The 57,855-nt window shown below is 43.6% G+C and overlaps 1 protein-coding gene across 4 annotated transcripts; it reads left to right on the top strand.

The window, feature by feature from the left end:
- Positions 1-11,699: 11,699 nt before the first annotated feature.
- On the top strand, positions 11,700-47,520 carry LOC143829739 (membrane-spanning 4-domains subfamily A member 15-like). Of its 4 annotated transcripts, XM_077321091.1 has the most exons (8): positions 11,849-11,985; positions 17,193-17,365; positions 35,018-35,259; positions 37,195-37,314; positions 40,131-40,187; positions 42,692-42,814; positions 45,544-45,657; positions 45,996-47,520. In XM_077321091.1, exons 3-8 carry the CDS (start codon positions 35,035-35,037, stop codon positions 46,032-46,034), a joined length of 678 nt encoding a protein of 225 aa, XP_077177206.1. In that variant the 5' UTR covers positions 11,849-11,985; positions 17,193-17,365; positions 35,018-35,034; the 3' UTR covers positions 46,035-47,520. The 4 variants fall into 4 exon arrangements, with proteins under 4 accessions (XP_077177205.1, XP_077177203.1, XP_077177206.1 ...); XM_077321090.1 differs by lacking the exon at positions 17,193-17,365 and having other exon boundaries at positions 11,700-11,859; XM_077321088.1 differs by lacking the exon at positions 17,193-17,365 and having other exon boundaries at positions 11,847-11,985.
- Positions 47,521-57,855: the final 10,335 nt, after the last annotated feature.

The raw sequence follows: 57,855 nt of genomic DNA on the forward strand, positions 1-57,855 counted from the left end.
CAGGCCCTGCGGAACTGTTTAAGCTCCGTCAGGGCCCTGATCTCCTCTGGGAGCTCATTCCACCAGGTGGGGGCCAGAACAGAGAATGCTCTGGCCCTGGTCGAGACCAGGCGGACTTCTTTAGGGCCAGGGATCCTTAGCTGATTGGAGGCAGTAGAGCGCAGAGCTCTTTTGGGGACATAGGCGGGGAGGCGGTCCCTCAGGTACACTGGGCCCTGACCGCGTATGGCCTTGAAGGTAATTACCAGAACCTTTAGTCTGATCCGGAATTCAACTGGTAACCATTGCAGCTGATGGAGGATAGGCCGGATATGAGACCTCCACGGTGTTGCTGTGAGGATCCTGGCTGCTGCATTTTGAACTAGTTGTAGTTTCCGGGTCAGGGCTAAGGGCAGGCCTGCGTAGAGCGAGTTACAAAAGTCCAGTCTAGAGGTGACCGTCGCATGGATCACTGTGGCTAGGTGTTCCGGGGCCAGGTAGGGCGCTAGGAGTTTGGCTTGGCGGAGATGGTAGAATGCCAGCCGTGCTACCTTTGTGATCTGGGTCTCCATTGTGAGGGAGGTGTCCAGAATCACGCCTAGGTTCCTGGCGGAGTGAGCCGTAGAGAGCTGCACGCCATCCAGGGTGGGCAGGTGCGCTTCCTCGCATGGGCCCTTCCTACCTAGCCACAGGACCTCCGTCTTTGAAGGATTGAGCTTCAGGCGACTCTGCTTGAGCCATCTCGTCACTGCTTCCAGGCAGCTGGCTAATGCTTCTGGGGGAGAGTCAGGGCGGCCATCCATCAGGAGGAAGAGCTGGGTGTCATCTGCATATTGATGGCAACCCAGCCCAAACCTCCGTACCAGTTGTGCGAGAGGGCGCATGAAGATGTTGAATAGGATAGGGGAGAGGACCGCTCCTTGTGGGACTCCACAAGTAAGTTGCTGGCGGTCTGATGTTTTCTCTCCTATTGCAACCCTCTGTCCACGATCCTGGAGGAAGGAGATCAGCCATTGAAGGGCTGTCCCTCGTATTCCAGCATCGATGAGGCGGCGAGCTAAAAGCTCATGATCAACTGTGTCGAACGCTGCTGAGAGGTCTAATAATATCAGCAGTGCCGACCCGCCTCGATCCAACTGGCGACGGAGGTCGTCCGTCAGGGCGACTAGTGCTGTCTCTACCCCATGGCCAGGCCGGAAGCCTGACTGGGATGGGTCTAGGACCGAAGCTTCTTCCAGGTATTCCGTCAGTTGGTTTGCGACTGCCCTTTCTATCATCTTGCCCAGAAACGCTAAGTGCGAAACGGGCCTGTAGTTGTTAGGCTCTTGTGGGTTTAGAGATGTTTTTTTCAACAGTGGACGTACCACAGCCTCTTTCAAACCCTCCGGGAATTCTCCTGTTGTGAGAGATTTTAAAAATTAAGAACAGCCTGGAGCAATGAATAGGCAGACAAGCGTGCAGGCAATGCCAGAAATAACTTTATCCCAAAGTTGTAACACAAAGCATGCCTCTCTAAAGTCCCCCCCGCCCCAAAAAATTAGGAATGAGATTAATTTTTTAAAGTATCAAAACTCATGATTCCATAAAGAATGGCATTCAAAAAACAATATGCATCTATGATTAGATGCACAGGTGCTTAAACAGAGAAATGTGAATTTTTGAAAAATTAGCAGGCATTGTGGGACCTTTAAAACATGGAGAAAGGGGATTGGCTGCCTGGCTTGATTGCCAGGTGGAAGAGAGTCACGTATAAAGCATGTTGCTCTCTTCCACCACTTGTGGAGGGTGAGAAGCGCGGAAAGGTGGCATACTGGAGTGAGACTGCAAAAAGCTGCGGAGTGGCCAGGAGGCACAATAATATTTAGCGCTATGCCATTCAACTGGAGTAATGCTATTTTAACTACATGCAGAATGCCCTCTATCTTTTTCTCCTTTCATCCATCCAAAAGACATCTACTTTACAGATGGGAAGAGAGAGAGAGAGAGACCATAGACCAAAAACACGTGACGTGTTTGGGCCAAATGACAAATGGATGAGGATGAAAAGGCTGCTTGCGATCCTGGTGCCAGATGCCGAAAGCCAGACACCCACAATAAACCCAGGATGGAAAAGAGATCCTCATTCCTGACTTGTGCTGGGAATTTGACACATGGTCCTGGGCTTTCTGCAGTGACACAAAAAGAACTAAGCAAACAGTGTATTCAGAAATCAGGGCTGATACTTGGGCCACCTGGAGCACTGATTCATCCATCCTATTTTTAAACACAGGAGAGCTTCCATTTAAAGAATCAGAGGTTAATTTCAGAACAGGAAACAAGTTGGATTAAAAACAAGCAGAAGGAACTTCAGCTCTGCCCATGAAAAATTCCCCCAGGTTTTGTGTGGATTTTAATCATTGATTAAGTAATCCTGGGGAAAAAAATCCCACTTCACGTACAATGACTGTGAGCACAGCATTATGATAGAAGAAGCAAGTTCCTGTTTATTCAAGGAGGGTGTTGCTTATGTAAAAATGTCTATGCCTAAAAATAGCTGTTTTATCCAATATATCCCATGCTTGCAAAGTTTAGGATTTAAAAAAATACACATGCATCTGGGTTTACAGTAGTGTCTATTGACTGTAAGAAAACCCATAATTTATTTGAAACCCTGACATGCTCACAGCAGCCTCATTTAATACCTCCTATCCACCTATTAGCTTTGCTCTTCCTTTCTCTCCAGGGCCCAGCTTCTGCCAGTTAAAACCTGGCCCTAGCCACTGGCTTCCATTGGCTTTGACCTAGATTAGGATCCCACCTTCCTGCCTTCTCCATAGTATGAATTGGTCCCACTCCTCTGGCTTTTGCCTTGCCCTTGGAATTTGTGCTGCAGGATGGGCCTCTGGAGGAACATTGACCTCTGGCAGTATCTTCTGAAGACAGGGCCAGGCCAGACTCTTGCCAGCTCCTGGAGGCATGCCTGCTGCTCCCATCATGGCACTGTGGGTTGAAGCTGCCTGAGGCTTCTTGCTGGTGCAGACGGGTGCCATTGCTCCTGGGTCACTTTTGGCTGCTTCTCTTGGCTGTGCTGCCATGTCAGGCCTTGGTCCTGGGGACATGGTTGGCATGGGCTGCCCCTGGTGCAACACCTCACAGGGCCCTGGACACCCTTATCACTCTTCTGCTGGTGGCCCTAGCAAGTCTGGAGGCCTGTAGCTTGGGGCGACCTCGTAGCCTTCTCTGAGTCTGGGAGCATTGGGACCTGCGGCCATGGGAAAGGCCTAGGGTGCTGATCCTGGATACCTCCCCAGTAATTTGCTCAAGCATGCATCCTTGAAGACTCAAGACATATAGCTGGCATTGATGTGCCTCTTCCATGGTCAATGGTGGATGGTAAAACTAAAAGGAAGAAGTGAAAGATACCATCTGAGAACTTGTTGGCTGTGGTACTTCATTGTGGCCATCCACATCAAGGGTGTGTGGTCAGTTACTAAGGTAAAGGGGTTATTTGTTGTTACACTGGGGGTGGTGGCTGGTGGGACTGTCATTTGGATAACCCCCCATATAGGCAGCCAAAGTCACTGCTCAGTTTTTATTTTAGTGTTTATTATTACAATTACAAAGTAGTAGAAGAAGAGTTGGCTTTGACAATCTGCAACACTGATATGTGGATGACCCCCAGCTCTATCTCCTGATGGACAGACAGCCAGGTGCCCCCCCCCCCACAAACACACACATTTGATTCCTTGGCCAGATATCTGGAGGCTGTGGTGGAATGGTTCCAGAGGAGTCACCTGAAGCTCAACCTGTCAAAGACGGAGAAAGGGCCAGAACAGGAAGTGCACCTTCCCACCCTGGACAGTGTCCACCAACTTGGGAGAGACCTTGTTGCCCCTTATCAGTGGAGGTTCAGGTCACAAAAGTAGCTCAGCTGACATTCTACCATCTTCACCAAGCTAAGCTCATGGGAGCCTACCTGTCCCCTGTCCATGCAATGGTCACCTCTGGGCTGGATTACTATAACTCACTCTACGTGGGCCTTCCTTTATCCCTGCTCCAGAAACTGCAACTGGTCCAAAATATGGCTGCCTGGTTCCCCATACAATCACCATTGAAGACCCACATAACACTGATTCTTTGGTAGCTGCATTGGCTGCCAGTTGAATTCCAGATTGGGTTTAAGGTTTTAGTATTAACCTTAAAGACTATTTGTGGTTTGGGCCCAGCGTATTTGACCGCCTGATAATGCCCTTAAAGGGCTTTACACTCAGCCAATGCCAACAGGATGGTGATCCTCAGCCTCAAAGAAGTGGTATCTGGGTTTGAATAGGGTCAGGGCCTTCTCAGCCTTGGCCCTGGCTTGGTAGAATGAGCTCCCAAATGAGATCAGGGTCCTGTCAGAATTCCAGCAGTTCTGCAGGGCCTGTAAAACTGAGCTCTTTTGCCAACCCTTTGGTTGAGATCAGGGCAAATCATTGCAGGCCATTACAATGCAAGTAATGGTGGGCCTCCCCCTATACATACCCCCCTCAAACTACTATTTTATTATTCTATCATAGCACCATTAATTGCTCCTGGGTCAGCTGGAGGAACTCACACTTGGAAACAATAGGTTGGAAACTTGTTTAGCCAGTTACTGGATGTGGACTTTTTAATGACAATTGTTTTGTTGTTTTGTTAGTTGTATTGCATTTTTAATAACTGTTGTTAGCTGTTCCAAAATGCAAGTGAGAGGCAGGATATAAATAAATAAATAAATAAATAAATAAATAAATAAATAAATAAATAAATAAATAAATAAATAAATAAATAAATAAATATCACTCAGTGTCTCAGGATCGACATGTGACCTTTCTGAGCACTGTTGCTCAGTGTGGCACCTGTCCCATGTTTCAGGAAAGCAAGCATGGCCATTTGCCAATGAGACTTGTTTCTACCTTGAACCCACCAGCCACAGTTGGAGAAATGCAGGCCTCATGCCAGGGATGGAAGTAAATGGCCCTTCTTTGGCTGGTGATAATTGTGAATGTGGTTCCGTGAGCTACATAGGAATTACTGCTGATCTACAAAGTGAAAAGCAAATAGTTAAGCCTCCCCCAAAAGAACAAGTACTGTTAATTAACAAGTGCCAGGAGGAAAGACAGTTAAAGGGAAGTAGTTGAGGGAAGCCTTGATTGTCTACTCTGCAAAGGGCAGTCTGGCATTGCAATTCTGTTTTTATCTTTTAAAAAAATCACCACATGTGAGATCTAAAAAAAACCCAAACAGAAAAATGTCCCAGAAAATACTGGAATGCAGCCAGTTGACCACATTATCTGGATGGTCCATTAAAAAAAACCCAACAGAGTGAACAATTATAACTACTGCAAACTAAATAGGGATACTGCTAGTTTCATGTCAAAATGTGTTCAGCAGCCAACTTACCTTGTTCAAGTGAGATATTTAGATGATGCTAATCACCCAGCCTCATCGATTGGCAGTGAATAACTCAAACGCCTGCTGAACAGGTTTACATCTTTCCTCACCCCCCAGACTATACATGTGCAAAGTGCTAAAAATTCATTCACTAAAAATGACTTTGGAAAACGTGGAAATGTAGGAATTTTTTAAAACAAGCATTTATTTATAACTGATTTAACTATGAGTGGCTGCATATAGACGGCAAGCCATCATTTCACCTTCATTTTTTTGTCTGCTGTGCTTTTGTTAAAAAATCAATAATTGCCATTACTCTATTATAATTGGACATTATAATATTGTCATGACTACTAAAATCCCAGCTTTCATGTTTGTTAAAATAAGCCTGTACCCCTTTCCCTTGGAGAGCTATAAGAAGAAGCATGTGACCTTCACCTTTCCCCTTGCACAATGGAAAAGGAGCTAGCAAATCATTAAAAAAAATAATACTTCAGTATTCATGGCAATACACTGTTAGAATGTTAGAACACAAAAGCACAATAGTTATGCTTCCTTTTCTTTTCTTTTTGAAGGCAACCCCTCCAAAAGCCTTCTAATGACATGATAGGGAAGATGCAGCTACAGCTGCAAGGAAAGCCACCTGTGCTGTCCTGCCCTGGCACAGAAGAATGCATTGAAGCAGCCTGTCAAGCACCCATGAAAGAGTCAACAAAAATCCACTTATCCAAGAATCAACTCATTGTTCTTAACAGGTAAACAGGACGAGAGCAATATCAGTGGGTTTCAAACATCCTCACGATTAAATATCTAGTAGGAAACTGATCTATGATGAGATTCCAACTCTTGGCTAATGTGGTAGAGTGATGGAGGTTAAATTTGTTCTGTGGTTTTGTTGTTGTTTTTGTTGAGATTTTGACAGAAAATGCAAATTGGAAATTTTGAGTAAAATTAGCTTTTTGTTTATTTTTAGGTATTTATTATGTGTGTTATATTTCACCCTGACTTCAGATACGCAGCCGGATCACACATTTCTAGGATGTAATATAAACCTTAATAGAGAGAAATATTCTACACATATACATCAGATATACTATACTGGAATTTTTTTAAGTAACTTTGACAATAATTTCCAAATAATTCTCTCTCTTAAAGAATGGATAGATCCAATGAGCCCCCCCCCCCCTTCTTTTGCTAGATAGTCTGGATGAATACAAACGCACAAACGTGTTTCTGCCACAGGGTAGATGTGCATGTTTTAAAATAAAGGTTACGGTAGGTTTACTTTCATTTACATTTGGACTCAAAATGAAAATAAACTGCTGTTATTTCTGGAAAACAATTAAGCATATTCAGAATCCTGCCACTGATGCTAACTGCAGATTCTTCATTAAGGGAATCTCCATCTCCTCCAAAGTCAAACAGGCTTTCTATGCCATCCTGTCCCTGCTGCAAAGATCCCAGGATATGTTCTGGGGCAGCAGGGTCTCTCCCCACCTGGTTTCTTCAGTACACAACAGGTATGGCCTCTGTACAATGGCCAATAGAGGTGGAAGCGGGAAAGCAGATGGAAACTTAGCTGTGCAGCAGGCACTGCCCCAGAATCTAATCTTTCACAGAGGAGAATAGCTGAAATGTGACCTGCAGGGATAACAAGGTGTGGACGGAAGAGAAGACAAACCCTGGGGCATGTAATCAACTGGGAACTACACAGAAAGAGGCTCTGCAGACAATGCTAAACCAAGCACGGCCAGTAATTTCAAGCAGGGAGGGCAGAATCTACCATTGTCATTACCCTCCATCACTGAATGTCTATGTGCTCTCCTGAATAGCAGTGGTGGTATATGACACATCCATGCTTTTGGGTCTGAGTCATTAATGTAGTGGCCTATAACAAGAAATAAGGAATCAGAGTGCTACACAAAGAAACAAGGATGCATATAATGCTTCAGAGCATTTAGCCCAGAAGTCTTGGTTTTCATTCCCAGGTCAGTCCTGTAAATACCTTGATGCATAATGCAGAACCTTCTGCTTGTCCCATTCAGGCTGGAAACTTTATCTGTTTTCCAGGGAGCGAAACATTGTAAGGGGATATCATACCGTTCATTATGCCAGGTTTTCAAATATGCAGTGTTCTTTACTGGGCTTCTGGGCATGGATGTTTTTACTCCTGTGTTACAATGTATTATTTAATCAATTATACTCCACTGACTTGCTGGCAGTGGTCTCCGAGTGGCTCGCAAAACATAACATAAAGCACATATGCAATTTCAAAATAAACCCAAATGCAGAATAACAAGCACAGCAACAAAATCAGGGAAGTCTGTCACACAAGCCATGGCTTTTCAAGGAACAGCTTCTACTTTGATTGATTTCCCATGCAAAAAACCAGCTCCTGAACAGGATGTCATTTATGCATTACCAAAAGCAGCGTGGAGGCCAAGGAAGCTCCCTAGGCAGGCTGTTCCAAAGATCTGGGGCCTCTAGCAAGAAGCCTCCAGTCCGTGTTCACAGTCCAGTGCACTTCTAAGAATAGTCAGGCCTGTGGGCCCATGCTTGATGTGCTGGGAGTGGGGGGAGCTCCATGGCTGCTCTCTTCATGTCAAAGACGGGAACAGGGTGATGTTGGAAACCTTGTGTGTTTTGTACGCATCATGCTGTGAGCAAATGGAGTGTAATAGTACAATCTTGTACAGAGCTTCTTTGAAGGAAATAACTCTGAGTAGGATTGAAATGTAAGTATGTCCCATTTACTGCCTATTGCCTTAAGCAGTCCTTTGCAGTCCTTCAGATAGAAGGATCCCAAGTCATGAAGGAGCTTACAGTAGATGAGACACCCGATAGGGGCAGCCTACAGTGAGGTCAGCTGTGGGCTCCCTGTATAGTCTTGAGGGGAAAACAATCTCTCAGCCTCAGTTCATCATCAGTGAGGTGGACAACGCTATTGAGGGAACAGGGGATAACGATTTGGAAAAATATCTTGCCCAAATCATACTTTGAAGGAGAGCATTTTTTTAAATAGTGTTTTACTTGCACATGATGCTGTCTTATACTGAATCAAACTATTCCTTGACCTAACTCTGACTGGCAGTGTCTCTCCAGAGTCTCAGATAGAGGCAGAATTACCAACTTTCAAGTGGCGTCTGACTTCTCTCCGAATTATTCTTCATCTCCAGACTTCAGGCATCAGTTCCCCTGCAGGAAACGGTGCATTCTATGGCATCACACACCCCAGCTGAGCTCCTTCCCTTCCTCAGACTCTGTGCTCCCCAGACATTGCCCCCAAATCTCTAGAGTTGGCAACCCTAGGCAGAGAGAGGCCTTTCACATCAATTGCCATTATGCCCAGGACTGAAACTGGAACCTTTTATCATCGAATGCCCACCCTTTCATCATTTGAAGCATGTGAAAGAAAATAGGTTTAAATAAACCTGAGGGTTCCTTACTGACTCACTACATTTGGAGACCCAATTTTAGCAGATCATTAGCTATTCTGCAGTGCTTTTGCATTTCAAGAAACAGAGCTGCTCATATAATGACACAGACTCCAACCCGCACACTAGATTTCTTGTTGATTTCACTGAATTTTCTCTCTGTTTTTCCTCTTGAGACACCTTGTCTTACCGGAAATTGATGTGACCTCTTATTTAATTTTATGTGATCTGCTGTTTTCCTAGCTATTTTGTTGCATTAGCATTAGTACTGTTTTTAAACTGACTTGTTTTAGCATTTTGGGTTTTGATGAATTGGTTTTTCACAGTAACTTTTAGGGCCATTCCACACAGCATTAATGTTGCTGAAGTGTTACCATTGCGTAACGCTATTTTACGTATTTTACGTAACATTATGTATGACGTCAGACACAATCTGCAACACTCCTGCAACACTCCTGCAAAAATCGCTTTGTTGTAGCACTTTGCGGGGAATCCACAAAAGTGGATACCATTGTGTAACGCTAACACAAAAGTGGATTCCCCCTTAAAAAACTGCTAGACTCTTGAGAACAATGTGCAACACATCTGAAAAAGACATGTGCATTCTCAGGACAGCGGTAGCAAGCATGTCCCTCCCTAAGCTTTCGCACCCGAGCTTCGGGCATCGCGATCGCCATTCCCCCCCCCCTTAAACCAGCAAAAGCAACAAGCGATGATTCTTTGGCTGAAATCCCTCTACAAGCAATTTTCTGTAAAGTTTCCAAGCACAGTACAGTCCCCTATTCGACACTGCCTGTAATTTCAGCCAGAAATTGCACGGGGGGGGGGGTTAAACTTAAAGAGCGTGTAAACGATTAAGTGCCAGCTCCTATGCCAGTGAGCAAGGTCTTTCTGATACATCGAATGAACAAATATGCGTTGCTACAGGTGTTTTGGGTTTTTTTAAAAACAGTTTTTAAGGGGAAGCACGAACAAAACAGTTAAGTGGCTGTTCTGTTTGATTGATGGTCAGGGGCGGGAGGAAGCGCTGAAAAATATCGCCTCCTTTTTTGTGATTTCAGCGAGACCAGAAACATGTGTGTTACGAGAACAGCGCTAGTGGGAGAGCCTTTTTTTCGAGACTTGCCGCTTTTGATTGCAGCACTTTTCAATAGCGCACAGATTTAGCAACATTGCCCGTTGTGCGGAATGGCCCTTATTTGTATTCTGTTTTAGTGTTTTGCAATTAGAGCTTTTGGAAGCCATCCTGAGAATATATGTGGGGATATGAGCATGTGACTGGAAGAGCACAGACCTTGCCCACTGGTTCTGCTCCCTTCATAAGATCCATAAAGCAGCCTTCATTTCCTACAAACAGCATTCTCAGAAACAGTGTCTTTTGCAGTCAGCTGTCAAGGAGTCGCTAGCTATGGCCTAATGAAGGAATAAGGTTTCTGTTTGATTCAACCTACATTCTATAAAATGCATCTGAGACAGTGGGCTTAGACCACACAAGTTTATGAATCAATATATTGTTCTAGATATAAATATAAAAATATAAATATAAAAATAAAAATAAATATAAAATAAAAAAATATATTGCTGTGTTAGCCTGTTCAGAACAAATGCACAACAAGAAGAAGAGTTGGTTTTTATACTCTACTTTTCAGTGCCCAAAGGAGTCTCAAAGTGGCTTACAATCACCTTTCCTTCCTCTTCCCACAGAGGAAACCCTGTGAGGTAGGTGAGGCTGAGAGAGCTTCTGACAGTACTGCTGCATGTAGAGGAGTGGGGAATCAAACCCAGCTCACCAGACTAGAAGCCGCTGCTCCTAACCACTACAGACAGCAGTTCTAGCCAACCAGGTGAGGGCACAATTTCACCAGGACAGGCCAGAAAGGCTTCTAGCCCTCACCAGGACAGGCCAGAAAGCAACAGTGAAGTGGCAGGACACCATGAGTAAAGAAGGAGAGGCCCTGGGTGTGCTTCTAGGCCCTCTTCTAGGAGCTCATTCCACCAGGTAGGGGCCAGGACTCAATAGGCCCTGGTCCTGGTCAAGGCCAGGCACATTTCCCTGGGGCTGGGAACTACCAACAAGTTGGTACCCACAGAGTGCAAAGCCCTGCGGGGGGCATAGGGTGACAGGTGGTCCCTGAGATATGTGGGCCCCAGACTGCAAAGGGCCTTAAAGGTTAAAACCAAAACCTTGAACTGGAACTGGCAACCAGTGCAACTGCCTCAGCAAAGGCTAGATATGGGCCCTCCAAGATGTTCCTGTGAGGACCCTGGCAGCTGCATTTTGCACCAGCTGCAATCCAGTCAGGGACAAGGGTAGGCCTGCATGGAGTGAGTCACAGAAATCAATCTTGGAGGTGACTGTCACATGGATCCCCATGGTCAGGTGCTCAGAGGACAGTTGGGGCACTAGTAGCCTCACCCGACAAGATGGAAAAACGCCTGGCGGGCTACTTTCCTGACCTGTGCCTGACTTCTGGTTTCATATATTTTGACATGTATGCTGACACAAATAAGCATCCTGAGAATTCAATTGTTGCTCCTGTGTTTAAAAGGCTACAAAACTTCATTCAGCACACAGAGCAGGCCAATTAGTATGTAAATCGAGATGCTGAGAAAAGTATAAATCAGTCTTTGCAGTGTCAAGACAGAGTGCCTAATAAGGGTTTAAGAAAATTTGCAGAGGGACAGTATGTTTTTCTTACCAGAGTCAGATGAATGCATGACATAAATAAACAGTTGCCCAGAGTCTGAAGATTAGGGGTTAGAGCAGGATATGTCTTAACTGTTGCCAATCCTGGCACTAGTGGAGAGGAGGAAAGACAGAAAAGATATGGCAGCACAAAGTTCTCTTCAGAGTTACTCTCACCTAAAAGTCCCTGCAACAGCGGCTACTAGAGTCCAACAGGGCACCAACATTAATGACAGTGGTTACTAAACAGCACCTCAACCTATGGTGTCACCTGCACCTTCTGACAAACATCAAGAATCTGCTGATGCTGGTCCAGACCCCAGAGTTGGCATAAAGCGAGGCTGGGATAGCTGAACAAGTGAGAAGGTAAGATTCATCCAGCCTCTTCACAGGAAGAGCTCCTGCTGTTGCAAGAAGGTCTGCTTGACTCTGCTCCAGGCTTAGCCTCACGAGGAACACGCAGTGCCATCTGTGCCTTCTACAAAGTGGATTGTAAGTAAGACTCTGCTCTGGGGCAATGGTTAGTGGACTAGTATTGATATCTTTTGGGATAGTTTTCACAACTGAAATAAATTGGATTTACATTTGGAGTTTATGAACATTATGCTCTAGACTTTGAACCTGGCCCTTGGGACTCAGGTATATAGCAGATTAAAGCAGAGGCATGGATAAAAAGTGCAGCAAACTCTTTCAAGAAACCATTTTCCAGGCTTTCTCCCTCTCAGGTCATTCCTCCTCCTCTTTTAAGCTGAACTTTCATGAAACTTTCTATGAAGTTCTTCAGATCAACATGCCGGACTCTTAAGACTCCAGTGCAGCCTGGCATAAACACCTTCAGCAGGCAAGATTTGTTATGCCTTCAGACCCCACAATCTGCTTTCAGGAATGCTGAACAAGGCTCTCATGCTCTCACGGGAAACTTTTTACAGCCCAGAAACCAAATTGGCCAAGGCATCAAGGTTGTCCTAAGGCATCATGTCTTGGTTATGCTTGACAAGAGTAGGTGTGCCAGGTACCCCCAGCCACTGGCAGGGGATGGGGAGAAGTTTGCCATCCCCAGGTTGGGAAACTGCTGGAGAGCTAGGGATGGAGAGTGAGGAGGGCAGGGAGCTCAGCAGGGCACAATGACAGAGTCCACCCTCTAAAGCCTCCATTTTCTCGACGAAAACCTATGTCACCTGAGGGTGAGACTCTGTAGTCTAGGCATGAAAAAGTTCCTGACAGAGCGGTTTCTCAGTGGAATAGGCTTCCTTGGGAGGAGGTGGGTTCTCCATCTTTGGAATTTTTAAACAGAGGATAGATAGTGATCTGACAGAGATGCAGATTCTGTGAACTTAGATTGTGAGTGGGTGGGCAGAAGGAATTGTGACTCTTTCTTGCATGCCCAGGGAAATGCCAGTCTCCACTCTGGGATCAGGAGGTGAATTTCTTCTGGTCCAGACTGGCCAGGAATTCTGTTTTGGGAGAGGCATCCTCTGGGCATGCAACTGGGGCCACTGGCATTCTGCAGGGAGTTGGACTAGATCAGGGGTAGTCAAACTGTGGCCCTCCACATGTCCATGGACTAAAATTCCCATGAGCCCCTGCCAGCATTCACTGGCAGGGGCTCCTGGGAATTGTAGTCCATGGACATCTGCAGGGCCGCAGTGTGACTACCCCTGGACTAGATGATCCTGGAGGTCCTTATGATGCTATGACTGAACTTCAATGTACATAAAATGTCTTGTACTCCATATTCTCATTTTCTAAAAACTGAGAAACATCAGATGCTGAAATCCAAAAATATCTGTCAGTTTTCTTTTTCGTGGGTGTGAGAGATTGCAGCATGCCATTTTGTGAGAGATCCTGTTCTTGTAGTAAATATCCTGCAGGATAAAGTGACTGGTTATACCATCGAAAGACACTCTGCACATTCTCTAAATATATTTTGTTAATTTTATCAGATAACATTATTAAAATGTGCAGCACTCTGTACATTTTAAAATCATTGCCTTAATTAGGACTCACCACATACCTAACTGTTCTCGTTGGATGTTCTTGTGCAGGCCCCCAAAGAAAGTGATCAGAACATGGTCAAAAAGGACTGTGGAGTGTACAAACTGATGACAGCAACTGCTAGCCATCCCCTTGAGGCAGAAAACAATGGGTGAAGGAAGTCCTCCAAGGCGCTCTTGCAATTAGATCCAAAAAGCCTCAAGGATGGGGCAGTCTGGGGCAAATTAATTTACCAACATGACACTCCAGACTAGAGTATCCAGAGGAAAGCGATGAGACTGATCGGGGGCCTGGGGACCAAGTCCTACGAGGAAAGGCTGAGGGACTTGGGAATATTCAGCCTGGAGAAAAGGAGGGGAAATGATCACTGTCAGTATTTGAAAGACTGTCACTTGGAGGAAAGCAGGGAGTGGTTCCTGTTGGCAGTGGAGGAAAGGACCTGCAGTAATGGGTTTAATCTACGTGTAGAATGATATTGGATAGATATGAGGGGAAAAAATTTCACAGTCAGAGTAGTTCAGCAGGGGAATAGGCTGCCTAAGGCGGTGGGGAGCTCCCCCTCACTGGCAGTCTTCAAGCAGCAGCAGGACAGATATTATCCTGGATGCCTAGGGCTGATCCTGCATTGAGCTGGGGGTTGGACTAGATGGCCTCTATGACTCCTTCCAGCAATATAATTCTTTAATTCTATGATTCTAAGAATGAAGAATTTGGGAACTATTGACCTCTGAAAAGGCTTTGAGAGTGCATTAATTGACCCCAGAACTGAAAGCCATACAATGAATCGTTTGTTGTAAAGCTTTATTTAGCACATTTATTTCATTTTTGTTCACTTCTTTAATCCCCCCACTTGTTGAAAGCAATTGAACGGTAACAATGAAAATAAATGTAAAGTATCAAAGCATCAAAGTATTCTAGAGGTATTTCATTTGACTAAATCTGCTACTGCCCCCTTGTGGGCAGAATTTCAAAACCAAAAGGACCATCAAGTGGCTGAAGAGATCATAGCAGGCAAATTCTAATCAGTCAGGCCGAACATGTGGATGTGGTGTGAGATGTTGAAATGATCGAGAGGACTGCAGAGATACACAAAACACCACTGGCAAGATGTACAAGGGGGCCATGGCTGCCTGTTAAAGGGAAGTCGGGCAAGACTTGAATGTCACTTGGTGCTCTGAGGTGACATCTCCTTGGTGAAAGTCTTGCCTCAGGAGACGAGGGTTGGCCTTTGGATGTAGCAGAGTAAACAGGACCACCGTTGTCATGCCTGGGAAAGTCCTGCAAAATAGCATAACTGTACCTACTGTAAAATCTGGCTTTTGGTTGTGGCAGTGAAGTGGTATGCTCTTGGCCCGGTTATTTGTAAGGGTTGCCTTCTAAGTTTTCCTTCTAACCCAAACCTTTGGTTGCATCATGAGAAGACAAGGCCCACGGGAAGAGACAATAGTGCTAGGAAAAGTTGAGGCAGGAGGAAAAGATTGTTCTCAACTTGCAAGACCTGAGCAAGGCTCCTTGGAGGTCATTAATTTGTAGGATCACCATCAGTCAGAAGCAACCAAGCAGCATATAACAAACACACACAAAATCATTACTGGAGGTATACGATATGAAACAAAAAAATCTTGTCCAAAACAAAAAGGAGAAAATATCCTGACTCAAACAAAAGTCAAGAACCTAAAAAGGGCAAAACAAGGGAAATGAACAAGCCTCTGTAGGGTAGAACACAATTGTAAAAATATAGTACTAATATTTATTTAAATTAAAAACCCAAGGCCTCAATAAGATCAATGCATACATGCATATTAATTTGTCCACTGACCAGACATGTTTCGACATTACCACCTTTATCAATGGTCAGGCATCAAATAAAACCAGCATTCATGAAATACAATAAATATAAGAATTTTTGTATCTGGTTAGATCTTTTACATAAACTAGTATGATATAAAATTATATACTCAGGACACTATCTGAAAAGAAAAAAATGGAACATGATGTGTTATGATAACATGATATAAATCAATTAGGGAAACTTTTTCAGAAAAAAACCCTATAATGTTCTTACTTACTAGTCAATTCTGTGGACCAAAAGGCCAGATACAGCTATGTGAGGCTCTAATATTTCAAAAGCAGGCCCTGGTCAAGGTAAGAACCTATAAAGTTTATATATAATTATTAGAAATTCCCATAGGCTAATTATGATGTTACACAACAATGTAATGGCCAGAAATATAATCTTACTTTCAGTGTCCAGTGTCTTTTAGGAGCCAAGATGTACTTATAAACTTTATAGGTGCTTACCTATAACTTAAAAAAAAGACATCTGTAAGGGTTGTACCCAAGGACTGCGTACAGCCTCCAAAAGTATTCTATATATCGGTTTATTTATTTTGTTTTTGAAAATGGTGTGGGCCTGGTGGAGATGGGAGAGAGGATGGCAAAGTAACATCCAGCCCACTGGTCTGGACAGGGATCCCCCTCTTCCGATACACACCTTGGCCCCCCAACTCCTCCCCAAGATTACCCCAAGAATGCTGCATTTTAACATGATGTTCTGATGTCAGCTGGAAGTGACAAGGACATGACAGGGTTATAGAAACCTGTTGGGGGGACACTCTGGTTTTTGGGCAAAATTGTATGGTTTCAAGCAAATTCTACCACAGAGCTTTACCCCAAAGCTCTCAGAAAGTGTGAAGCTCTCAGAAAGTTTTCCCCATCCTCCACCAGCAGCATCAATGAACCTGGCAACCCTAGATGCATCACCAATAACTAGTCTTGTATTTCTGCAGGCCACACAGAGAAATCACTGTGCAATGAATAGGCTTTTGCTGAGTGGGAGCAGGAAATACTTGACAGAAGTGCTTCCATTAATTTGCAGCAAATGAGAAACAGATGCACATTTACTGCACAATATATGAGAAGCAATGTCTGAAAAGGAATGACTTAGTGGAGGTTGGAGGCAGGGAAGGGACCATAGTGGAAAATATTATAGAGTTAGCCCTTCAAAGCAGCGAGTTTCTCCATAGTCTGGAGATCAGTTGTAATTCTAGGGTCCATTCCGCACAAGTTTAATGTAGCAGGAATGTGGCAAATTGTAATCGCTACTAATATGCAGTTATGCACAACGTCGTACACAATCTGCCACACTCCTGAAACTGTCCCGCTAGAAGCGCTTCATTGTAGCGCTTCCAGGGAAATCCCAAAAAATGGATTCACCTTCTGGAAAGCGCTACACTCTTGCAACCAATCTGCAACACTAGCGAAAAAGTTCTGCGTGTTACTATTGTTGCGGTTTCAGCAAAGTCCCTCCCCCTGGCTCTCTCCTCTGAACTTCTGGCGAAGCGATCGGCATTTTTTTTCTTGGAGCATGCAGAGAGCAACGAACCGGCGAGCCTTCATTCACCCAGCGAGCCTTCTCTGGCTGCAGTCCCTTCACAGAGCTGCTTTAAAGCTCGCCTCAAGTCACAAAGCACAACACAGCCTCGTTTGCAAGTTCCCTTTATTTTCAGCCGAAAATCACGCCCGTGCACGGGGGGGGGGGATTTTTTTTTCACTCGGGGGAGCGTGGCAACAATGAATCAGCAGCTCACAGGCCAGCTACCAGCTAGATGGGTCCCTACGTTAGGAGGAAGTAAGGAATCAAGGAATCAAGGCATATTCGTTGCAACGTGTGTTTTTATTTTTTTTAAAACATGTTCTTAAAGGCAAAGGGGCTTTTCCGGAGCATGGTCACAACTGCCCATTGGCTGCTCGTTTGATTGACGGCCAGGGGCGGGACAAAGCACAGAAAAAATCGCTTCCTTTCTAGCGATTTTTGCCGAGACCGGAAACCTGTGGGAAACGATTGAAACGCAACTGGATTCCACTACAAAGGCAGGTATGCATTACGCCGAATTCCATTATTTTAAATTCCGTTTTTTCTTCCCGTAATCAATTTGCCACATTGATCCTGGTGCGGAATGGGCCTAGGTTCCACCTGGAGGGTGTGTTCAGCACTGTTCTCTGTGTTCAGCAGCACTCTTCCCATTGCAGCCGCATGGCAGCTGTGTGGAATGTTTGTATTAAAGCCTGTGGGAGCCCAGCTGAGCTTGGGACTGTGGCACTGGCTGAGGAGGGGTCCTGACTCCCCCCTGTTCTATTTTCCTGAGCTCCTCCCCCATGTGTTGGTCCCATGGGCTCCTGCAGGCTTTTGAAATGGCATTCTCCTCGGGGACTGTTTGGCCGCAGGCTCCCCAGGCCTGACTCCTTAAAAATGGGTCACGTAGTTTCATCTTATGTCTATTTGGTAACATTTTAAGTCAAGGTTACATTTACAAGCCACAATCCTTGTTAAGTATATAAAAGACTGAAAATCTCATTTGCACCTCTTTCTTCCTCTTCATGAAGCATGAGAAATAGAATAGAACAGAAAGGAAGAGTCAGATGCATTCTGGTTTCACATTTATTTTGTAAGCCACCTAAAGCAGTAATTCTCAACCTTTTTTGACCAAGGCCCTTTTAGGAGCCCTTCTCTGGTTCCAGAGCCCCCTGTCAAACAAGCATACAACACAATAATAAGGTGGTGTATGAAGAATTCTTTCCAGTAAGCTGGTGAAAGAAGGGCTCCCGAATGTGTACAGAGGGAAATCCAGATAGACAGGCAACAAGCTAGGCAAAAATGGCCTAAGCTAAGATGAAATAACTATGCTCTATGTACCTCATCTAGAATCATAGAATAATAGAGTTGGAAGGGGCATCATGGGTCATCTAGTCCAACCCCCTGCACTATGCAGGACACTCACATCCCAATCACTCATCTACTGTAACCTGCCACCCCCTTGAGCCTTCACAGAATCAGCCTCTCCATCAGATGGCTATCCAGCCTCTGTTTAAAAATTTGCAAAGATGGAGAACCCACCACTTCCCAAGGAAGCCTGTTCCACTGAGAAACCGCTCTGTCAGGAACTTCTTCCAGATGTTCAGACGGAATTTCTTTTGAATTAATTTCATCCCATTGGTTCTGGTCCGTCCTTCTGGGGCAAGAGAGAACAACTCTGCTCCATCCTTGATATGGCAGCCTTTTAAATACTTGAAGATGGTTATCAAATCCCCTCTCAGTTGTCTCCTCTCCAGGCTAAGCAGACCAAGCTTCCCCAACCTTTTTTTATACATCTTGGTCTCCAAACCCCTCACCATCTTTGTTGCCCTCCTCTGGACACACTCCAGTTTGTCTACATCCCTCTTCAACTGCAGTGCCCAAAACTGAACACAGTACTCCAAGTGAGGCCAAACCAAAGCAGAGTGACGCAGTACCATCACCTCCCATGATCTGAACATGATACTCTATTTGATACAGCCCAAAATCCCATTCGCCTTTTTAGCCACCGAGTCACACTGTTGACTCATGTTCAATGTGTGGTCTACTAAGACCTTTTCGCACATGCTGCTGCCAAGACAAGTCTTCCCCATCCTAAATTGGTTATTTGTTTTTTCCTACCTAAATGCAGAACTTTACACGTGTCCCTTTTGAACTTCATTTTATTCAATTTATCCCACTTCTCGAGCCTATCAAGATCATCCTGTATTCTGATTCGGTCTTTGGTTGGGTTTGCTACCCTTCCCAGTTTAGTATCGTCTGCAAATTTAATAAGTATCCCCTATAAACCCTCAACCAAATCACTTATAAATATGTTGAACAACACAGGCCCTAGGATAGATCCCTGGAGAAATCCACTTGTCACTGTTTTCCAAGAGAATGCAGAACCATTAACAAGTACCCTTTGGTTACAATCTGTCAACCAGTTATCGATCCACTTGACAGAATAAGGATCCTTTCCCATTGAAACCAAGGGGTGCACTATTTTTGGCTAACAAGGATGCCAATGAAGCTAGATGGGAAAACATTGGAGTAGCCATGGTAACCAAAAGACAACCCTCCTAAGCCCCATCTATGCAGTGAGAAATGCTCATGCTCATGCACCAAGGGAGGAAATTACGCCCCTAAAAAATCCCAAGAACATGCACAAAGGGTTAATACCCATATGCAGTCATTTGTGGCCATCAGGGGCATGGCCATATGATCCTGGTTCGCGACCCATGAACTACTCCATTTCATGGGTTCATGGAGACCTGTGGGTTGGCTCGTGCCCATCTCTCCCCAATACCTTTCGCTAGATGATCTGGTCAGTTACTGGCATAGCTGGGGGTTGTGGCTCTGCCTTGCCGAAGAAAGACGCATGTATCTTCACTCCGGGAAGAGCTTTGTTTTTAAATGCTATCATCAAGGACCAGGTTTTTCTTACTAGCTGTTTTACAAATACTGACTCTTGAATCATTAATCTTGAAAGCTCGTCCTGGGATAATTTTAATAGTAAGGAAGCCTCCAGAGTGTTTGGGCTCACGGACCTTATTTGACTACCTGATTAACTTTTTAAATTTAAACATCCATTGGATTTTCATCCTCTCGGCTTGGATTGTTCTTTTCCCATCACTTGTTTGAAGATTGAAGCATTAGCTAGCCTAGGGAAGAATATCTGTTCAGCTTTTTATCCTGCCCTTTAGTGGCTGTTATGGTTTTTGGCAAACACCCAAGAGAAGGGGAGAAGCCCCTATGCTGCAAAGCAATCTAAGATATCAGACCTCTTCTCACTTACTGATACTACAATGGAAAGTTGCACTTATAACAAGGAAACTTGTAATTGTTTTGCCCCCCTGCAACTCATGGGGGAGATGGAGCCCAGTGGCCCAGGCGAATGCTGCGATGAAGAGTTAGGGATGACATTTTCAGCTCTACAAAACATGCAGCCCTCTGGGTGTGATGCTACCAGAGAATGCTCTGGTTTATTAGAGGGTTGCCAGCTTGCTTTGATAGCCAGAACTGTGAACTGTGAACAGGCATTGAGTCCACTCAAATTCCAACTGGTAATTAAACCAGAAAGAATATGCCTAATAGTAGGCAACAACATGGGCCGGCCTCCATTATGGAAAGGCATCCACAGAGTCAAAAATCACCTGTCTACTTAAGATCAGCATTGCCATGATTCATTTATGACATACCCAACAACTTAATTCTCCCCAGCAAGGACAGAAGATCCTCCTAACCGTTGCCTCCTCTACAATCCTCTCATTGATTCTTAGTCGCAAGCCATCCCTATGTGTTAAAAGAATCTTTCCAGCAAGGGCTTTCATAAATACCGTTATTAGGCCTCTGATACTGAAGCGTTTGCGGCTGTCCAGCTGCATTGATGATCCACTGAATGCAGTGCAGCAGGATTTGATAAACTGGGAGGAACCATTGTGGCATATGGAAGCCCAGCCTACTCCAATTCAGTGCCCATCAGTTCCAGAAGAGGAGAGCACCCATACTGATGTAATAGAACAGCCCCCCAGCAGCCACCTGGCTAATTGTTTTTAAAAGGATCTTGTGGCTGATTTCCCTTTCCCTGGTAAACTGCCAGGAGAAGAGCAGCATGCAATTATAGAGAGACTTTGATCATGCAATCATTGACCACAGGTACTTTCCATCAGAATTACGAAACAAGCAACACAATCCTGCCATGGGGCATCCCCTTCTATTCAATTTAAAAGCAGGGAGTGAGAAAGAAGAGTAGCCTGTAAGCAAGACATCAAGTGAGGGACCAAGTCTCTTGAAAGCAAATCATGTCCAAATTCTTTAGGAAGTTCATTAGATCAAGATCACCTCTTTTGTTCCCCCAGCCAGCAAAATTCCAGGAGATTGGAGAGGACAGGCTGCAGTTATATTTTGGTGGTTTTCCATAGATGGTAGACAGTCTGAATTTGGAACTGGGTTCACAGGCATAAGATTTATGGATACTCTTGTGGGGGAAGGGTCTTCAGACAAGGTAATGGCATCCAAAACATCAGGTGTATTCACGCAGGTTTAATGTTAAATGCCTTGACCCATGTCCACCTTTTGCCCAAGTCCTTCTGTTGAAATTGAGAGATTTTCAACTTATTTTAATAGATGTTTATCTCCCTCCTTTTTCTGTTATGGACTTTTCTAAACCACACTGGAATTAATTGAATGCTTATCTTGAATCGCTTGTAGATAGATATCCTCAAACTGCCCTTCTCACAGTGGGAGATTTCAATGCAAGAACTGGAGCAAACAACATCCAATTAAGCAGAATTGTGCACTGGGGTAATGTTGCGCTCACCCCTTTTCTCTTTCCCCTGAACAGACAATCTAAACAGCTGATTATCAGTCAGGCAGGTCATTCATTCATGGACCTATGTATAAAATTCAATTTAAGCCTTCTGAATGTTTCTGATCAACATGACTGAGGGCAACTTTATCATTCATTCATTCATTCATTCATTCATTCAATTTATAGACTGCCACTCTCGGCCCAGCCGTCTCATGGCAATTTACAAAATACAGATACCAATGAAAATTTATAAAACATATAAACCCCCTTTACAGTCAATGGTGGCATAACCGATATCCTAACTCCCTTGTGGACCTGCTGCTCTGCTGCTCCCAGTTTCTGGTTTTTCCATAAATGACCCTAGACAGTGTTAGCCACTTTACTTATGTCTCTTCTTGGAGTTGCAGTTTGGTTGATTATGCAATCCCCTCTATAGACTGGAGAAAGTTTGTCATCAAATTTTCTATTGGTAATCACTTTGAAAGCGACCATTTTCCATTGTTAGTAAATTCTGAGGCTAACTATGAAGTAGACAGGTTGCTTTCTTCTGGCTCTGTTCTAGATGCCCCCAATATGAAATAATAATTTGGTCACAGCCCCTTAGCTCAACAGTAACTAAATAAGCATCCAATTCCTGGTTTGACAATGAATGTTCTCATGCTTTAAAAAGATTGTGATATTTATATGACCAGGTGTGTTCCAGCAGCTTCCCATGGACCTCCTCTCTGTATAGTGAGTTGAGGAGGGAATGCCAATCATTGTTAGAGCAGAAGAAGCATTTCTTTGCTATGGCTAAATGGTCTCAACTCCTCTCTGCAGCCAGATAATAATGATAATAAAACCTTTTGGTCTATAGTTACTGGCTTAAAATCTCCAGTGGGTGACACCTTTGTTCATAACATCCCAATTCATAGATTGACTTCTTTTTATGCTACTCTCTTTAATGATCCTCTCCTTTCTGGTTTGTCCTATGTCCCCCTGTTGACTTCAGATGTTCCTGATTGGCCCCAGTTTCACATAAAGAGATCACTGATCTTATAAAGGCCCTTAAATCGAACAAAGTGCCTGGGCCAGATGGCATCATGGCAGATCTACTGAAGGAGAACACTATGGAAAACTTGCTAATCTTTTCCCTTGCTAATCTTTTCACATTAATAGATAAGTATGGCATTCTTCCTGATTCTTGGCTGAACTCAATACTTATCCCCATCTTTAAAAAAAGGTGACCTGGATAATCTGGAGAACTACAGACCTATCAGCCTACTGTCCATGCTTTATTACAAGACTGGGTAGCTGCCCACAGCTTACCTGAAAGAGAGAAAATTTGGTTTATGGCAAAGTACTCTACCTTGGATCAGTGCTTTCATCGATCTATGCAAGGCTTTTGACTCTTTATTGTGGGTAGAGCTAAAAAAATTAGGGATAGAACACCATCTCTTACTTTTGCTCTGAAAATTTAGAAAATACTTGTCAGATTAGAGTAGATGCATGCAGCACTCTTTCTCATAAGATCCCAATGTCCAAGTATGTCCAAACAGGGATGCATTTTGTCTCCAAGCTTGTTCAACTTTTTTCTATCTGACCTCCCTGCATATCTGACTACAACAGATGGCCATGTTCCTAAACTGAATTCCATTCTGGTGCCTATATTACTATATGCAGGTATCCCGATCTTTAAAGCCACCGTGATGTCATGTCTCCTCTATGGGATCCCTTTGTGGATCCCATCATTTCACAATGAGGTTTTGAGTTGAACTGCCTTTTTCTAACTTCACCTCATGTGATCTGGGCCTATTATGCATGCACTGCTTTCCTCTGCAGTCAATTTGCTGACACTTTAAAATCTTCCTTTTAAAAAACATTTTAAAAACATTCCTGTTTATGCACATGCTCTGGTTCTATGCTATGTTGTTTTATTGAGTTTTTGCATTCTAAACCATTCTGACTGCGGGAGGGGGAACTTCCTCTGTTGTTCTGCAAAGTCACCTGACCACCACTCTGGCACATGCTGCTTGCAGGGCATTATGGAAATTGTGGTTCATGGACATGGGGACTTTTCCATGGGGATAGACAGGCTTCTGAATGCCAAAACTACCACCTTTCCCCCTCTGAGGTATACTGTTCCTCACAGAGAGTGGGCAGGATGGATCACAGCAAACCACAGGCTCCAATGCAAAGTTAAAGCCTCCACTATACTATCCCTCCCCCCGTGAAGGCAAGCCCAAAATGGGAGCCTCTGCCCATAGCCTGAAGCAGCTCTGCTTCCTCATTCGCCTCCAATCCAGGACTGGCATTTCAGACCCCTCCACTTCACCAGCTTGATAAACTTTCAAACAAGCCCCCCCCCTCCCAATAGTCACTAATCAGAAGTAGAACTTTGTAGTCTCAGGAGCATTCACAGAAGCCTGTGGAGGAAATGCCAAGCTTACCATGGGACAATTTCTACTAATTTAAGGCCAGATCCTAAAGATGAAACTGAAATACTTTGGTCGTCTCATGAGAAGGAAGGACTCCCTGGAGAAGAGTCTAATGCTGGGAGCGATTGAGGGCAAAAGAAGAAGGGAACGATAGAGAATGGATGGAGTCACTGAAGCAGTAGGTGCAAACTTAAATGGACTCCAGGGAATGGTAGAGGACAGGAAGGCCTGGAGGATCATTGTCTATGAGGTCGCAATGGTTCGGACACGACTTCGCACCTAACAACCACAACAACAACAACAGTTGGCTTGGTTGCCAGGGCAAATGTCATGTTCACATGATTGCTGACAAAGGCAGCAGGTGCTTGAGCTCCCATTGGTAGATGAAGGACTGGGAGCAGAATAGGGGAGACCAAAAACATGCTAACATTTATGCATAAGAAAAAGACTGTCCTCAGTGCCATCACACAAGAAAAGTCACCGTAAAACTCGTTTCAGAAGCCTCGCTGAAAAAACGCTGTTGGAGCGTTTGCAATGCAAAAACGAATATAAAACGATGGGTTTCGTGCTGTGAAAACTGTGCCACATTAAGGGGCATTTCCCACGGCTTAAAAATAGCACAATGGTTGCCGATTGAAAACGCTACTAATTTGCCATAACGCACGACGTCGTCAACAATCTGCAACAATCCTGAAACCGATCAGCAATAAGCGCTTCGTTGTGGCGCTTTCAGGGGAATCCAGAAAACTGGATTCACCCTCCGGATAGCGATACACTCCTGCAACCAATCTGCAACAGTAGCGCTAAAGACCTGTGCGTTACCATTGTAGCTGGTTCTTCAAAGTCCCTCCCCCTGGATCTCTCCTCCAAACTTCCGGCGAAGCGATCGCCATTTTTTTTTCTCGGAGCGAGCGGGGATAAACGCACCGGCGAGCCTCTTTCTGTTTAGAGGCTTCCCTGGCTTCAGTCCTTCACCTTTAGTCACTAAGCACAAACCACATAAAAGCCCGTTTGCAGAAATAAAGTCCCTTTATTTTTTACACATAAATTCAGCCGAAAATCGAGCCCGTGAGAAGGGGGGGGGGGATTTTTTTTTATCACTCGAGCCAGCGTGCCAACGATCATACAATCAAACGATAGATCACATTAGGCAGCTGGATGGGTCTCTCCAGTGCAAGGAATCTATGTAGATTCGTTGCTATGGGTCTGTTTTTTTTTTTAAAAAAGCTTTCTTAAAGGGAAAGGGGCTGTTTGGGAGCATGCTAACGGCTGCCCATTGGCTGCTTGACGGCCAGGGGCGGGACAAGCTTGGCAATAGCGCTTCCTTTCTAGCGATTTCTGCCGAGACCGGAAGCCTGTGGGAAACGCTAAAAAACGCAACTGATTCCACTACAAAGCCAGGTGTGCAAAACGACGAATTCCACTATTTTAAATGGCGATTTTTCATTCCGCAAACAATTTGCAACAAAGATCGCCGTGGGAAATGGCCCTAAGAATTAATAAGATGTTTTTAGCAGTGTATCCTTTTCGCATATACTACTGCCAAGACAAGTCTCCCCCATCCTGTAATGATGCGTTTGATTTTTCCTACCTAAATGCAGAACTTTAGATTTATCACTACTGAAATTCATTTTATTCATTTTAGCCCAGTTTTCCAGCCTGTCAAGATCATCCTGTATTTTGATTCTGTCTTCTGCTGTGTTTGCTACCCCTCCTAGTTTAGAATCACTTGCAACTCAACACCTCCAAGACAGAGGTGCTGTGGTTGGGTAGGAAAGGGCCAGATCAGGAAGCACATTTGCCCTTCCTAGATGAGGTGCAATCGAAGATCTCATACTCAGCAGGAATGTGGGTGTGATGTTTGACTAGAGCTTAGCTACATGGATGTGATGGCCATCTTCGGGCTAAACTTCTGTAAGTTGCTCTATGCTGGCCTGCCCTTGTTCTGACCCAGAAATTGCAACTAGTACATAATGTGACTGCTAGGGTTTTCACTAAAACTCCTTGGCAATCTCATATTCAGCCTGTGCTGAAGCAGGTGTACTGGCTGCCAGTTGAATTCTGGATCTGGTTCAAAGTTTTGGTTTTGACCTTTAAGACTATTTACAGTCAGGGCCCAGGATATCCGAGAAAAGAGAGAAAAAAATTAAAAGGTCCAGGCTTCCTTCCAACATTTAGACTACAAACAACATTCCTTATACAGAAGACATTATTTTAAAGCTAAAATTACTCAAATGTATATTATATGAAAGTCCATGAATGAGTGAATAAATGTCTGAATGAATATCGCCATCTACAGGACTAGACTAATACTTCTCTTGGGAAAAACAGAGAGCTTGTTCAAACTTCATCAATAGGAATTGTTACCCCTCATGGTTCACAATATTTTCACAATAGATCTTTCTAAGATAGACCTTTAAACTCAAAGACAAAGCAGTTATCTCTACACAAATTAAAGCTTTAGTTGTACAAATAAAACAAGAAAATTACAAAATTTACACTCATGTACCCCAATTGTTAAAACTTCATTATAATCTACAAATCCTGATTGCCATATAACAATCTGAAGTGCTAAACTGCTCAATTCCTAGTTCTCAGTCTTCTTTTGCAAGGGGAATCGTGTTCAGTGTGGCAGAATCATTTCATGTGATGAGGGATGGGAGTTGTGGCCTAGGATCACTGTAGCGGTAGACCATAAACATGTAGAGCCATTCTGCACTTGTCCAAAATATCACAATGGTTACAAATTGAAATCGCTACTGCTTTGCTGTTATGCACAACGTCGTTGACAATCTGCAACACTCCTGAAACCGATCCACAAAAAGCGCTTCGTTGTAGCGCTTTCAGGGAAATCCAAAAAAGTGGATTCACCCTCTGGAAAGCGCTACACTCTTGCAACCAATTTGCAACACTAGCAGGAAAGTTCTGTGCATTACCATTGTTGCGGTTTCTTCAAAGTCCCTCCCCCTAGCTCTCTCCTCTGATCTTCCAGCGAAGCGATCGTCATTTTTTTTTCTCCCAGTGAGCGGAGATCAACGCACGGCAAGCCTTCGTTTACCCAGCGAGGCTTCTCTGGCTGCAGAGCTGTTTTAAGTCAAGCAAGAAACAACACACAGCTCCGTTTACTGGTTTATTTTCCCTTTATTTTTCACTGTATTTTCGGCCGAAAATCGTGCCCATGTGTGTGTGTGTGTGGTGGGGGGGGTTATGGGGAGCGTGGCAACGATGAAACGGCAGCTCAAACACCACCAGTTAGCTAGATGGGTCAATGCAGATTCGTTGCAACGTTTTTTTTTTAAACCTTCCTTAAAGGGAAAGGGGCTTTTGGGGATCATGACAACGGCCGCCCATTGGCTGCTTGACAGCCAGGGGCGGGACGAAGCTCGGCAATATCGCTTCCTGGCTAGCGATTTTTGCCGAGACCGGAAACCTGTGGGAAATGATAGAAACGCAAGTGGATTCCACTACAAAGCCAGGTATGCATAACGACGAATTCCACAATTTAAAATGGCGTTTTTTCTTCCCGCAACCAATTTGCAACATAGATCCTGGTGCGGAATGGCCCGTAGTTTCTTTAAATAAAACCAAATCTTCTGGTCCAAATGAATTGTATCCAAGTGTACTAAAAGAAACTGCAGATTTGATTTCTGAGCCTCTGTCCATTGTTTTTTAAATTGCCTGGGGAACAGGTTATGTGCCAGATGATTGGAGGCAGGCAAATGTTCTCCCCATCTTCAAGAAGGGGGAAAAGGCGAATCCGGGTAACTACTGACCTGTCAGCTTGATGTCTATATATGGCAAAATTTTAGAACAAATAATTAGTTGGTCCTGGAGCAGCTAGAGTGGATGGCTGTAATTACTAAGAGTCAGCATAGCTTTATCAAGAATAAGTCATGTCAGACTAACCTTATCTCTCTCTCTTTTTTTTTTTTTTGAGGAAGTTACTACTTTGCTAAATCAGGGGATTGCTGTGGACATAATTTACCTTGCTTTCTGTAAGGCTTTTGATAAGATTCTACATGATATTCTTATTGACAAGTTGGTAAAATGCAGTATGGATCCTATTACTGTTGGGGGATTGAGAACTGGTTGACAGATAACACCCAACCGGTGCTTGTAAATTGTTTGTCATCTTCTTGGAAAGGAGTGATGACTGGAGTGCCTCCGGGATCTGTCCCTGTATTGTTCAACATATTTATAAATGATTTCAATGAAGGAATAGAGGGAGTGCTTATTAAATTTGCATATGACACTAAACTGGGAGGGGTAGCAAACATACCAAAAGACAGAATCAGGATACAGGATGATATTGACAGGCTGGAAAACTGGGCTAAAATGAATAAAATGTATTTCAATAGTGATAAATGTAAAGTTCTTCATTTAACTAGGAAAAATCAAATGCATTACTATAGGATGAGTGAGACTTGTCTTGGCAGTAGTAGTAGACCATACACTGGACATGAGTCAGCAGTGTGACTCGGTGGCTAAAAAGGCAAATGGGATTTGGGGCTACTCCACTCTGGTAAGACCTCATGTGGATTACTATGTTCAGTTTTGGGCACCGCAACTGAAGAAAGATGTAGAGAAACTCCAGCATGTCCAGAGGAGTACTCCAAAGATGGTGAGAGGTTTGGAAACCAAGTCATATGAGTAAAGGTTGAGGGAACTTGGACTGTTTAGACTGGAGAGAAGATGACTAAGAGGTGATAAGATAGCCATCTTCAAATACTTAAATGCTGTCATATAGAAGATGGAGCAGAGTTATTTTCTGTTGCCCCAGAGGGTCAGACCAGAACCAATGGTTGAAATAAATTCAAAAGAATTGTTGGCTAAACATCCGGAAGTAGTTCCTCACAGTTAGAGTGGTACATTTTGTTTTATTTTGCCTCTTGCCCAGACAGCCCTTGTTACTGTTTTGGAAACACTTTGCAAATGTTTCCAGAGTACCACTTTGACATGATACCTCTTTAGATAACAACAGAAAATGCATTCTGCTGGCCAGGTGTCTTGGGGCATCTATAATCAAGTGGAGGAAATGTCACTGGGGGAAAAGAGGTAATAATGTAGGCAAATGGACCTTGGAGATACTGGAAAGGGCCTGGGCCAAGATCCAGAAAGATATCCATCCATTCTTAAACATGGAGCAGCTTAGATACAAACAAGAGACTGCACAACTGGAGAGAATTCTGCATTCCACCAGACTTTTGCAGTCCGCTCTCTTGCAGGGGCCCATGAGAGTAGGTGCCACAAAACAGTGGGTACCAAAGGAGGCCAGCTTACCCATGCTGCTTGCTGCTCTGACTGCTAGCTGCTTCTGATTGCTCTGGCTTTGTCTGGGTTCCTCACACGTCTAGGTTTTTTCACAGATAAATATCTCTAGGGTGGATTTCTGCTCTCCCCCCACATGATTTCTTTTGGAGCATTGCTCTTCTCTACCTTGGTTGCTATTCTGGGACTGATTTGCATTACATCATATATAGATAAATCAAACAAACTAAATAAATAAATAAGAAAAGTGGCAGCGGCGGGAATAGTGGGGCATAGAACAAAGGATATGCCATTAAGTTGGCTTCAAATTATATGCAGGGTGCACATAACACATCACTGCTTGCCAGCTCAATCATGAGAAGCAAAATGGTAGCCAGAGGGAGGGGAACTTGGCTGGGGGAAGATGTGAGAAGGGAATGCCATAAGCTTCCCTGCTAAAAGAATACTCAAGGGGCCACTCACCAGCTCCCACAATCACAGATGGATAAGAAGACTCCTAGCTGGAGTGAGGAAATGAGGAGAAGCAGAAGCAAGCAAGGCCAGAAGTCAGAGGAAGGAAGAATGCTTTTGCTTGCAGCAACAACCTCACCAGTAACTTTGGAAGCCACTTGCTTTGATGGGTGGAGCCTCTAGAAATGTTCAGTATGCAAAACACCTTGTATCCTTCTTTTGCAAAAAATACCAGGCCTTTTACTGTCCTTTTCCAGCATTCGTGTGTGAGTGAGTGAGTGAGTGAGTGAACAAAATCTTGGGGTACTTGTAGAATGAGCTAAATATCAGCAGATGCAGTGGTAAAGAAGGCTTGGGCTGTATCAACAGAGGCATTACATCAAAATCTCAAGATGTCATAGTCCCACTATATACCACATTGATCACCTGGAGTACTGTGTATAGTTCTGGAGGCTTCACTTCAAGAAGAAGAAGAAGAAGAGTTGGTTTTTATACCCTGCTTTTCACTACCTGAAAGATTCTCAGAGTGGCTTACAATCGCATTTCCTTCTTCTCCCCACAACAGACACCCTGTAAGGTAGGTGAGGGTGAGAGAGCTCTGACAGGACTGCTCTATGCAAACAACACTATCAGGACTGTGATGAGCCCAAGGTCACCCAGGTGGCTATATGTGGAGGAGTGAGGAATATATCTTTAGGATACCCTGCAGAAGAGGAGGTTGAGAGGGGACACAATTGCTGTCTTAGAGGGCCATTCCGCACTCGTTCAAAATTGCACAATGGTTGCAAATTGAAATCGCTACTGTTTTGCTGTTATGCACAACGTCGTTGACAATCTGCAACATTCCTGAAACCGATCCGCAAAAAGCGCTTCGTTGTAGCGCTTTCAGGGAAATCCCAAAAAGTGGATTCACCTTCCGGAAAGCGCTACACTCTTGCAACCAACCTGCAACACTAGCGGGAAAGTTCTGTGCGTTACCATTGTTGCGGTTTCTGCAAAGTCCCTCCCCCTGGCTCTCTCCTCTGATCTTCCGGCGAAGCAACTGCCATTTTTTTTCTTGGAGCAAGCGGAGATCAACACACTGGTGAGCCTCCGTTTACCCAGCGAGGCTTCCTTGGCTGCAGTCCCTCCCCAGAGCTGTTTAAAGTCACCAAGCACCAAGCAACACACAGCCCCGTTTGCTGGTTTATTTTCCCTTTATTTTTCACTCTATTTTCGGCCGAAAATCGTGCTCATGAGGGGGGGGGTATTTTTTTTTTCACTCAGGGGGAGTGTGGCAATGATGAAACGGCAGCTCACATGCCACCTGCTAGCTAGATGGGTCTCTCCATTGCAACGAATCAACGCAGATTCGTTGCAACGATTTTTTTTTAAACCTTCCTTAAAGGGAAAGGGGCTTTTCGGGAGCATGATAACGGCCGCCCATTGGCTGCTTGATGGCCAGGGGCGGGACAAAGCTCGGCAATATTGCTTCCTGGCTAGCGATTTTTGCTGAGACCGGAAACCTGTGGGAAACAATAGAAACACAACTGGATTCCACTACAAAGGCAGGTATGCATAACGACGAATTCCACTATTTAAAATGGCGTTTTTTCGTTCCGCAACCAATTTGCTACATAGATCCTGGTGTGGAATGGCCCTAAGTATTTGAAAGGTTGTCACTTAGAGGAGGGCAGGGAAAGGTTCCTGTTGGCAGTGGAGGATAGGATCTACAGTAATGGGTTTAAACTACATGGAGTTTATCTACGACTATCTACGACTAGATATAAAGAAAAAAAATCACACTCAGTGCAGTTCAGCAGTGGAATTGGCTGCCTAAGGAGGTGATGAGCTCCCCCTTACTACCAGTCTTCAAGCAGCGGCTGGACAGATACTTTTCATGATTGCTTTAGGCTGATCCTCCATTGAGCAGGGGGTTGGACTATATGGCCAGTATGGCCGCTTCCAACTCTGTGATACTATGATTCTACCTATGTTACTTCCAATTCCCCCCCCCAGTGACATCACGCAGCAGCTAATATCACAACTCACCTCCCCCTCCCCTAATATCCATGCCCACAATCGTCCATCCTGGCAATGCTAGAGAAAACCCTTATGGTTGTGGTTGTTCTACCTGGCTATTCTTTAGTAGAGAACTGAGGGTTTGGTGCAGGAGTGGGGCGGAGTGGAACAAAGTGACTATGTAAGCAACATTCAAAGTCTAATAGCAATAAAACTGCTTCCAAAGTACTGGAACTTTCTGTTTGAGAAAAGGGAACCTTTGGGACCTCACGGGAAAACAGACCCTGCAAAACTAGGAGGCAGAGTGAGTTCAACTAACACTTGGGCAAATTATTGGTCTGGTCGTCCTATTTTCTGGGGACATGCCATGAGGTGCAAGAGGGTGGGCTAGTAGTCCTTGAGTGCTTGTCTCAGTTCTCTGAGCACAGAATGGTATCTTTCTTCATTTGTAACAAAAGGCAGCCATGAAGACGATGGTGTTATTGTTATTACATTCTTCCCGCTTCCCTGAGTGTGGAGGTGTTCTGGAAGTGGTGCCAAGTTTGGTTTCCTTTGGATGAGAGTCCACTAGAGACAATGTTGTGTTGGTAAGATTTCCTTTATTTGCAAATAAACCAATACAGCAGAGGTATAGGCAACAACATGCAGGGCAGAAGATCCCCTACCAATCATTAGATCTCCAGAGAAGCATGGGGGTGGGGAGAGAGTCTGCACAACAGAGTGCTTCTCTGTCCACTTCTCTGTCTTGTTTTCTCACTGCTATTTCTTCAAGTGCAAAAACATTCAGAAAATGCATCTCTGATGCTTCTTTCCCGTGTGTTAGGAAAGCAGCCTGTCCTCTCAGTATGCGTGACTGCCATGTTATGTGAAACAAATAATATGTATATTTCCCAGCTACAGTAGATGAAACACAAAATTTGGTTTTTGAGGGTACCATTATGTGTACCAAATATATACATTAACTTTTTTGCACAAAATGGTGATCGCCTATAGCAAGATGACTATGCCCAGCACACTGTTTGGGTACATTAGATAATGGATTTAGAAATGTAATTCCTGAAAAGAGATTTAGCTGTTGTTTTCTTCAGGCATTGTTTTTTTCAGGCTCTGACTTGAACAGAGATTCCTAGAAACTATCGCTGAATGCTACATAACCTCCTGGAGACTACTGCTGACTGTTAGCACTACATTGTAAAAGCTGCAGCTTTGTCTGTTCATTGTATTTATATCAAAGCTAATACACTATTTCCACAGGATTTAGAAAACTAACGCTTGGTATATGTGTCCTTTGAGAGAAGTCCCAAAGGGGGAGCATTTGTACTTCTGTCTCTGAAAATGGGCATGAAACATATCTATCAAACTTTTAAAGGTCTTCCCACACTATAAAACTAAAATTTGCTGTACAGATAAATGAACTCACTATCATTACTACAACAGACTGAAAATGGTATCTTTTTGCTTCACACTGAGGGTATAAAGTTTACCTCATAATACAGGTCAGGGCTTCACAGCAAAACAAGCAAAATGGTAGAACAGTGGCCTTATTGAGAGGGTTTCCAGTGGGCAACAATATGTGGATCACCCTGCATTTGCTGTGTGTGAACTGAATTTGGAAAATGTGGATGCATTTATAGGGGTAAAGAGTGCTTTCCCATTGACTTGCAGGGTGGGAGTTTAGGGCCACGGCTTTAATAACAAACACCTTGAGAGTGTTGGCATGGCAGGAGGTTGGGAGCTGCTTGCAGTGAGCCAACTACCCTAAATCCCACTGCAGCGGCTTGCCCAGAACCTGCACCGGTTCCCAGCTGGGAACACAGGCTCCTCCAAACCACTGTAATCCCTACCCATGGAAGTGTCCGCCCAAGACACCAGAGGAGGTGCAAACCTCTTCTGTACCTGTCCCAGGCCACCTGGCCCTGTAAAACCTGCGCCTCCTCCAACCGGGTTTGGCACCCGCTCACAGGTCTGCAGCCTCTTTATAGCTCCCTGTTTGGGGTGTTTGCCTACTCCCCACCAAACAGACTCTGCCTCCTGCAAATCCACAAGCTGTGACAATTATATAACAACTGTAATGCAAACTGTAACAAATCACATCCTTCCAACCAACCCCCAAACTGTCACCCCCTTATTTTTTTAGGGAGGGAGAGTAGGAAGCTCCTCCACATCAGCCAGTGAAAGAGGCTGGTTCGGGTGCATGGCTGAGTCTGTGCCAGTCCTTCCCTCTTGCCCAATCCCAAGGTGCCAAGTCGCTCTTGTGGCCACATGCACCCAGGGATCCCTCCCTCCAGTGTCTTTCTCCCGCCTGCCCCACCCGCAGCATCGATAGCGGTCCTCGGTTTAATCTGGGCCGCAAATTATGCCCATACCCTGGTTTGTTAGGAAGAGCTGAAAACAGAACATTTGCAAACCTTTTGCCCCAAATCCAAATATCAAAGTATGCCCTAAAATGGTTCATTTATGTCCAGAGACTACACAGAAAGTTGAAAGATGCCACATATGTAGGCACCCTCACCACTGGAAAAGTCACCATGGATCTTCCTTGACATGTGGGACTCAAGTAGACCCCAAAATGATGAAAATATTTTAATGCTGATCTGAAATGACATTTGAAATGACATCTGAAAATTTAATAAGTACCCCCTGTAATCATCCAAATCCAAATCATTTATAAATATGTTGAACAGCACAGGCCCCAGGACAGATCCCTGGGGAACTCCGCTTGTCACTCTTATCCAAGAGGATGCTGAACCATTAACATTTGGTTATGATCTGTCAACCAGTTATCGATTCACCTGACAGAATTAGGATCCCTACCACATTATACCAACTTGTCAACAAGCCATACTGCATTTTACCAATGCTTCTTTGTTGTGACAATGGAGCCTTCTACCTGCCATGATGCTCATGGTCACCTGGGGGAATATATTCTCCATTAGAGATGAGCATTGTACAGAGGCATTAGAGAGAAAAACACTTCTTTATAACTGTTCTGGTGGGAACTGCTTCTGCCACTGCTGACATTGCATCCCTCCCCCCGCCTGCTGTTAAATAAACCCCCAAACAAACTTAACATTGATTCACATGCTGCTCACACATTGTTTCATGCCACAGTATGCTTCTTATGTAAGGCTTGATATACAGGTTTACAATCATATAGCAACACACACACCCAAGAGACCATTTCAGTGCAAGAAAAGAGTCACCCGTATGAATGAATTCCCTAACTTCACTTCCCCTCTTTTGCAGTGGCTGCATCATCCAGTATGGACAGGCAAGCATTTGTGATTGTTCCTCCACCTGGCATGACAGTCATCCTCCAAAACCAGTCTTTGTCCACCAGTGCTATCAACCAGACTCCAGGAAGAATCCAGAATGGTGATGAGCCACTACAGACAATGTATCAAAAAACCCAGTTCTCTGGAGGAACTGGGGCAGCTGGGAACAGATATAGGCTTGGAATCCTGAGGGGAAGCCTCAAATTGCTGGGGGTAAGAGACAGGGCATTTCCGCACATTGGTAAAAATAGAGTTATGCTACCTGAGTGGTGTAGTGCTAAATACTATCGTGCCTCCCAGCCCCTCCACACCATTTTGCTGTCTTGCTCTTGTCTGCCACCTTTTCATACTTCTCCCCCTCTACAACTGCTGCTGGATATGGCAGAAGATAGCAATGTGCCTTATACATGACTCTCTTCTTCCTGCCAATCAAGCCAGGCAGCCAATCTCCTTTTTGCATGTTTTAAAGGTCCCGTTATGCCCACTATTTTTTAAATTAATATTTCTCCATTTAAATGCCTATGCATAGATGCATAGTGCTTTTTGAATGCCACCCCTTATGGAATCACGAGTCTTTAGATACTTTTAAACATTAATCTTGTTCCTGATTTTTTGGGGTGTGTGGACTTTAGAGTGGCATGATTGTGTCACAACTTTTGGGGAAAAAAACTTTTATTCCTGGCATTGCCTGCATGCTTGTGCATTTATTTGTTGCTACAGGCTGTTTGCCATTTTTAAAAAGCGCTTCCCATCCCCCGTAAGAAGGGAGAGGGAGGCGGGTGTGAGGGCGGGACATGGGAGGCGGAGACAGCGTTTCTTCACCTCCATACATTTCTTTGGCTGGTGGCCTGCTGGTTGCCCACTGGGAGAAAGCACCTTTTAGGCTGGTGAATCCACTTTTCGGGATTCACCAACTTGCACTTTTAAATGGTGGGTATAGCGAGCAGTTTGCTGGCTGGACACAGGAGGTTGGCGACGTCATGTGGAGCGGTCAGAATACAGCATCTTCAGAGGGTAAACATGATGCTAAAATTAAAACATGCAGAAAAGCTCACAATCTCCTGAACACTGAGGACGAAGTGCACCTTTGTTGCATGTTGAACACCTGAGATGCATCAGGTTAAGTTGACAGAAAAATCTTCATCTCTGTGTTTCTGACTGAAGTGTACTTTCCCAAGTGGCCCATACCACCTGTGCTCTGGTGACTGCCCAAGAATACCAACCTCCAATGCCAGCCCTGTTCTACATTAGGGCTACCAACCTCCAGGTTATGGCTGGAGATCTCCCAAAATGATATCTTATTTATTTTATTTATTAATTTGATTTATTGACCTAGCCGGCTGGTGGCGGTTTACATAAAATATAAAAACACATAAAAACTTCCAAATACAGCTGATAGTGGCACAATGAAAACTCCACTGTGGACTACCAGCTCTGCTGCTCTCAGTCGTTGTTACTCCAATCGATGACCCCAGGTGCTGTTAACCAGGGGATTTCAATAAGGGAGTGAGGGACTCAAGATTTTATAATACCAGTCTCTACCCCAGCTTCAGCTGAATGCCTAGTGGAAGAGGTCTATCTTTTAGGTCTTGCATAACCCAGAGAGCTCTCTCAGAGCCCTCAGCTCTTCCAGAAGCTCATTCTACCAGGTTGGGGCCAGGAGTGAAAAGGCCCTGGCCCTGGTTGAGGCCAGGTGAGCTTCCCAGAGGCCCGGGACAACAAGCAGATTCACATCCGCAGAGTGTAGAGCACTGCAGGGAGCATAAGGAGATAAGCGGTCCCTCAGGTAGATGGAACCCAGGCCACATATAGCCTTAAAGGTCAAAGTCAAAACCGTGAACTTGATCTGGAAGCTAACCATCAACCAATGCAGCTGCCACAGCATCGGCTGGATGTGGGCCCTCCACAATGACTTAGTGAGGACCCTTGTAGATACATTTTGTACCAGTTGCAATTTCCAGGTCAGGGACAAGGGTAGGCTGGCATAGAGCAAGTTACAAAAGTCTAGTCTGGAAGTGACTGTTGCATCAGTTCACCTGGGAAAAATGGCAGCTTTTGAAGGTGTAATGCTACTAGATTTTTACACTGCCCATCTCTATTCTTCTTCTAGAGTAGAACTAATCTCATGTTTCTGTGCTGTTCTTACAGGCCATACAGATTCTCATTGGTGTGGTACACTTGACTTTTGGAAGTCTCATGTTCATGTTCAGTGACTGGTACATGTCATACATTATGTTGTCACGATACGTATACTGGGCTGGAATCTTGGTAAGCAGCATCAGCTTTCTTAAAATGCTCACACCTTGCCACCACCATCCAACTGGAGTTTTCAAGACTCCTGTCACCTTAATCTGCGCCAGTAATCCTGAAAACAATCTCTCCTGATCTACTATTTATCATAGCAGGGCATTAAAAAGGAGATGGCGGCGGGGAAGAGTTTTACCATATATATTCGCATATAAGCCGAGTTTTCCAGCACAGTTTTTAGCACTTAAAAGACCTCCTCGGCTTATATGCGGGTAATTGATTAACAGCCTGCCCTCAGCCAGCCAAACGCAGCATTGTATTTGCAACCTAAGCTCTTTGCAAGTGAGCTAGTGGCCTCCAGTTAATCTTTGCCTTGTGCAAAGATCTTAAATACTAAGCTCTTTGCAAGTGAGCTAATTGCTCCCAGCTAACCATTGCCATCTTCAAATATCTTGAAATATACTCTGGCAGCTTGTAGGACATCAATGGTTTGACTGAGGGATTCTGATATTTTTTCTTCTTCTTTTCCTAATCACTTCTTCCAAACTATTCTTTTGGTTTCTGTGGGTGGGGTGGGGTGGGGTGAGTTTTGGGGGTGCTTTGGGATTTACTGTTTTTTCAGAGTTTCTTCTTTTATCTGAGGGGCAGCATTGTTTGCCTTTTCTTCTTGGGGTTGTTTCTTTTAAAAGTTGATTTTTACAGTTCTTTCAGTTTTCAGTTTTACAGTTCTTTATTTCAGTGTTTTGTTCTGGGGGGCACTGTACTGTAACCCCCAGTTTGGTAGCTGTTGTACTTGTTGTAGTAGGTTGCCAACTTTGGGTACTATTGTTCTGCTCTGGTTTGCTGGCCTGGGGGGCACTGATTGGTTCTCCTGCCAGACCTGTTCTCACAGAGCAGTTCTGTCAGTGCTCTCTCAGGGTGTCTGGCATCAAGAGAGGAAAGGAAGGCAATTGTAAGCCACTTTGAGACTCCTTTGGTTAGTGAAAAGCAGGGTACAAAAACCAGCAGCTATTCATCCTCTTGACTTTTCTGTATTTGTTGGGGGGGAGGCTGGATGGGAAAGCCTGGGATGGCTGAGCACTTATTCCACCCTGTAAATTTACCAGTGTTGTTGTTGTTGTTAGGTGCGAAGTCGTGTCCAACCTATCGCGACCCCATGGACAATGATCCTCCAGGCCTTCCTGTCATCTACCATTCCCCGGAGTCCATTTAAGTTTGCACCTACTGCTTCAGGGACTCCATCCAGCCACCTCATTCTCTGTTGTCCCCTTCTTCTTTTGCCCTCGATCGCTCCCAGCATTAGGCTCTTCTCCAGGGAGTCCTTCCTTCTCATGAAATTATTTCAGTTTCATCTTCAGGATCTGGCCTTCTATAGAGCAGTCAGGGCTGATCAGTAGTCTGCTGCATTTCCCACCCTCGGCTTATATGTGAGTCAATAAATTTGCCCAGATTTTTGTGATAAAAATAAGTTCCTTGGCTTATTTGTGGGTCAGCTTATATGCGAGTATATGTGGTAGTTTGGCTTTATTTTACAGAAATACTTCTGATTTTGCTTTCTTTGAAATATTTATGATTTTATAGTGTAGATTTGCCTTATTTTTAACTGAGACATTTGGACTGTGGTCATAATTGTAAGCTGCTTTGGGCTGAACAGGAAAGGGAAGGTATAAATATTTTAAATAAATAAGAATTTGCATTGTATGATGATAAAATCTTCAGAATTAAAAAGCAACTTATTTGATTTATATGTTTCTGATGCTATGCTCAGAATTCATAGACACTAAATGTTAAATTTTTTGTGACAGCAAGGAAACCAATGAATTTCCATTCATTTCACTAACCCTCCCCCACCTTCTTTCCCTCTTTGAGGTGTTGGCCTTCCAGTAAGCCCTCAGTTTAGGCTGCAGCTGGGCTGCCACCCTCTATAAAGGGTTTCAATAATTATTTTATGAGTTCAGACAAAGAATTCCTCTTCGCTCAGCCACATCACCTATATTCAACTTACATATCCAATGAGAACAAATCACAACACAATTATCATGAATAGTAACAAATAGGCTAGTAATATTTATGTACACAATATGTATTTTCTCATTTTATTCCTCATGTTTACATTACACTCTTCAGTGAACTCCTTCTGAGAACATGTTTTTTCTGTTTATTTTTCCAACTGGCCCATGAGGTATGTTAGGCTCGTACCTATTCTGCATGGCGGTGGCCGCACTGGACTGCCACCAGCTCCTTGCAACAGGGCAACTAACCCCACTGCTTCCTGGGTCCTCACAGGGGACAATTTCCCCCACCGGACCCAGTCCAACCTGGATTTCTGCCTCCACATGGAGGCAGCTGGGGCAGGAAGGTTCTGCCATGTTTCATGGTAGGGCGTGGGTCGGTGGTTTTTTATTTTCCTTTGTGGCCTGGCCCAGCATGAAAAGGAATGTGAAAGAATCCATGTTCCCTTGCCACGGGGAGACCAGTGGCCTGATTCAGACCAGTCCTCAGCTGGTGCCCAACTGGCACTGGTGTCATGGGGACAGGGAGATTTCCCCTTCTGCCAGACAAGCAGTAGGGCGGAGCTTATTTTCCATGCAGAATAAGTTTCAGAGTTGGAACTGCCCAAAGTCAGAATTCCCTTTCTCCTTAATAAAAGGGACCACTGATTTTATAGCCACACACCAGTGGCAACTTGATCAGATCCCAAAACCTAAGGTTAATGGGGGGAGGTAAATTAACAGAATGTAATTTATTATCCTTTGCACTACAGATGATTTCCCCCTCTGAATTCAAAGTGAGTTTTTTACTCTAATACTAAAATTACTTTTTAAAATGTGATTTAGTTCATCTTTTCTGGATCTCTCTCGACATTGGCTGAACGCTATCAAGCTTCTTGTCTGGTAAGTCTGGATACTCCCCCACACTCATTGATACACATATGTCCTCATATTCTGTCAAAAATTTAAGAACCCTTTCATCTAGACACTGAATAGATGAACTGTCCTGTGTGTTAACCATGTAAAACAGCTTACCCCCCAATTATGTTCTAGTCTGTCTCAGAGTATCCTTCATTTTATGTCATGGACACAGGTCAGTAATGAAAATGAGCAAGAATAGATAAGTTTAATTAAAATTGCAGGCACTTGTGCTGGGTCATAGAAAAGATCTAAATGAAGTTTCCCACAAATCATCATGGAGGTTAGAGAAGATGTCTAAGGCATGATAGAAAATATAACACTTAAAACAGCATACAGTATGTGCTGTAGAATTAATTGGTTTAAACCAGGGCAATATTTCAGCAGTGTTCAGCAGTGGAATAGGCTGCCTAAGGAGGTGGTGAGCTCCCCCTCACTGGCAGTCTTCAAGCAAAGGTTGGATACACACTTTTCTTGGATGCTTTAGGATGCTTAGGGCTAATCCTGCGTTGAGCAGGGGGTTGGACTAGATGGCCTGTATGGCCCCTTCCAACTCTAGGATTCTATGATTCTATTATTTCAGTGACATCAGGCTTGCTAACTTCCACATGGAATCTGGAGTTCTCCTAGAATTACAGTAGATCCCCAGATTATAGAGTTTATACAGTTCCCCCAGAAGAACTGGCAATTTCAAAGGATGACTGTGGCATAACTTCTCTGCTGCACTTCCTCCCTAAACTCTGCCTTCCCCAGGTACTACCCACAAATCTCCAGGAATGTCCTAAGTCAGTGGTCCCCAACCTTTATTAGGCTGGGGACCGGCAGGGTATCGGGTCGCGCCTGCAGGGACCGCGCCCGCGTGCGCCACGCCCATGCTTCGGGCCGCGCCCGCGAGCCGCACCCGCGCCCGGCCGCGCCCGCGGGCCGCACCCGCGGATCGGGCCGAGCGGGCAGGGCCTGCACGGGTGCGGCCCGGCCCTGATTCCCTCCCCGCCTTCCCGCAGTAAGTAGCTTCCCGGGCCGCAAGCTTGCGGCCTGGGAAGTTTTTTACTGCGGGGGGGGCGGGGAGAGGGAGCCGCGGCCTAGCGCCATGGCCTTTGCGGCCCGGCGCCGGGCCGCGGCCCGCAGGTTGGGGACCACTGTCCTAAGTCACATTTGGCAATCCTATTCTCAGGTTGAGGCCTACAAATTTTGAGAGTCATTCAGAATTTTGGGGAGCTAATTTGAGAGTCTAGGTAGCCACTTCTTTCCACTTGCAATTCTGGCAGCCAATTGAGGAATGTTGTTTTAGAAGAAGAAGAAGAAGAAGAAGAAGAAGAGTTGGTTCTTATATGCCGCTTTTTTCTACCCAAAGGAGTCTCAAAGCGGCTTACAGTCGCCTTCCCATTCCTCTCCCCACAACAGACACCCTGTGAGGTGGGTGAGGCTGAGAGAACCCTGATATTACTGCTCAGTCAGAACAGTTTTATCAGTGCCGTGGCGAGCCCAAGATCACCCAGCTGGTTGCATGTGGGGGAGCGCAGAATCGAACCCAGCATGCCAGATTAGAAGTCCACACTCCTAACTACTACACCAAACTGGCTCTCAATTTTACATTTTCCATCCTATGCAGAGAATAAAATTCCCAAATTTAGATTTCTCCTTGGAGTCCATATAGCCCTGTTTAGTGCTATTTTCATGTCTTAAGAGCCAACTTGTCTTAAGAGTGTAGTGAGTAAGAGTGGTGGTTTCCAATCTGGAGAGGACTCCTCCATATGCAGCCTGCTGGGTGTCCTTGGGCCAATGACATTTCTAGAGTTGCTCTCATGGAGCAGTTCTGTCACAGCTCTCTCAGTCTCACCTACCTCACAGGGTTTCTGTTGTGGGAATGGAAAGGCGATTGAAAACTGCTTTGAGACCCCTTTGGATAGTGAGAAGCAGGGTATAAGCAACAAATCTTAATTTTTATTTGTGGTTTGGGGAGTATTTGGTGATGCTCAGTAGCAGATCAAAGGTTAAGTGCCACTGAATCAGATAGTGCTGCGTGGTAAACAGATTCAGAGTTGCCTCGGTGCAATAGCAGAACATTTGTTTCCATGTGGAAGGTCACTCATCGAATCCCCAGAATTTTCAGTTTAAAGGATCAGGGAGCAGATGGTATGAGAGCTCTTTAACTAGAAAGCCACTAGTTTTCTAGGTAGAATCACTCCATACTTGCGTGGCTAGTGGGAACATGCATGAGCATGTTGCACTTGCCCCTGCCATGATCACTAGCTTGTCTGCATAACATCCATGTGTGGATTATGTGTCCATGTATATGCTTCTGTAGCATAACCAGGGAATGCTACTTTCTGAATGTTCCTAATAATGGGGAGGAAGCATAAGGAGACATACTTTTACCCACATGTTGGTACCACGTACTGATGGGGAGAGAATGTTAATGCCTCAGTGTTCTCCTGTATGTCTGTAATGATTTGTGGCTTGGATGTCTTTGTATTTGTGGCTTACAGTTGAAAGGCAGCATTGTTCTGAATATGATCAGCATTTTTGCTGCAGCTGCTGGGATATTTCTTTTCCTGGTGGACATACTTTATTTCCCTGGTGATGAGTATCGCCAACACATAATAGAGCGGGTAAGTCCAAGGGAGAGGTTTTGAAATTTTAATTTACATTGGTAGCATTTGGAATCTGAGATTTCTTCATCTGAATATGACAAATTGGTTGGGCTGCCAATCTTTTTTACACATTATAGTAGTATTTTTTTTTTGCAATTCAAATATTTTATTGTGATATCAAACAATATATCCATACCCATTACTAATTCATCAATTCACTAACCCAACATTCAATCACAAATAAATACAAATATATATTCAAGACTTCTCTCCTAATCCTAACAAATGAAATAGTAAAGCCTAAATCTGTGACTTAACTTTATGCTTAAAACCTGCTGCTACTATGTTAAATTTTACAAATCTTCACAAAGTCTGGATAGTAGTATTATTTCCCCTTCTTTGCTCTTGGTCTTGGTCTCATTCTCTCTCCCTCTATACACACACACACACACACACACACACACACACACTGTGTACCACAGAGAATGTGGTGCTGTGAGCTATGTAATGTTCTTGGTCCATAAACACAGGCATCAAGCAAAGGTATAGAACAGAAATGAAATCAGAGAGGGAACATCCTGGATAACGTCATAATGTGTGTTCATGACTTAATACCTCTCAAGCTGGTTACATCTGTCACCACAACTGATAGGAGAGATCTAAGGCAGGAAGACAGACGAGGGCAGTGAGATAAGAGATCTTTCTTTGAATACTCACAGGAACTATAAGAGAATTGAATAATGTTTTATTTAATGTAACTGCATCTATAAGGCTTTCTCAGCGCTGATGCTGTTGTGGCTGCTAATGCAGCACAGTGGCAACAGGACTTCCAGATGATAGGTTTCCCTGAATTTTCCCTCCTCTAATCCATGAAGCAGCCACCTCCTACCATGATGGAAGATCTTTTAAAGAATATTTTTAAGTGGTAATTTATATACCAGTACAGTTGGTTCCCAAAGGGAGGGATCAGGAGATGCCAATCTTGCAATCCTCCTTGGCCAAAAGGATGAGCCATAGGGTTCTGTGAGGGAAATGCAGAGCAGATTGACCCTGTACATTACTGGTGAACTATTTCCCAGACAGTGTTCCTGTTGTAATAATGGGGGATGCCCAGATGCTACCTGAAGGTTGGCAATGGCAGCCATATGTATTAGGGAGTAGACCTGGTGGGAAAGTACAATTGCCAGCCTCCACTGGGGCCTCCTGGGATTATAGCTACTCTTCAGGCAACATAAATCACTTTCCCTGGAGAAAATGGCTGCTTTGGAGAATGGACTCTTCTTCACAAATCCCACCCTCCCCAGGCGCCTCCTCCAGGCATTTACCAGCCCAGAACTGAGCCAGCTGTGCTGGGACTGGTGGAATATAAATGCAAACAATAAATAAATAAAGCAAATCTAATTAAGTATTGGCCTATTCCTGTGCAGATTCTGACTGCATTGATTCATTTTGATTATTGCTGGCTTGGGTCATTTTGATGATGATTATTAGCTATAGGCTTTTGTTAGAATGGGTATACATTTGTGTTCTTTGGATTGGTGGGGATGGGCAGGGAAAGTCATTCTGGCTTGCTGTTTGTTTTACTGTTGCTTAGTTTGCTGTTTGTTATTCTTAGAAACGCTTTGGGCAATATTTGTGCTTTCTGAGTATGAGGGAAGGGAGCCATTTTGTTTTGCTGTTGCTGGGGCCACCTCTGTCTCTGAAGAGGAGGAAGAATTAATCACCTTGCATATCCAGTAAGGCAGCTCTTCTGTCCCCAGTAGATTTAAGCCTCCAGGGACTAGGATCATAGGAGCAGGTGGTAGGTCCCAAACATCCAAGAATCCTGTCCACATCCTCCATGGTGTAGCAGTTAAAACTTCACAGTAGGGTCTGGGCAACTCAGGTTCATATCACCAGTCTGCCATAGAAGATAACGAGGTAATGTTGGGACAGTCACATATTTCCAGCCTAAGCTACCTCACAGGGTTATTGCCAAACTAAAAAGGATAAGAGGATAATTGTGTAAGCTATTTTTGTCCCAGTTATATAGTGAGGTGGGGTATAAATGAAATACATAAACAATAAATAACTCTGATTATGGGAGACATATAAAAGACAGGTTGGTGAATGGCTGAGAAGGGGAGAACAAGGCAGGAAAAGGGAAGAGGATGTGGGGTTTCCAGAATGAGGGAAAGCAGAAATTATGTGGAGAGGGGGATACAGGGGAAAGTAATGTGCATCCTCACAAGTCCTAAAGGGATACTTACCAGGGCAGTGGGCCTGGCCCAGCAGCTGGCACTGCACAACTGTGCCAAAGTTTTCCTAGGAAGAAGCTGTTTGGGGATGAGGCCAGTGAGACCAAGGTACAGATAAAGATAGGTTGGTTGTTGGGTGAGAAGGAAGCAGGAAAAGGGGAGAGAAGAAATAGTGAGAGAGGGGGAATGAGATGCCCCCTGCAAGTCCTTGCAGGTTCCTACTTGTAATAAATATATTCCAGTGGCTAAACCCATTTTTGAGTTTCAGATTTTTGTAAAAATGGGAAAGTGTTTAGTTTTAAATGCTTCAGAAAAAAAACCAGACAGCTGTTTGTATATGAAAACCAGGCAAACCATGGGTCGATCTAAAAATTCTTATTACTGTAACAAAATGTTCTTACTGAAACACACACTTGGTTCATCCTGTTTTATCATCCTGTGCTGATGAGTCTCCCTGTTGTAAATACATGGCCATGATATGATCTGACAGCATGACTTTGTGTTTGGCAGAAAATCATTCAAAGCCTTTCAATCACAATTTTGTTCTTTGCCATCCTGGAGTTCTTCACTGGAATTCTTGCTTCATGCTCTCCCTGTAATGTTTTGCGCCACCAAGATGAAGAGGTAAGAAGCATCTTTGGTCAGAAGAAGAAACAAAATGTATTGTGACTCAATTTCATTCCAAGTTTGAAAACTAAAATTGACAGTACCTGGATTTGCTTATATAATAGTTTTTTAAAATGCTTATTTAAATGTCTTTGATTTAATTTGTGTGGGTTTTTTCCCTACTATTTGTTATCATACTCCTTCAAGCCATATCAAACGTATGTACGCACAGAGTGTAGGGTATAAATATCTGAAGTAAATCAAAGGAAGACAACATGGAGCTAGTGGGGAAGAATGTAGAGAAATTGTGACAGTGGCCACTGTAACCTTCCAGTTATCATTGTCATCTTTTTCAGGCAAAATGTCTTATGAACGATGAAGTGATAAAAAAATGAGGAGTTCTTCTGCCAATAGCTTCTCATCTACCTCAAGAAGCACATGCCCATGTGTCTTTCCATGGCAGGCTGAGCAGAAGACCCAAGAAGAAAAATCACATCAAAAGCAGCTTCTTTGGAATGTCAAATCCATATAAAACTGTGGAGATTTATTTCTCAAAAATTATAGTTTGTGCACATTTCTTTCTTCATGATCACTTACTGATTCTGAGGGACCTCAGCCTCCTATGAGCCTCATTAATGATTTTATTATGCAAAAAGATAACTATAAACACCAGTCGAGGCTGGATGTAAAACCTTCCTCCTGACTTGGGGAGCTGCCCAACATATGCATTGCCTTCCAGATGTCTTTTGGGTGCAAGCTGGGAGGCTACTTTGGCCTGTCAACTTCCTATACAACCACTTAAAGAAAGGGGGAATACATTGGAAAACAAACCCATGTGTCCTTCTGTTCCACTAAATGGAAAAAATCTGATAACCATATTGGGAAGTAGGGGAGCCAGAAGGGCACCGTGAACAATTAGTCTCAAGGAATGTCTATCCATAGTGTTGCCAATCTCCAGGTGGCACCAGGAGATATCCCACTATTACAACTGATGATCTTCAGATGACTTGGAGAAAATGGGTGCTTTAGTATTATACCCTATTTAAGGACCTCCTCTCCCCGATTCCCCCCTGGCTCCATCCCCCAAAACCTCCAAATATTCAGTAAATTTGGAAACTTAGGAAAGATAATGGAATCAAGACATGTGGCTTACTTCAAGTTATTCCATGATGGAATATATATATATATATATAAAATGATCTACCACTGGTATCTCAGTCCTGTAAGGCTTGTTAAATGGAATTAAAAAATACAAGATAAATGTTGGAAATTCAAGAAGGAAAAAGGGTGAGTTCTTTCATATGTAGTAGGATTGTGTAAAGGCAAGACAATATTGGAACATGTGAGGAGTTTTTAAAAATGTTGAAATGTAATTTTGAAAAAAAGAACAGAATTATTTTTGATGGATTTCTTAGAAGAAAGGTTCATTAAGATATTAAGGTTTTGTTTTTATATGCAATATCTGCAGCAAGAATTGTCTTTGCATCCAAATGGAAAAGTTCTGACATCCCCTTGACTGAAGATAGTCTAAGGAAGTTAATGAATTATGCTGAGGTTGTTTAAATTGTCAGTGGTCTTATAGGATCAAGATCTTTGAAAATATGTGAAATGCTTATTATTTTGGAATTATATTAAAAAGAAATTCCCTGCCTTTGTGAAAATCTGTAAAAATAAGTAAGGTAGCAGTAGATTCTGAGAATAATAGTGCCATGAAACTGAGTGTTATTTCTCCATTTGTTTGGGTTAGAAGAGAAGTATAGTTTACCTAATTCATATAACACCTTCCTTTGTTATATATGTATTCTCATTTATGTTTTGTTATTAAGTGAATTAATTTGTTCTGATTTTGTTAATGCATAATAAAAGTTTATTTTAAAGATATTTCCCAACCCAGAGCTGGCACCCTATCTATCTGCCTGATAATACTTTTGAAGAAATATCAGAAGAAATGCTGGGAAAGCTGGTTATATTGTTAGGGTGGAATAAAAAGGACCTTGGTATTGATAGGTTTATGTACCAAAGTAATTGTGGTCATGTTAGGAAGTTGGATTTATGCCATTATAACAGCCGCTTTGTACCAATAGGTGGTGTTGCAGTTTTAATCAAGCTAAACATGAACTCTAGGGCAAATTGTTCTCTGTGCAGATCCTCTACCCTCTCCCAATTCTGTCTACATACTTTTTGAAGTAAGGCTTCCAGACCAATGTGGTATGCAGCAGGACTACGATATTTTTTGATTTTGGTGAGATGCCTCTGTTGATACAGCCCAAAACTGAATTTTCTTTCTTTAATGCTGCATCACACTGTCTGCTATTTATTTTACAGTTTACAAGTACCCCAAAATCTTGTTCACACACACTGCTACCCAGAAGTGTATCTCCTATCCTGTATGCATGATTTTCGTTTTTATGACCCAGATGTAGAACTCTGCACTTCTCCTTATTGAACTGCATAATTTGCCCACTTTTTCAGCACATTCAGATCTCATTAAACTCTGAGGAGTTTGCTGCTCCTCTTAATTTGGTTTCATTTGCAAATTTTATGAGTAACCCCGCCATCCCCAGATCATTGATTAAAATGTTGAAAAGTCCCAGACCCAGTACTAAGCCCCGTGGCACCCCACTGCTCACCTCCTACAATCTGATGAAATACCATTGAAAACTTCGGGTGCAGTTTTCTTAGCATTGAAAATCATTTGAAAATCTAGTCTGCAAGTCAAAGCATCATGGGAAACCTAGTGAAAAGCCTTATTGAAATCCAAGTAAAAAACATCAACTGGGTTTCCATGATCTAGTAAGCTTGTCACTTGGTCAAAGAAGGAAACCAGGGTGTATTCTGCACAGAGCTTTTATTGCAATCCCAGGTCGATTCAGTCCCTGCCGTCTACATGGAATGCGATTTTGGTTTTGATTTTTGGCAATTTAAATATTTCATCTGCAACAAGCAAGTTTGATCTGGAGGGACCCTACCTTCTCCTCACAATATCCTGGAGTGGTTTTAACCCTCGATATTTGAACAGTCGCATGACTAAAGGTGCAGCTCTCTGCTTTTCCCCAAACTAACTTGCTGCTGAGCATCCAACATTGTACAAAAGCCCTGATTGGTTAGGGCATTAGTTCAAATGGTTCCAGTTGCAAAACTTTCCTCCCAAGATTTATTTTTTCTCTTTGTTTTCCTCTGTGCTCCAGCAGAGATTTGCCTCGTTCTCTGAGAGGCTGGCTGACTGGCTACTCAGCTCCCTCCACCTTCCCCCCCTCTCTTCCTCGTTAGAGAAACAGCCTCATGCTGCTTCTCTACCTGCAGTCAAAAGAGGAGAAATTCTTCTGCCCTTCCCCCTCTCAGCTCCCTGAATCATGTGCAGAGCACTTTCTGTTTCAAGTCGGGGGAAAATAATGAGGAAGACCCGAGATCAAATCGATCTAAATTCAACAAGAATAAACAAAGTAAGTGCAGATTCAGCCCAGGTTGGTCTGGCAGGACCTGTTGGAGACAAATTTTCATTGACCTCCCCAGATCAACAAATTGTCCTTCAGATGTTTGCAGATCACCCCCTTTAAAATCTGTTCCAATATCTTGCCTGCGAATGAGATCAGATGCATTGGCCTGTAGTTTCCTGGGTCATCTCTCCTCCCTTTTTGAAGATTAGGATATTTGCTTTTCTCCAGTCTTCTGGCACCTCTCCAGTCCTCCAAGAGGTCCTAAAGATGATGGACAAAGTTTGGCACTTTTAGCCATCTTTTTTTACTGTAGGTAGGGGATTTATAAGAGCCTCTTGTGGCGCAGAGTGGTAAGGCAGTGACATGCTGTCTGAAGCTGTCTGCCCATGAGGCTGGGAGTTCGATCCCAGCAGCCGGCTCAAGGTTGACTCAGCCTTCCATCCTTCCGAGGTCGGTAAAATGAGTACCCAGCTTGCTGCTGGGGGGTAAACGGTAATGACTGGGGAAGGCACTGGCAAACCACCCCGTATTGAGTCTGCCAAGAAAACACTAGAGGGCGTCACCCCAAGGGTCAGACATGACCCGGTGCTTGCACATGGGATACCTTTACCTTTACCTTTACCTTTACCTTTAGGGGATTTATGAGACTACTTATCCTGTTTTATCTGGACTTTGTCTTTTTAGTCTGACTGGGTAGCATCTGGCTCAGATGACTAAAGCCTGAATAAGTATTCTAGAATAGTTATTTAGCTTTTGTTATTTCCTTCCCTGCCTTGTACTGCTTCTTGTGTATAATTAATAAACCTTATTGTCGCTGACCATGCTGAGCATTAATGATTTCTCCAATTAGTTTGATCGCATGATGTGTCCAAAGTAAGTGAGCTTTTGCCATAATATCTTGCCTTCGAATGACATAGTTGGTTTGCTCCTCTCTAAAACTATCTTGTTGGTAACTTTGGCTGTCCATCGTATTCACAGCATTAATCTCCAACACCATAATTTGAAAGCATCTATTCTCCTCCTGTCTTCTTTCTTCAGGGTCCAGCTTTTGCATCCATAGGTTGTTATGGGGAAGACAATAGCACTGACTAGCCGGCACTTTGTATTAAGGCTGCTAGCTCTATTTTTCTTTTATTTATTTTTTTTAAGCCACTGTGTTTCTGGCATGGTATGATGAGAAGAGAGAGAAGGTAGAGCTGGGTTTTTTTATGCCTCACATTTCTCAAAGCAGCTTACAATCGCCTTCCCCTTCCTTTCCCCACAACCAACACCCTGCAAGCTAGGTGGGGCTGAGAGAGCTCTGAGAGAACTTCTCCATGAGAATAGCTCTAGGAGAACTGTGACTGGCCAAGTCACCCACCTGACTGCATGTGGAGGAGGAGTAGGGAATCAAACCCGGTTCTCCAGATTAGAGGCTGCCACTCTTAATCACTACACCACACTGGCTCTCTGATGTTGATGGGAAAGAGAAATAGTTCTACAAGGATCTCCCTTTTAACCAAGTTTAGAAGCTTCTGTGCCCTTGATTTCCTTGTGAGTCAGCTTGGTGTAGTGGTTGGGAGCATGGCTTTCTTTCTTTTCTTTTTTTATAAGATTTTTATTTTTATTTTCCAGGATTAAAGATAATGAAATACAGGCAATTTACATTGTTAGTACAGAAGAAAAAAGGTTATGCTCTTCATTTGATACATTTAATTCCCCGTTTCAATCCCCTTTTAAAATATTTAAAGATAATACAATGCAAGTAATATACATTATTGATACAGAAAGAAAAGGATTATGCTCTTCGTTTGATACACTTGATACCCCGTTTCAATCCCCTTTTAGGTAAATCAGATAAGGGCCCCATTGTTCTTGAAAACCCTCTTCTCTTTATTTAAGATTATAAGACTCCACATGGCTACAATATTATGGACTTTTACCCAAAGCTTATAAACTTTTTCATGCTTCGACCACATTTAAAAAGAGAAGTCTACTTTGTTACTATCGTTTCAACATTTGTTTGCATAGTTTTTAACAATTTTAACAATCATAAACAATTTATACTTAGCGTGGTCTTAGAGCCATCCACATTTCCACTAGGGAAAAGAAAAAAGGAAAAAATAAAAGCCTACTTATATATATAGGTTGTTAAGGTTGTTAAGTTATATAAGTGTACATTATTGATACCAATAATGATAAAATAGAGTCTTCATTAGTTAGTAAAATAAAGTCTTTGTTAGTTACATTTACACCTCCTCAGTTAGGTGCCTCCTTTTAGTTATACTTTAAGTTTGAGCTGAGAGTCACTACAGAGATATGTTAAATAATTCAAATTCAGCTAACATAGGAAATCTAAGACCCCACACTTACATGGTAGTATAAGCCCATTCCATTAAGTGTCTCCTTTTAATTAAGCTTTAATTTTGGGCTGGTAGACACTACGAAGTTAGATTTGATAATACAAATTCAGCTTACTTAGAAGATCTTAGACCCCAGATTAACTTCTTAACTAGTTATATTGCCTATATGGCTACAGAAAAAAGGAAAAAGGAGGAAAATAATTTCAACCACTGTGTCTTATTTCCGTTCCCCAAGCTTCTTAAGGGGGTCTCATATCGAGGCTTGTTGCATCTTGTTGTTCCCATTGACTTATGTTCTGTCCACTTGGCCTTTGGCTTAGAAAGTGCAGTTGTAGTCTTTCCCTCGGAGTACACATCGGTGAATCTTGAAGCAGTTGTACCTCCTGGGCTCCAATATCAGTACAGTTTTTTTTCCAAGAAGCTCCTTTCAATCGATTACTTTCACTGCAGATCCATATATCTTTTGATTGGTTCTTGTGTACTGTTGCTTTAGAGTGGCTGTATGTATCTTCTTAGGTAGGGTGTCCTTATCTAGGCTGCAAAGCTCCAGCATCCCCTTTTCCATCTCCATAGTTTCAAGTTTCTCTTCTGCTGGTAGTTTTCCACCTTGTTTAGAGCTATCATCAGCCACTGTTGTTGATTCGTCATTCTTGTTAGAGACTTCTTCCTTGCCGCCTTTGAACTCCTTGAGCATATTTTTAAGCAAGCCATCTGTAAATGCTTTCAGATCTTGGGTTTGTCTCTCTAATAAGTAAGCAAATTTTTTTAGCATAGACATGTTCTAGGCTTGAAATTTTCTTAGTCTTACGCAATTTTGCAAATAACCAGTAGAGGTCCTACGGAGTCCTAACGAAAAGCAACAGTCTGTTATAATATTGAACTCAGTAAAGCAGCATAGTAAAGCAATGTCTCGTACTGGAACAGAATTCTCGCGAGATCTTCCCACCCACGGCTCTTATCTCTTATCTCCGAAAACCAAAACAAATGCAGTAAGAGCTATTACTAATTAGTTTGAGTTGATTTAAGTCCTCCTTCTTCTTAGAAAAGAGAATTAGCCTGCCTCATATCGAGGTGGCTTCAAGCAGAGCCAGAAACGGGAGAAGCGGAGGAACGGAAAAATACTTGCGTCTCTGTGCTTTAATTGATGTCTTGATATCTTGGAATTTAGCAGATGTCCTCCCCTCAGTTCACAGCATTCGTTTGCAGTAAATCGTAGTAGAGGAACAAAGTAGCTTCACTTACACTCTATCAAGCTTAAATTAAAGAAAGCAGCTTTCCACGCCGAGAGTTTGTTCCAGGGGAGAAGGTGCTGGGGGAAAACCCCACTCACTGTTTATAGGCTCGATCTGATGTCTGCCAGTTGTTTTCACTCCGGAGTTATGAGTCGAAAGTGTTGCAGGGAAGTATCCAATTAGCTTTGTAGATTAAAATAAGAGCTTTGTAGATTGCAGAGTTGAAAGAAAAGAAAAAAGTTTTAAAATGGCGGACGGCACTTACTGGACCCTGTGCACACTGAGCTTGCGTTCCATGGAAAATTAATTTCCCTGCGGAACAGAGAGGCCCCAGAGATTCACAAGGAATTCCTGAGTAGATGGTGGGTGGGTTAGCGTACCCAAAACCCAGTTCTGTCAATCACAGCAGCAATTGACCCTCAGTGGAACAGGAGCTCGAAGTATTCGAGCTATCCAAGTGCCATGTCTCCGCCCCCTCTCCTAGCTCTATTTTTCCATATTCGGTTCATGCTTAACATTGTGTTCCGGCCCAGTGTTATTTGCCATTTGATTTCACAGCTGCATCCACCACTTTGAGTGATCCTTGAGCCAAGATCCTCTGGTATTATTTTGGCTTGGGGACTTAAATCTAACCTTGGCCTATTTTTGCTTCTGTTACCAAAGTAATGGTTTTTGGAACTCAACTTGCAGATGTCCTCCCTCTCAGGGTTAACTTTTTCAGATTGAAGTTGAAAGCTTAACATTAAACATTTTCTACAAGTCAGTGTAGGCTTTAGTCCTAGGACAATACACTAATAGAAGAAAGAAAAAATAAGGGGGGAGAACCCCATTTTACATTTTCAGCACTAATGATTATATTACCTATATGCCTACAAAAGAAAAGAGACAAAAAAAACAAGAGAGAAAGAGACACTGCTTCCCCTTTTTCATAAAAATGGAAATATAGAATACAGTATAACATTAAACATAAAACAATATGAGCTTTCGGTCTTCTTAAGGGGGTCTCATCTCGAGGCTTGCTACATCTTGTCGTTCCCGTAAAATTATATTCTGTCCCATTGGCCTTTGGCGTAGAAAGTGCAGTTGTACTCTTTCCCGCAGAGTATGCATCGATAAATCTTGAGGCCGTTGCACCTCCTGGACTCCAGTATCAATACAATTTTTTCCCCAGAGAGATCCTTTAAATCGGTTACTTTCACTGCAGATCCATATTTCTTTTGATTGATTTTTGTACACTGTTGCTTTGAGATGGCTGTATGTCTTTTTAAAAAGGGTGTCCTTATCTGGGCTGCAGAACTCCGACATCCCATATTCCGTCTCTAGAATTTCAGATTTCTCTTCTACTGTTGGTTTTCCACCTTGTTTAGAGCTGTCATCAGCCACTGTTATTGATCCATTATTCCTGTTAAAGACGTCTTCCTTGGCTTCTTGGATCTCCTTGAAGATATGAATTTCAGATTTCTCTTCTGCTGTTGGTTTTCCACCTTGTTTAAAGCTGTCATCAGTCACTGTTATTAATCCATCATTCCTATTGAAGACTTCTTCCTTGCCATCTTGGATCTCCTTGGAGATATTTTTGATCAATCCATCTAAGAATACTTTGTAATCTTGGGTTTGTATCTCTATTAGATGAGCCAATCTTTTTAACATAGACATGATTTTGACTTAAAAAAAACCCGGCCTCAAACAATTTTACAAGTGGCCAGTAGATGTCCTCTGTTTTATCCTCTAATGTTCCGGCACAGGCATGTGGCATATTGAAGTCAGTTAAGGCAGAGATTCTCGTACTGGCACAGAGTTCTCGTGAGATTTTCCCATTCACAGCTCTTATCTTCTTATCTTCGAAAACCAAAACAATTACAATAAGAGCTTTTGCCAATTAGTTCGAGTTGATTTGAGTCCTTCTTCTGCTTAGTTAGGAGAATTAGCCTGCCTCTTAACGAGGTGGCTTCAGGCAGAGCAGAGTAAGAGGAGGGGGGAAACAAAGGGCTTTGATGCAGGAAGAAAGACGAAGAAAAAAAAAACGAGAGATACTTGCAGTAAATGATGTTTTGGAACTCAGCCGATGTCCTCCCCTCAGTTCAAAGCGTTCATTTGTGGTAAATCATCATGTAGGGTTGAAGCAGATACTTTAAGATTAAAGAAAGAAAGGAAAGTCCGAGGTAGAAAATGGCAGTCGTCCTCTGGACCTGGAACGCTGACAGCCTATAATCCAGGGAGATATACTCCCTAAAGGATTGGAGACGGCCCCAAGAACTTCCTGGGTAGAAAGATGAGGTGGGGTTTGCGTACCCCTCCTCTTTTCTGCCAATTGCTTGCACAATTGACCCCTGTCAGGCTTCAGAGATAGCAGAGCAGATGCCCTGCCACCCTCTCAGGACGACATCTTTAGCCACACCCCTCAGGGTTAACTTTTTAATTAACACCTGGTAGGACCGGAGATTTTGTCCCTCAGTCTCTCAGCTGGTATCCAGCTTAGAGGGGCTGGTAATGGCTTGTTATCAGGGATTCCAGCCTCCAGGTGGGACCCAGCGAACTACAGGGAAATGGTAGTTTTTGCCTCTGTCTTCACTGTGGAAGATGGGAGATGCTTCCAATTTCAGGTGTTGAAAGACATGAGTCAGATAGAGGTCCTAAAAACAGACAAATCACCAGACCCAGATGGCATCCTCCCATGTGATCTTGTGGATCTCCTGACAAAAATATGCAATTCATCACAAAACCTGGTTCCTTTCCTGAGGAATGAAGTTAGCTAATGTAACGCCCATCTTGAAAAATGTTTCTGAGAAGATTCTGGAAATTACAGGCTGGTCAGTCTAACGTCAATTGGTGGAATTAGTTATTAAAGATAGAAATAGTAGGCACAACAAGGAACAGAAGCTATTGAGAAAGAATCAGCAAGGACTCTGTAAGGGAAGATCTTGTCTCACTAACCTTTTAGAGTTATTTGAGGGAGTGAACAAACATGTGGAGAAGGGCAACCCTGTAGATTGGTGGTCCCCAACCACCGGGCCGCAGCCCGGAAGGCCCTGGCACTGGGCCGTGGCTCCCTCTCCCCGCCCCCCCCTGCAGTAAGAAACTTACCAGGCCACAAGCTTGCGGGCCGGCAAGCTTCTTACTGTGGGAGGGGGGGAGAGGGAAGCAGGGCCGCACATGCGCATTGCGGCATGCGCAGCCGGGCAATCGCCCTCCTTGCTGCCGCCGGTCCCCAGCCTCAAAAAGGTTGGGGACCACTGCTGTAGATGTTGTTTACTTAATCTACCAGAAAGCTTTTGATAAGGTTTCTCATCAAAGGCTGCTAAGAATTCAGCAGTCATAAAATAAGAGGATAAGTACTCTTGCAGATTAAAAGCTGGTTAATTAAAAGAAAACTGTGAATAATTATAAATAGGCAATTTTCACATCAGAGCTCTTCAGGATCAGCAGTTTGTTGGGGTCTGCTAGGCAGAATATTTGACTACGTTGCCCAGTGACCACACACAGTATGCATGAACAGTATAATAACTCATAAACATTGTGTACAGATAATTCAGCCATTTGATTTGCCTATTTATACTCTGAAACGGTGGAGCCTAGGCACAGATTCCCACAAGGACTTTTATTTGTAAGAACTAAGCCTGAAAGGCCAAAGATTTATGAGAACTTTATAGTCCACAAGTCGCAGGAAAATGAACATTGAAGGTCAGTAAGATAGGAATAAAAAAGGGGGGAAATCATGGTGCACAGTGGCCCCCACTACTTTCAGTGCTCCCACAATACCAGTCCTGACTCCTGAATGAGGACTCAGGATAGAAGTCAAGATACAGAAGGATCCCTGTTGAGAATCTCAGCTCTTTGTCAGGGATTAGAAGAATATTGAAAGTAGGTGAAAGATTATATGTAGCAGAAGGGAGTGGAGGCAAAGAAAGGACACAATTTTATTGCCACAGTTACAGAAAATTATGCTTGGAGAGTTCCTCCTGTATTATATATCACAATTTCCTGGTGAGGTTGTAGATACTCTGAAAGGCTAAGACAAGGTACAGCAAGGAGTGAACAGTAAGTAATTTGAAATTGACTTTGGCATGGACAAGAATTTGGGAACAGTGCACAGCTTTGAAATGTTTGAATAACTATCAGGGTGCTTTTGTGCAAAGGTCTCTAACGCAAGAAGAAACATTTTGCATATATAACAGTCTTGGCTCTGTGCGCAGCAGCCGTGTGCATGCCCAGACCATATGATGGCGCCCCCAGTAGGGCTGCAGCTTCAACTCGGGAAATCTCTGGAGACTTGAGGTGGTGCTTGTGGAAGACAGAATTTGAGGAGGGGAGGGGGATCTGCAGGCACCTCATGCCATAGTATCCACCCTTCAAAGCTGCTGCTTTCTCCATGGGATCTGTGCAATTGGCAAATCAATTGTAATTCTGGGGAAACTCTAGGATGGGAGAACTCCAGTGAAGGTTGGCAATTCTAACATTCAAGTGGTGGCTGGTTGAGGGCACTGAATATCCTTTGGCTAACCCTGCCCCTGAGATTCTCTGGGACTTACAGCTGATCTCCAGACTATGGAGATAAGTTCCCTTGGAGAAAATGGCACCTTCAAAGGGTAGAATCTGTGGCCTCCCATCCTCATTGAGCTCCCTCCCCTACTTTGACTCTGCCTTCTGCCTCCATATCTTCAAGAATTTCCCAAGCCACAGTTGGCAATCCTAGATGGGTAATGTAATTGAGGCAGAGGCTATGGCTTCTTACACCCCTCTGTTTAGGATTGCCTGTCTCCAAGTAGGGTTGCTTCATCCAGACAGAGAAAAAAAAATTAAACCCACCAATTGGCACACAAAGCATGCCTCTCAACCCCCACCCCCAAAATTGGGAAAATAATTACTTTTGTTGATCTTCATACAGATTTCCTTGTTGATCTTCAAGTCTAATTCCAAAATGGAGTGGCAATAAAATATGCACTGTGTATCTGTGATTAGATGCATAGGCAAAGCAATGGAGAATTTTTACTTAAAAAAAAAAAGATTTCTTGCATTGGTTTCCCTTTAAAACTGGGAGAAAATTGATTGGCTGGCTGCCATGATTGACAGGCCTACCAAGGAAGCCTGTAATACTGAGAAACTGTTCTAACTATCAGGAACGTTTTCCAGATGTTTAGATGGAATTTCTTTTGAATTAATTTCATCCCATGGGTTCTGGTCCGTCCCTCCGGGACAAGAGAGAAC

This window comes from Paroedura picta, chromosome 2, assembly GCF_049243985.1.
Source record: "Paroedura picta isolate Pp20150507F chromosome 2, Ppicta_v3.0, whole genome shotgun sequence".
NCBI classification, from domain to species: Eukaryota; Metazoa; Chordata; class Lepidosauria; order Squamata; family Gekkonidae; genus Paroedura; species Paroedura picta.

What these genes read in the sequence shown, in the direction of transcription:
- LOC143829739 (XM_077321087.1), top strand. An exon ending in TATACTGGGCTGGAATCTTG is followed by an intron (nt 37,315 to 40,130) that starts GTAAGCAGCATC and finishes AATGTGATTTAG; the next exon opens with TTCATCTTTTCTGGATCTCT. An exon ending in TGCGCCACCAAGATGAAGAG is followed by an intron (nt 45,658 to 45,995) that starts GTAAGAAGCATC and finishes CATCTTTTTCAG; the next exon opens with GCAAAATGTCTTATGAACGA.